The 72,089-nt window shown below is 36.8% G+C and overlaps 5 protein-coding genes and 2 long non-coding RNA genes across 8 annotated transcripts; 4 read left to right on the forward strand and 3 right to left on the reverse strand.

Moving 5' to 3' along the window:
* Window positions 1–7,976: 7,976 nt before the first annotated feature.
* Window positions 7,977–8,762, reverse strand: LOC104118140 (uncharacterized). The gene has a single exon (XM_009629326.1). The coding sequence runs from the start codon at window positions 8,760–8,762 to the stop codon at window positions 7,977–7,979; it is 786 nt and encodes a 261-aa protein (XP_009627621.1).
* Window positions 8,763–30,911: 22,149 nt separating this feature from the next.
* Window positions 30,912–33,234, forward strand: LOC108948856 (uncharacterized). Its single transcript, XR_001973643.2, has 2 exons — window positions 30,912–31,153; window positions 32,891–33,234. It is a non-coding gene; the product is annotated as an uncharacterized lncRNA (long non-coding RNA).
* Window positions 33,235–35,905: 2,671 nt separating this feature from the next.
* LOC138895695 (uncharacterized) lies at window positions 35,906–36,256 on the forward strand. Its single transcript, XM_070180414.1, has one exon. It carries the CDS (start codon window positions 35,906–35,908, stop codon window positions 36,254–36,256), a length of 351 nt encoding a protein of 116 aa, XP_070036515.1.
* A 732-nt stretch (window positions 36,257–36,988) lies between these two features.
* Window positions 36,989–40,364, forward strand: LOC104118141 (uncharacterized). Its single transcript, XM_070180415.1, has 2 exons — window positions 36,989–38,598; window positions 38,912–40,364. Exons 1-2 carry the CDS (start codon window positions 36,989–36,991, stop codon window positions 40,362–40,364), a joined length of 3,063 nt encoding a protein of 1,020 aa, XP_070036516.1.
* A 420-nt stretch (window positions 40,365–40,784) lies between these two features.
* Window positions 40,785–44,017, forward strand: LOC138895696 (uncharacterized). Its single transcript, XM_070180416.1, has 6 exons — window positions 40,785–40,877; window positions 40,962–41,228; window positions 41,698–41,943; window positions 42,022–42,251; window positions 43,756–43,865; window positions 44,007–44,017. Exons 1-6 carry the CDS (start codon window positions 40,785–40,787, stop codon window positions 44,015–44,017), a joined length of 957 nt encoding a protein of 318 aa, XP_070036517.1.
* A 9,554-nt stretch (window positions 44,018–53,571) lies between these two features.
* On the reverse strand, window positions 53,572–55,876 carry LOC104118138 (uncharacterized). Its single transcript, XR_011409767.1, has 2 exons — window positions 54,652–55,876; window positions 53,572–53,947 (listed from the first exon to the last, which is right to left on the reverse strand). It is a non-coding gene; the product is annotated as an uncharacterized lncRNA (long non-coding RNA).
* An 8,590-nt stretch (window positions 55,877–64,466) lies between these two features.
* LOC104118139 (uncharacterized) lies at window positions 64,467–68,869 on the reverse strand. Of its 2 annotated transcripts, none has more exons than XM_070181625.1 (4): window positions 68,310–68,869; window positions 67,975–68,100; window positions 67,637–67,838; window positions 64,467–64,779 (listed from the first exon to the last, which is right to left on the reverse strand). In XM_070181625.1, exons 1-4 carry the CDS (start codon window positions 68,601–68,603, stop codon window positions 64,724–64,726), a joined length of 678 nt encoding a protein of 225 aa, XP_070037726.1. In that variant the 5' UTR covers window positions 68,604–68,869; the 3' UTR covers window positions 64,467–64,723. The 2 variants fall into 2 exon arrangements, with proteins under 2 accessions (XP_070037726.1, XP_009627620.1); XM_009629325.4 differs by having other exon boundaries at window positions 67,637–67,877; window positions 68,310–68,865.
* Window positions 68,870–72,089: the final 3,220 nt, after the last annotated feature.

Here is a 72,089-nt window from a genome sequence, read left to right on the forward strand (position 1 = left end):
AAGTCGAAAGGAAAAGGACAAAAAGATTTTCTTTTGTTAGGTAGTGTAGCAATTCCCCCTTGATTTTTCTTTGTGCCACGGTTCTTTTCCAAGGGTTTTGTTTGAATCGGGTGTAGTTAGTTTTATTTGTTTTTAGGAATAGGAACCATTGTGTCATGAATTGAATTGAAGCAATATCTCTTAGATTTGTTATGCCTTGAGAATAGTTAGTACTATGGTTGTGATGCTTAGGCTCGGGTTTTGACTCTCGCATAAGTACCTTAAATCATAGATTCCTAATTTGCTTAACTGCTTTGACTGGAATATCGTGATGAAACCAATCCTGAGTGAGTTATGTGCCATGTATGTGTGAGGTTTTGTATGTATTCTATGCATTGCATTTGATGTCTAGAACTTGTCCCGTGTGTTTGCAAAGCGAAATAGTAGTAATGTTCAGTCTGAGAAGTGATATAGGCGTTTCTTTGATAAGCCAGATATATAAAGTTTACCCACCTAAATGTTATGTACCGTATTTAACCCCGTTGAGCCTATAATCTTATATCTTTGGTAACCACATTACAAGTCATACCCCTTTGTTTTAATCGACCATATATTTGAACCTTTTCACCTCTCATGAACACTTGAATTATTATGAACTTTGTAAAAGTTAAAGTGTGGGGTGGTTGGTTCGGCTTTTGCGTGGAACTAATGAAATAAGGAGAAATGTGCATTGTTTTGAAAAAGTAAGAGCCACTTGAATTGAAAAAGAAAGAAAAGAAAAATCAGCTATATTGTTGTGAAAAATATTCCTTGATAGTGGTGACTCTTGATGTAATTATGCTTAAAAAAATATGGAGTTAATATAAATTGAAGTGAAGGTGGAATGTTTGGTTTGGCATAAGTATGGGATGTGTGTTAAAGTATATGTATTGAAGTGCTTAAGAGAGGTGTCGTCACTTATATCCAAATGTATCCTACCCGACCCGCAGCCTACATTACAACCAATGAAAGTCCTACTTGATCTTAGACTGAATGAACTCGATTAGTAGAGTATTACACAACGGGCAAGCCTATGGTGCATCTTTTGTAGCATATGAATGTTATTTCTGAGAGCGAGTGAATTCTTCCTATATTGAGTTCCTACGGTCTTAAAATTCATTGTGTAATCTCTTTGATTGGGTGAGGGCACATGATTCATAAATAAAAGGTAGTGTTGTTGACATCCATGTTAGAGTAAGGAAGTGAATTGTGAATAAGGCATGGTATTTGTGAGTCGAATCTTGAGGCGAGGATGTCACACTTGTGTGCTTAAACTATTATAAAAATTCTTGGTGTAATGAGTTAGGAGAATTGCTTAAAAAGGCCGTATCTATAAGTGTAGTTTGATTGCTCGAGGACGAGCAATGTTTAAGTGTGGGGTATTGATGTGTGGCTATAATTCCATAGTTTCGTACATTATGTGCCTTGAATTTTACATGCTTTAATGATAAATTACACTTTATTTGTGCATAATGGAGTATATTTTATATGTAGGTGAATTGGAGATGAAAGTAGAGCAAAAGGGGTACTTAAACGTTGAAAGTGTGCTCGAGAACAGTGAAAAGGAGAGACCAGGCTTTAGCCTGGCGAGGCCAGCCTAAGGCCAGGCTGGACCAGGCTTTAGCCTGGCGAGGCCAGCCTAACGCCAGGTCCAATCCGAGTTTTTGAAGACTTAATTCATTCCGGGTTTTGACTAGGACCTGGCCCACACGTTTAGGGTTTCTTCTACACATATAAATAGACCTAAAACACCACTTGGAAGGGGGCGGTTTCAGCAGCCAAGAGTTCTATCAACAGCCACGTTTTTGGGCAACTAGAGGCAAGGAGAGTTAGTGGAATCACCTCTTGGGAGTTAGAATCATCTATTTCTACATCTTTTCATCTTTACTCTGTATTTTAATTATGTAAAATAATTGGGATATTGTTACTATGAGTATGAGTAGCTAACTTTCTAATCTAGGGTTTTGATGGAACCTATTGAAGGATGATTTTCTTGTTATGTTAATATAGATTTGTTGTAGTATTTTCTCTATTTGTTCAACTATATTATTCTTGTGGTTGATTGAAGGGCTCTCAATTAGCTGTGCCTATTTAGTATGTATTACTCGGGAGAGAGTGCATATTTAGGTAGTTGTTGAACAACATCACTCCTAAACGTATATGAGGGATCAATACGGAGGTCTAAAGGTGGGTTTAGGGATAACGAAACCTTGGTGCGATCTGAGTGAGCTGTGCTTAATGCTAGCTAGCGTAATTCGGGAAAATATGTCTAGTAAATTGTGGTAATTACTCGGGAGAGAGTTACGACAGTTAGAGTGCTCATGGTCGATAGAGAAGACTTAGGCAAATTTGTAGAAAACGTAGCGGAAAAGATTCCGACAATTGGGGAAATCATAACTCTAGACCTCCTTAGTCTTGTCTATAATTTCATCCATGTTAATTGATAGTTTTAGTGCTTTCTAGTATTTATTAGTTAATTAGATAAAAATAAATATTATAATCTTTATAATTAGGAAATTGTTTGGACTTGTATTTCTTAGCGATATTAAATAGTTGTAGTTAAGCCTTAGTTCTCTGTGGGATTCGACTCCGGACTTGTAAACCAGATTATATTTGCAACGACCGCTTAGTCCTTTTTATAAGGCATAGTTGGGCGTGATCAACCGAGGCTAGTATTGCGGTACCTTTTGCGATGAGTAAGAGTATGTTATATAAGACTTCGTGATGAGCTGCCATATTGTTTCGATCAGTTGCACATGGAGTACCCATCCTTATTTATGTCCTATCTATTTTCTTTCTCACAAACAGTTATGATCATATATTCACACTTGTAATTATTCAGTTGTTGCTCGTGTACTTGTGTCACTTAAGTCTTAGGGGCTGTACTATTTGGTTGTGTTTAGAACATGTTATACTTGTATCAAATATTATACTGCCTGAGCTTATTCCTTCTTTTATCATGATATAACTCTATTAATTAAAGAAAATTGGACCTTATTCTGTTGAATGTGAGTTGGCCTGCTTGGGAAGTGCGGGTAGGCGTCATTACCGCCTGAGGTGGAATTTTGATTCGTCATAAATATTGGTTAAGCAAGCAAACATATATGTAGGAAAAGGACAAGAAGAGAAGTCAAGCAAACATGATTGAAAAAAATAAAGAAATGGATAACTTCTGTGCAACATGGTCCTAAATACTAGGGAATTATGGTTTGATTCTGGTACCATCTGTCATGTTTGTGCAAATAAGGATTTATTTAATTTTTATGATCCTGCAGGACCCGACAAGACTATGTTTATGGAAACCCCAGAACTGCCAAAATTAAAGGAGTTTAAAAGATATCTCTAAAGATGACTTCGGGCAAAGTTGTGACTCTAAAAATATCCTTCATGTTCTTGAAATATGGAAGAATCTGATCTCGACATCACTTCTAGTCAAGAAAGGCTTCAAGTGTGTTGTTGTTTCTGATAAGGTTGTAGTTAGTGAGAATGAAATGTATGCAGGAAAAGATTACCTTACTAAGGGCTTTTTCTAACTCAATGTAATTTTTATTATTATGAATGCATTATTCATCAAACAACAACCCCTTATTTGCAACAATCTAATAGGATTGCGAAAAGAAAGAATAGAACATTAAAGGAGATGATGAATACCTTGTTGATAAGTTCTTGTTTACTCCAGAACTTGTGGAAAAAAACTATTCTTATAGCTAACCGAATACTCACTCGAGTTTTCCATAGCAAAACGCAATCCATTCCATATGAAAAATGGAAAGGAAGGAAGCCCAACTTAAAGTATTTTAATGCGTGGGGGTATTTGGCTAGAGTACAAATTCCTAAACCCAAAAATCTAAAGATCAAATAGAAAGTCGATTGCGGTTTTATAGGATATGCAACCAATAGTATGGTATATTGTTTCGTAGTTCATAAATCGAAAAATCCTGATATTTATATTGATATGGTAATAGAATTAGATAATGCTCATACAAAAAAGAAATGCGAGTCGTCTAGTGAAAAATCTAAGTAGCCTTAGAAAGAAGCAAAAGAAAGTACACTTAATGAGGAAAATTCAACACATAGTAAATGTCAAAGGACAACTAATTCCTTTGGACCAGATTTTCTGATATTCTTGTTGGTAAATAAGCCTCAAATATTTAAAGAAGCAATGTCTTCTTCGGAAGCACAATATTGAAAAAAGATAGTCAATAGTAAAATAGAATCCATAATAAATAATCATGTTTGGGAATTGGTTGATCTTCCGTTAGGTAACAAACTTTTAGGTTCCAAATAGATTTTCAAGAGAAAAATGAAAGATGGTGGCACCTTGATAAATATAAGGCAAGACTTGTTGTCAAAGGGTTTCGACACGAGAAGGTCTTGATTATTTTGGAACATACTCGATAGTAATAAGGATTACATCCATTCGGATGTTAATAGAATTAGGCGCCATGTACGATCTTCAAATCCATCAAATGGATATTAAAACAACCTTCTTAAATAGGAATTTGGAGAAAGAAATTTACATGGAACAGCCTAAAGGGTTTGTACTTCTCGAAAAAAAGAAGGTATGTCAACAAGTTAAGTTACTCTACTGACTAAAATAAGCACCCAAACAATGAAATGTGAAATTTGACCAAACAATATTGGAAATGGGTTTAAGATTAATGAGTGTGATAAATATGTTTACATTAAGAACGCTTCAAATCACATAGTCATTATTTGTTTATATGTTGATGATATATCAATAATGAGTAAAGACACTGCCGACATAAATGCTACTAATCGTATGCTTGCTACCAAGTTTGATATGAAAGACTTAGGAGTTGCAGATTTAATTCCAGAAATTAAAATCCATAGGATTCCTCAAGGTCTAGCATTATCTCAATCTCATTACATGAAAATGGTAATTGAAAATTTTAAGTATTTAGATTTTAAAGTTGCAAAGACTGCGATTGATATAAACGTTGCTCTTACAAAGTAACTAGGTCAGATAAAATCTCGATTGGACTACGCTCGAGTGTTGAGAAGTTAGATGTACATGATAAATTGTATACAATCTGATATATCTTGTACAGTAAATAAACTGAAGCGTTAAATAAGTAATCCCAACGTAACTCATTGGACGGCAATGAAACGAGCTTTGGAAAATTTAAAATACACCCAAAATTATGTTGTGCACTATAATACGTATCCTCCGATGATTGAAGAATATAATGATGCAAATTGGATTACTAAGTCAGCAGAAACTAAATCTACTAGCGGATACATTTATACTATTACTGGAGGAGAAGTATCTTAGAAATCGTCCAAACAGGCATGCATCACTCGCTCTACAATGGAGTCTGAGTTTATAAGTTTAGACAAAGCTGAAGAACAAGTTAAATGGTTCCAGAATTTCTTCGAAGATATTCTACTTTGGTTCAAATCAGTGGCTCCTATATATATATACATTGTACTAGTAAAGCTGCAGGAGGAACACTACTAGAAATCCAGTAAAAACTGATCAAAAAAACCGACCAACGTTGGTCGGTAATGGCCAAAAACCGACCAAAATACGACCAATTATATGTGAACGTTATTTTTGTGGTCGGAAAGGAATACCGACCAAAGTTGGTCGGAAATTACCGACCAACTTTGGTCGGTCAATTAAATTCAAAAAAAAATATTGCAAAAAAAAACCGATCAAAGTTGGTCGATTTTTTCCGACCAAAGTTAGTCGGTATTTTAATTATGTAATAAAAAGATTCACCATCTGGGAATCGAACCGGGGTCTGTACTGTGGCAGGATACTATTCTATCACTAGACCATTGGTACATTTTATTTTAAGACTCTCTTTTATTTGATTTATACTCTTTAATTGTATTTTCGCACGAAAATAACCGACCAAAGTTGGTCGGTTTTATTAAAAAGAAAAATTACAGACCAAAGTTGGTCGGTTTTTTTAAATGACCCGCCGAATTAACCGACAATTTTGGTCAGTTTTTTTAATATTAATTTTTATTTATTTTAATTAAAAAACCGACCAACTTTGGTCGGTTTCTTGAAACATAAAATTACCGACCAAAGTTGGTCGGTTTCGTAAAAAAATATATATATATATTTTGAAAAACCGACCAACTTTGGTCGATTTTTTGACCGACCAAAGTTGGTCGGTCGACCTTGGTCGGTTTTTGCCGAATTTCTAGTAGTGGAAGGGCTGGAAGCGTTATGTATAACAGGAAATCTCATCACATACGACGAAAACATACTATTAGACAATTACTCTCTAGTATGTAAAGTCAAAAGATAATGTGTCGGATCTACTTATAAAAGTCCTAACTAGAGAGGTGGTTCATAAACCATCAAAGGGAATGGAATTATGGCTGAGGACAAGTCATCATGGCGGTAACTCTACCTAGCTGACTAGAGATCCCAAGATCTAGGTTTAAGGAGATCAAATAAAGGTATGGCCGACGGTTCAACATTCTCAAATAAAATTTTTATTTTATTCTCATGATAAAGACAATGTTCAGTATCAAAAATAAAGCATTAAAGTTTATTAATGATTTCTATATTTGATATGAGGATTATCAAAGAGTGTATCTATGAGATTACACGTTTAGGAATTACTTATGTAAGTATGAAGTGTAAGCCGTTTCAAGGAGAATTTTGTAAGGTAGTTCTCTGCGTACTTATGAAACGAAGCAGTGTTCATGGCTGAAACAAATATAAGAATGAGAACCAAAGAGGGTTTAGGTTGACTGTATGACTTATGGTTATCTAGGTATACACCAAAGTTCGACGGTTTAAAGATATCAAATCTACCGATTGACCGAATATAATCGACATAAGTTCACCATTGAAAGTTCAAAAGGAAACCTACAATTAATCTTTACCTGTGAATCACATAGTTTTTCTTACATTTTTTTCATCATATAGTCATTCTCATTCATGTGGGGGATTGTTGAGTTTAAGGTACGAATGAGAAATAGAGGGGGGGAAATGGAGGAAGAACGAAAAGTTGAAAAGGGTCCCTCATCAGAAAATTCTTGTGCTCATATAGAGAAACACTTCTTCTACCTCTAAAAGAATTGAGAATAGAGCAAGACTTGCGCCGTCATCATCGTTGCTTGGCTTCGGATCTGATTGATTGATAAATTTCTTATACCAAATTTATTTTCCTTTTCCTTTATCTATTTTTCTTTTTCTAAAATTACTCGCGTGAAATATTAAAGTAAAATTCACGGTTTAAATTTTTATTTCCCAACGGTAATTTCTAAATTGAATATCGCGAATTTCTCAAACAGTCCTTAACAGAAATTTGAACATTTTTACCAAACAGACACTTATTTCTGAACACGTGCCTTTGCACAAGTTGAGACCCAAATTCATTGGCTATAAGTACAAAGGATTAGCCTAATTTTTCAGACAATAAATGGATTAAAATATCTGCATACATTCTCTCATCTCTTCTTTGCATTTATGTATAGTTTTCAAAACAAAAAACATAAGTGTTCAGTTGAGTTCGCTGAAATTCGGTAATTTTCTTTGCCAGCAATACAAAATAGTTGTTCCATTTTATTCTGGGAGGAATTAATCCAACAACCTTAGGTAATAGTAAGGGGATTAAATTTCTTAAAAAACACAATTTTCTGTCGGGCTCGAAACTTTTCTTTTTCTGTTTCTGTTTTGTTCATCTAACATTTTTTTTCTAGTTTTCGGATTGTGAACACTGATATCTAACACAAATGAATTTAACGAAAAAGGAAATAAGTTGATTCATCCACACATATTTTGTGCAATCTCCATCAATTCCCTTGCACTTGGTAAAACCATTATGCAGGTTGAGAAGGGATTAATAACATAACATATTCTATTTTTAACTCGATTTATACCTATGCTCTTACTGGTAAAAAAAAAAAAAAAAATTTATTTATCTTACTGCATTACATCAAAAAGAGAAAAGATGACAAAACTTGATTCAACCATTTATACATTCACTTTTAGAACCATCCCACGTTGGAATCGGGGAACCATTTTGGAAATTCAATTTAATTTTTTCACAATACACACGGATCTTGTTTCTCTTCTCCAAAACCCCGGACTTAAATATGACTTGAACATCAATTTTCAAATCAAAGAGAATGTGCCCTCTTCCTTGATCTTTAGCCATTTCATTGTGCACCGAATCCCCGGTGAAGCTCCGTTTAGAATTGGGAAATGCAAAAGCGTCAAGCAACATGAGGGTACTCTCTTTTGCTATTTCCAAATGATCAACCAACGAAGTCGTGTCAAGAACAACATACTTGTATACCAAGCTACTCTCTGCCTGCTCTACCACGATTGATGAACGATGATTTGTATTTTTCACAGATACTTTGGTTTCCCAATTTGCTTTCAGCAACGATCCGTTGGAAATCTCAAAGGAACGAACAACGAATGATTCTACCTTAATTGTTGGCCAATATGATGAAAATACTGACCATGCGACCATGCTCATAAGAGATGCAAACAAGATTAAAAATACCATTAGACAGAGCATTACACGGGCGAAAGAGAATCCTTGCCTAACTTCAGGGGATACATAAGGTAGAGGTCTAGCTGGATAATTATGATTAGGTTGTTCATTATAATCATACAAATTAAGGGGTTGTGCTGCATTTGGATGAAATTGCTGATAATTATTATGACCATCTGTTTGGTAGAAACTTTCTGATCTTTCATAACCCAAAACTGGTTTTACTTCTTCCTTTTTATGATTTGCCATATTGATCCTCCCTCTCCCCTACTATGTCTTCTCTCATCTATGAAAGATATAAAGAGAAGATATTAGGGATCAGAAATGAGAAAAGACAAGTCTTACATGAGACAGAAAACTTAATGTTAAGCCAAACGACAAACAAATCTACTGGCTAAAAAAAAGTTAGACAGTTTAGAATAGTCCTATTATAGATGTTAGATATATAATTCAGCGCGCGGCTACTTCGTATCAAAGTATACTTGATTTATAATTTGTGAGGATTAAGATTTACACCAAGTGACGCATTTTATTATTCGAGAAATAGAGATTATGATTCAAAATTGTTAAGCATAAATTGTATATATTAAAGGTAGTCATCGTATTTAATTAGATACAATTATCCAATTAATACACGTATTCTTATTTCAAATGAGAAACGGAATTCGTGCATAACTAATGCAGGGTCGTTAAATTTTCAGGGATTACAATAGAGTGATTGTTACACAGTGAATGATAATATACAAATTGTGGTTAGAAAAATGTAGGTATGATAATAGTGATTATTGGACAGGAATTCTACATTTTAATGAAGGCATTGTTCTTACAGTAAATACTATTATCCATAAAATAAAACATAAATTCCTAAATAAGTATGACGGTATCACTCATGGAGAGTCGATTAACAGTGGAAATCAAACATTGCATTGCTTATGAAAAGTTTTATATTGTTGTATTAGTTACTTATTCCGAGCGTACATTGGCAATACATAATTTTAAGTTGCAAACCTAACATCGTACATTAGCTATTTTGGTTTGTTTGTTCTTTTACGATTTGCTCAATTACAAAAACAAACATTTAAAATCTTTTTTCTAATATTTATCATGGCTATTCAAAAATACCAAACTCAAAAATACGATATTTCTATGTTTTGATAAATTTTCTTATTATGGATTAATTCAGGCTAAAAAGGTATAAATACAGCCCAAATTAGACCAACCTTTTAGATGGATTAACTTGGGTTATGTCAGCAATGACTCGTCACTGAACATACGCCCAGTCCAACCAGCTTAAGTTTGGATGGATTGAACGAGTAATACTTTCTTTGGGTAAATTTGAAAAATATAATTTTGATTATATTTTGATGAGGAATTTTCATAAATTACTATAGTTTAGAGCCTAATAACCAATTTACTAAACGTAACTATAATTTGTCTAATTATTATTCATAGCTATTGTTCAATTGTTACTAGTTTGTACCACTTGTATTCATGCGTGCACCGAATAAGGCATGTGTTAATTGTATTCGTTCGCAACGAATACAACATGTATCAACTGTATTCATTAGCGTAACAAATACAACCAAGGCGAAATAAAGAAATACAGAAAAATAAAATACTCTATTTGAGAGTCGAACTCAAAACCGCATCAACTGTATTCATTCGCTCAACGAATACAACCAAAGCAAAATAAAAAAATACAAAAAATAAAATATTCTATTGAGAGTCAAAATCAAGACCTCCGCTTACTAAGTGGATGGTCTAACCAACTGAGCTACGAGAGCTTCTTGCTCTTTTATTTCACTTCAAAACAAATCATCTTTTGATTCAATATTACAAAGCAAAATAAAGAAATATAAAAAGTAAAATGTTCTATTGAGAGTCAAACTCAGGACCTCCGCTTACTAAGTGGATGGTCTAACCAATTGAGTTATGAGAACTTGTTACTCTTCTGTTTCGGTTTAAAACAAATGATCTTTTGTTATATATATATATATATATATATATGTTTATTTTAAATGTGTCAAACCAAAAGCTCATCTTGATGGTGTATAAAGTTCGTATTTCTCAAAGTATAGCCTATGAAGAACTTCAGTTGTCAGCCTCTGTTATGCGGGTCCGAATTGGCTCCAGTAAATCTCAATACACATTTAGATGGAAGCCATGTATCCCTATGATAATTTAATGGCCAGATTTCATCTCTTTCCTACATTCATTTAAAACTCTTCTCCGTCTTTCCAAACAAAGAGAGAAAATACAAACACACCACCATATGAAATATACCCAATTCTTCTCCTCGTATCTAGTTCCATCGACCCACCTTATTTTCTTTAGAAGAACCTCTTCAAAGTGTTCGCACGCGTACAGCTATGGAGCAAATGTTGTAGAGAAAAAAAGTTATATTTTATACTACAGAGAATATGGATGTCACACTCTTAATGGTGACAATTGCGGAAGCTAACAAGGGATTTCCATGGTGGAAATTCCCTAGTCTACTCAGAAGAGAGACGAGAGAAGATATATGTTTCATATTTCCAAAATGAATGTCTAACCTCTTTCTAGAATAGTCCTCGGTATTTATAGTTACATAAAGTAGCCATCCAAATGTAATAGAAAGTTGGCTATTCTACTTCAGCAAAAATGTAGTAGTGTTACAATGTTGAGAATATCAGCTAGCCACCCATTGGGCTGTTGACTGCAAAAGAGAGAAGGCATTTGATAGTGGTAAACTAGACAACTTGGGAGAATGTCTCATTGTAGTCAATGCCCTCTTTTTGAGTATCACCTCTAATGATCAACCTTGCCTTGTACCTTTCAACAGAACCATCAGACCTATCAGACCTCTGTTTAATTTTGTACACCCACTTGCAAGGTATGGGCTTCTTGTTAGGGGGAAGAGGGACAATCTCCCGAGTATTATTAGCCTCTAGAGTTTGGAATTCCTTCGGCATGGCCTCTTCCCGAGAAGGATGAGAAACAGCCTGTTGATAGTACTGAGGCTCATGCAGGTGCAGGGCAGCAGTGACGACTTTAGAATCAACGTATGCAGGGGCAAAGCAGACATAGTTTGCTAAATGAGGAGGAAGGTGTGGCACCCTAAGGGACTTTCTAAGAGGAGGAACATATGGAGGATAAGAAGAAGTAGGAGGAAAAAACGATGGTGAGAGAGACGAGGCAGTACTAGGAGAGGAAAAAGGAGGAGAAGTAGGAGAAGTAGGAGAGGAGTCAGCAATATAATCAGAAAGAGAAGAAGAGGTAGGTGGGAGATTAGGAGTAGAAGTATCAACAAAAATAGAAGGAAAAGAGGAGGAAGGAGTTGAGGAATTAGAGGAGTAGGGAAAAACATGCTCATGAAACACAACATCTCTAGAGTAGAAGATAGTATGGGAAGGCAAGTTGAGCAATTTGTACCCTTTCTTGCCACAAGGGTATCCAAGAAAACATGGAAAAAATTACTCTAGATTGAAACTTGTCTCTACCACGCTTAGGAAAGGTGGCAAAGCAAAGGCAATCAATAGATCTAAGGTGATCATGATGAGGGGGATGACCATGCAATTTCTCGTAATGTGAGATGTTGTTAAGAACAGTAGAGGGAAACCTATTAATGAGGTATGTGGCTGTAACAACACAATCACCCCAAAATTTGGTAGGTAAGTTGGATTAAAATAACAAGGCTCTCGAGGTTTCTAAGAGGTGTTTGTGTTTCCTCTCCACAATACCATTTTGTTGTGGAGTATGAGGAATAGTTGTCTGATGTAGGATGCCTTGAGAAGTAAAGAAGGATCTAGATTCAAGACCGAAACCTAGTTCAAATGCATTATCAGATCCAAAAGTCTTGACTGAGGTGTGAAAATGAGTCTGCACTATAGAGGTGAAGGCTTTAAGGACGGATAAGGCATTACTCTTGCTAGAAAGGAGGTGAGTCCAGGTAACCTTAGTATAGTCATCTACTAAAATGAGGAAGTATCTAAAACCATTGTAGGTAACCCTAGTATAGTCATCTACTAAAATGAGGAAGTATCTAAAACCATTGTAGGTGACAATATTGTAAGGTCCCCAGATATCAATGTGAACCAGCTGAAAAGCGACAGAGGAATGTGTAGTGCTATCAGAAAATGGCAACCTTTGTTGTCTAGCCATAGGACAAATAGCACATAAAAGGATTGTTTAGGGGAATCTGTGAAGAAATAAATGGAATAGATTTCATTCTATTGAAAGGCATATGACCCATTCTCTGATGCCAAAACAAATATGTCTTATTAATATCAATGGATGGATTACATGGGGGACTAATGGGAAGGTGATTATTGACAGAATTAAATGCAAGATATACAGTAGGAACAAAAGTTCAAAAATTACATGAAACATTAGATGGAGGAGGAGAAACTAGAGGACTATCATCAAGATGAAGAAAATGCTTAGCCTTTTCAGAGAAGGGCCCTATAAGAAACAATGGGAAGTAATGAGAACTGCCATACAGTGAAGTTGTAGAAGAAGCTAATAGATTGAAATTAAGTTGAACTGAAATGATGGAAAAAGAACATTGTGCAAGACAATATCATATCTAAGGTGTAAAGACCCAGTGGAAACAACTTTTACTTTATAACCATTTGGCAGTGTAATTAAGTATGGTCTAGTTAATGGTTGAAGATTGTGAAGAAGATATTTGTGAGGTGTCATATGGTTAGTAGCCCCTGAATCAAGAATCCATATATCAGCACTTAACTGTGAAGATGCACATGCATGAAAATTCACAGCCTTAACTACAGAATTGCAAAACAAACCTACAAAGTGGGCATAAGCATGATTACTCCCAGAGTAAGAATCATTGGAGAAGCCAGGAGAGATGTGGGAATGCTTCAAGGGGTCGTTTGATAGGATGCATTAGCTTTGTGTATTAGTAATACTTTGTTTGGTACACTTTTTAAGCATATGCATTAGTTATGCAATCATTAGTTATACACCCAATTTGCTATTATTCTATGCATAACTAATGCATAAGAAACCATGGTATTAACAATGCAATGAGTTTTAATGCATGCATTAACTTAGTTAAGGATAAAATTGTCCTTCAAAATTTATGCTTGATAAAATATGCTATTAGATTAATGCAAGTTTGAAATAATCCAAGAAAGTGAGAAACATAATTATATCCCTAATAAATAAATAAATACTTAGCATATTTTTTTTTATAAATAAATATTAATTTCTATACTACAATATAGGTGGACAAATTAAATAATTGTTTTAAGCCTTTTTCATGTAAAAACATTCCACAACATATGTTTCTTTTAAGAAGATAACGTGATGGACTGGTTATGATGGTATTTTTGTAAATAAATAATTATTTTAGAAAATGTGCAATGCTTTAATACATCAAACCAAATAATGGATAAGAAATATGTCAGCATAACTAATGCCAACATAACTAATGCAAGCATAACTAATACCAGCATTACTAATACACCTTATTCGGCATTATTCTTATACACTTTACCAAACGAACCCCAAGAGTGTAAGAAGGTGTTGATATTGCTTGGTAATGAACCCATGGTTGGCATGTGAAGCCTGTTCTATAGGTGAAGCAAGTGAGGCATAAGTGGGAACCTCAGCTTGAACACATGAAGTTGATCTCTTGCTCTTCGTGAACTTGAAATCAGCAGAAAAACCATGCAGTTTATAATATTTTTCAATGGTGTGACCTGGTTTTTTGCAGTATTTGCATATCATAGGCTGTTCAGGTTTCTTTGGCTCAAACTGTATCTTCTGGTTAAAAGATCTATGCCCACCAGAAGACATTGGATAGGTTGAGGGGCAGAGGAGGCAGAGAACGAAATAGAATCATTAGAAAATCCTGGAGCTGGAGAGATTTCCTTTTGTCTCTCATCATGTTGTAACATGGAATAAGCTTTACTAACTGAGAGAAGTGGGGAAATCATAAGGATGTTGCTCTTGACAGTGCTACAAGACTTATTTAGACCAGCCAAAAATAGTTTCATTTCATTAAGGAATTTGGGTAGAGCACCACATGAACATGTAGGACCTACACAAGCAGTATGAAGCTCATCCCAAAGACTACGGAATTTGGTGAAGTAAGACGCTATGTATAAGGTACCCTAGGAAATAGTCCCAATTTCCCTTTGAATTTGATTGAACTTAGAACCATTTGATTGACCAAACCTCTCATTTATGTCCAACCAAATTTCTCTAGCAGTGTCATAACCTAGAACACTTGTAGCAATGTCCCTAGACAGTGAATTAGTGATCCAAGCGACCACCATATCATTACACCTTTCCTAGTAGGGATAATAAGGTAAACTTTCAGAAGGTTTGGACTGACGAACATCAATTAGTGCCAGTTTGTTTTTGGTAGAAAGGGAATGCTTTTACGCCAGGCAATAAATCCAGTACAATCGAAAGAAGGAGATACTAGGTGAGTATCAAGGCTGTCTGAAGGATGAGCATAGAGAGGATGTGAAGGATCTAGAGTGAATATAGTGAAACCATCGGACTCAGTAGAAGAATTCACACGTTCATCAACCATTGTATACCCAAATATTTTCAACCACAGTAAAAATTACCAAAAAATTGAAGCATGCAAGTCGAAATTATAGAAGAAAGTATCGTCCTTTTTCACTACCTGAAAAAGACAAGGCCTTCAAATCGGATCAAAATGCAGAGGAGTAAGTCAACTACCAGTTGAAGACGAATAACACCACCAGAATACTATCACGAAACCATGGAAGATCACAGTTGAGACTAGATTTTGCCGCTGAAGAAAACCCCCAAATTGAAGATAGGTAAAATTGTAAGAAACCAGCTTGACGGGTACGATCGGATGAAAATCAACGTTGAGAGGAGTCCGTATCCTGCTTTGATACCAAGGAATTGCGGAAGCTAACAAGGAATTTCCATGGTGGAAATGCCCTAGTCTACTGAGAAGAGAGAGAGAGAGAGAGGAGATATATGTTTCTTGTTTCCAAAATGAATGTCTAACCTCTTTCTAGAAGAGTCCTCAGAATTTATAGTTACATAAAGTAGCTATCCAAATGTAATAGAAAGTTGGCTATTCTACTTAAGCAAAAATGTAGTAGTGTTACAATTAGTGTTACAATGCTAAGAATATGAGCTAGTCACCAATTGGGCTGGGCCTGTAGTGGAGAAGACACGGCTGTGTGTATATGTCAAACACACAAGATTTTTTTCTTCTCTGCTACAACATTCATTATTAAGAGTGTCATTCAATTTTGTGTCAAACGAAGCTTTGTTTCTTTGTTTACCCATTTTAAACTCAAAGAAATAGTAATTAATTTGAGATTCTTCTAGCTGATTTTGAATTTGGAGTAAAACAATCTGTATAGTGAGCTTTTCATTACTTTGTGTTGGGTTCTTCCATTTTTTTCCTACGTAGCAAAAGAGTTCAAACGAGTGGCGGAAAAGAGATGAAATCTGGCCATCAAAGGGATATGTGGCTTCCATTTAAATAAGCATTGAGAGTTACTGGAGCTCTATGTACCGGAGCCAATCCGGCCTGTTATGTGAGCTGTCTAATATGGGGTATTTGCAGCTGTTCCCTATATTTCTGTCATATTTTAACATGTACCCTATTTTTAAAACATTATTGATTTGGTAGCCAGCTTACAAAAAATCTGTCATAAAAAGACAATTATACCTCTGACAAAAGATATAAAAGATGCATCACGCATTAATCGCATTACCGTTTTCCTCCATCACTCCGTCCCTCCTCAGATCTCCTCTCCTCTAAGCAGCTTTATCAAAAAATCAGAAACTGTTGAACCAGATTCAAATTCCAAATTCAAAATTACATTGTGAGTATTGCAATTCATTTTCAGAAGTCGAATTAGTTTTTTTGAAACTGATTGATCTGTAATTATTTTCGTAATTCATCATGCTGTTTAAGTTTTAAACTTAAAAACAAAATCGAAATTCAATTAACGCTTATAGATATTTTCACTAATGCTCATTTAATCACACTTGCATGAAGTTGTTTGACGGATGAAACATGAAGTTTTTACTTATAGATCTTTAAAAAACTTTGTATAGGGGATATAGAATAAAGTTGTTTCACGTTGAATTATGAAGTTTCAATCAAATACAAACTAAAAACTTCATGCTAATGTAGCGTGAAGTTGTTTCACGTTCAAGCTAAAAATTTATGCTAAAGTTATTTAGTTCATTTGTTAAAACTGCATACCAAAACATGCTCAAGTATTGAAGTTGATTTCACGTTCCGAGGGTTCGAGCGAGTCCGTTTTATGATTTCAAACTTGTGGGTATATTCGGACGGGCCCCCCGGGGCTTCGGGTGTTAACCGGACGAGGTTCGGATCGATTTTGGACCTTGGAGCAATAGTTGAAGCTTCCAGCTTCTGCTGCAACCGCACCTGCGCTTGGCCAGCCACAGGTGCGAGCCCGCAGGTACATGAAAAGCACCACATAAGCGGACTAGGCGCAGATGCATAGGTACAACCGCAGAAGCGCATCACATATGCGATGTACAAGCCGCAGAAGCGGACGGGGCCGTCTTAGGGGGATGCCGCATCTGCGACACATTTTTCGCAAATGTGGAGCCGCAGATGCGAAAGGGCTGTTTGGTAGAATCCTTAAAGAACGGGAAAAAACAGTCATTTTTGCCCATTTCTCTCCATTCTTGAGCGATTTTGGAGCTTTTGAGAGGGGATTTCAACCAGCAACTTGAAGGTAAGCTAATTCTACAAACCTTGAGTTAAATACATAGATTGTGGATAGATTATAATCTGTAAATTGTGAAAATCAAGGGTTAGAAGAAATACCTAGATTTGTATAAAAATGAGATTTTAACCACGAAAATGGTTATGGAATTGAATGAAAATTATATGAGTTCTTGAGATTATGGATAACGATTTTCTCCAAAAATTTTCGGAATCCGGGTACGTGGGCTCGGGGTGAATTTTAGGAATTTATCATTTTGGATAGGGTAATTTATTTAATAGTATAATTTTGAATTATTGAGCATATATTAATTATTTTATATAACTTTTGGATAGTTTCGGATTTTTCGGCACCGAATTGAGATTTTACGGGATATCGTGATCGGGGAGTGGGCTTTGAGACAAGGTAAGTCTCTTGCCTAACCTTGTAATAGGGAATTTACCCCATAGGTGACTTACATTAATAGTTATTGCTAATTGTGGAGGGTACGTACACACGAGGTGACGAGAGTCCGTGCGTAGCTACTAATTATGCTATGTCCGGGTAGTTTAGGACGCAAATCATGAATTACTTGTGATAATTGCATCTTTTATTTAATTAAATTACTGGAATTATATTGTAAATTGTTAGAGAAAATAGTAAAAGATTGAAATTTCATATACTTGAATTTTGTGTAAATTATTTAATTGTTAATAGAAATTGACTATCCTATGTGTTAAAATTGTAACAACTTCTCATTTCGGAGGTTCATAAGAAAATGTCCTCCTTTCTTATGGAGTGGGCCGAACACGTCGGCAGTATAGATGCATCTATGGATCGTACCGCACATCCTTCGGCAGTGTACACGATACTCTGGATCTGTGCCGTACGACCTCGGCAGAAATCGTGCCTAATAATAATAATTACACGATACCTTGATATTTTAACTGCTGCTTGTGAAGTAAATTAATAAATTTGAAATTATTTAAATGCAAGGAATTAATTATTTCTGCTTGTCAAGAAAATTATTGTTGTTAACCTAAAAATTATTTTTAATTAAATATTTCTATTGTAATATTATTGACCCATAGTGAGTGTCAAAGTCGACCTCTCGTCACTACTTCTTCAAGATTAGGCTTGATACTTACTGGGTACACGTTGTTTACGTACTCATGCTATGCTTGCTGCAATTTTTGTGCAGGACCTGAGACAGGTGCTATCGGAGGACCTATCTGGGCGCACCCACGTTATCCAAAGGCTTAGTGGTGAGCTGCCTTTCTGAGCCGTTTTGTAGCAACTAGTGCCTCTTTTTGTATTTGTATTCTGTCTATTTTATTTTAGACAGTATTTAGAATTTTGTATAATCTACTAGATGCTCATACACTTGTGACACCAGGTCTTGGCACACACTAGTAAAATTTTTGGATTTAATTATTTTACTTGGGTTTTAATTTATCTTATTTCTCACATTGTCTTAATTTTTGCAAGTACGACGAGTTAATTATTACTTGGATGTTTTTTAAAGAAATATATATATATATATATATATATATATATATATATATATATATATATATATATATATATATATGTTTAAATCATTAGTTGGCTTGCCTATCTAGGATGTTGGGCGTCATCACGACCTATAGGTGAATTTGGGTCGTGACAATATGGTATCAGGGCACTAGGTTCACGTAGGTCTCACAAATTATGACCAGGCCTAATAGAGTCTTGCGGATTGGTACGGAGGCGTCTGTACTTATCTTCGAGAGGCTATAGAGTGTTAGGAAACTACCTTTCTTCATCTCCCATCGTGCAATTTATGTAGTACTAAATGCCTTTCTCTTATTCTCTCATAGATGGTGAGAACGCGCTCTAATGAGGTTCCAGACTAGAGAAGAGCTACTCCCCCTGTTGTTAGAGGCTGAGGTCGAGGAAGGGCTCCAGCCCGTGGTAGGGGACGAGGGCATCCCAGAATTGTTCCAGTTATGCCACCAGTGGGTCCAACAAAGGATCCTATTATTGAGGAATAAGGTGAGGTGCCCGTAGCCGAGCCAGCTCCGGTGGATTTCATATCTGCATCGGGATTCCAGGAGGTCATGGGCCGTATGCTGCGGTTCATGGACACTATGACTAGTCAGTTTATTTTCGGCACACCCAGCCACATATTAGGCGTCTCAGGCGATAGGGAGAGCTCAGACCCCTACCGCACAAGCTCATGGGCAGGCAGCTGTAGTATATCAGACCCAGGGTGCACTACCTGTGGGTGAAGTCCAGCCAGTGGCAGCAGCTACACCTGAGCCGAGACCAGTTGCGGCCGTCGAGCCGCAGAAGCTATTGGACAGATGGACTAGACTACATCCTTCTGTCTTTGTGGGTGAGCGACATGAGGATCCCCAGGATTTTATTGATTGGTGCAGGGACAGACTGCACAACATAAGGATATTGGAGTCTCATGGGATAGACTTAGCTACTTTTCAGTTGAAGGGCAGAGCCCGTAGATGGTGGAAGTTTTGTCTTCTTGGCAGACCAATAGATTCTCCTCCCATGACTTGAGACAGGTTCACCCGTATTTTCCTGGACAGGTATATTCCACCCTCCCAGAGGGAAGAGTTGCAGTTCCAGTTTGAGCAGCTCCAGCAGGGTCAAATGTCAATGACCGATTATAAGGCGAGGTTCTCTAAGTTATCTTGCAATATACTTATGATACTCCCTACTGTACGGAGGTTTGTTGTGGGTTTACATACTGGCATTCAGACCACTATGGCCCGAGAGGTTGAGATGGGGACTTTTTATAAGCTGGTTGTGGAGATAGCCTGAAGGATTGAGTGTGTGCGTCAACGTAGCCTAGAGGTGGAGGCCATCCAGTTGGCGCTCCAGCTCGGTTCTATGCTTTTCCGGCCAGGCCAGATGCAGAGGCCTTAGATGCAGTGATTACATGTATTATTTCTATTTTCGGCAAGGATTCCTTCGTATTATTTGATCCAGGATCTACGTATTCATATGTGTCATCTCTATTTGCTCATTTCCTGGGTGTTTCTCGAGAGTCCTTGAGTACTCCTGTTTATGTGTCCACTCCTGTAGGTGATTTTGTTGTTGTGGATTAGATCTATCGGTCCTATGTTGTTACATTCTATGGTTATGAGACTAGAGCAGATCTTCTGCTGCTTGATATGACCGACTTCGAGATTATCCTGAGCATGGACTGGCTATCCCCATATCATGCCGTCCTAAATTGCCATGCTAAGACTGCTACTTTGGCAATGCCAGAATTTCCTAGGTTTGAGAGGAAGGGTTCGTCTGTCAGCGCATCTAAATAGGTTATTTCCTTTCTAAAAGCTCGACACATGGTTGAAAAGGGTTGTTTGGCTTATCTAGCCTATGTTCGGGATACTACTGCAGAGACTCCGACTATTGATTCAGTGCATGTAGTTCGGGAGTTCTCCGATGTATTTCCTTCGTATCTTACAGGCATGCCACCAGATCGTTATATTGATTTTTGTATTGACTTGGCTCCAGATACCCAGCCTATATCTATCCTATCGTATCGCATGGCTCCGAAAGAATTAAAAGAATTGATAGAACAACTTGAGGAGTTACTAGCCAAAGGGTTCGTCAGACCGAGTGTATTGCCTTGGGGTGCACCAATATTATTTGTGAAGAAAAAGGATGGAACTATGCGAATGTGTATTGACTATCTCTAATTGATGATCTATTTGACCAGTTGCGTGGTGCTAGGGTGTTTTCTAAGATCGACTTGAGGTCGAGATACCATTAGTTGAAGATTCGGGATTCGGACATTCCGAAGACTGCTTTTCGGACTAGATATGGTCATTATGAATTTCTGGTGATGTCTCTTGGTTTAACTAACGTCCCGAAGGCATTTATGGATTTGATGAACAGGGTATTCAGACAATATATTGATTCGTTTGTCATTGTCTTCATTGATGATATTTTGATTTACTCGCGCAGTAAGGAAGAGCACAAGCAGCACATGAAACTGGTTCTGCAGACCTTGCGGGAATAAAAGCTATATGCTAAGTTCTCCAAATGCGAGTTTTGGCTAAATTCTGTAGCATTCTTGGGGCATATTGTATCAGGCGAGGGCATTAAAGTTGATCCCAAAAAGATCGAGGCAGTTCAGAATTGGCATCGTCCCACTTCGGTGAATGAGATCAGGAGTTTCCTAGGATTAGCAGATTATTATCGTCAGTTCGTGAATGATTTATTATCTATTGCAGCACCTTTGACCAAATTAACCCAGAAGGTTGCTCCGTTCCGATGGTCTGATGATTCTGAGGTGAGCTTTTAGAAGCTCAAGACTGTAGTGGCTACAGCACAAGTGTTAGTGTTGCCTTCCGGTTGGGAGATATATACAGTGTATTGTGACGCATTGGTTTGGGTTGTGTATTAATGCAGAAGAGGCAAGTTATTGCATATACCTCACGTCAGCTGAAATCCCACGAGAAGAACTACCTAGTACATGATTTGGAGTTAGCTGCAATAGTTCACGCTCTTAAGATTTGGAGGTATTATCTTTATAGGGTGTCTTGTGAAGTTTACTCTGATCATCGCAGTTTGCAGCATTTGTTCAAGAAGAGGGACCTAAATTTGAGGCAGTGCAGATGGCTTGAGTTACTAAAAGATTATCATATTACTATCTTGTATCATCCAGGCAAAGCGAATGCGGTTGCCGACGCCTTGAGTAGAAAGGCGGAGAGTATAGGTAGTTTGGCTTTCATTTCAGCAGAGGAGAAACCATTAGCTTTAGATATTCAGTCCTTGGCTAACAGACTTGTGAGGCTGGATATTTCAGAGCCCAGCCGAGTTCTTGCATGTGTTGTGGCCCAGTCTTCACTATTTGAGCAGATCAAGGCTCACCAGTATGATGATCCACACTTAATGGTTCTTCGAGAAACGGTACTACGGGGTGGGGCCAAGGAAGTTACTATTGGCGCGGATGGTGTTCTGCGACTCCAGGATCGTCTATGTGTTCCGAATGTGGATTGACCGAGGAAAAGGATTCTAGAGGAGGCACACAGTTCTCGGTATTCTATTCATCTAGGTGCTACGAAAATGTATCGTGACTTGAGGCAGCATTATTGGTGGCGGAGGATGAAAAAGGACATAGTTGAGTATATAGCTAGGTGTCTAAATTGCCAGCAAGTTAAATATGAGCACCAGAGGCCAGGCGGCCTACTTCAGTAGATGACTATACCAGAGTGGAAATGGGAACGCATTACTATGGACTTTGTAGTTGGGTTGCCGCGGACCGTGCGGAAGTTTGATGTAGTTTGGGTCATTCTCGACAGGTTGACCAAGTCGGCACACTTTATTCCGGTTGTGACTATGTATACTTCGGTGAGGTTAGCCCAGATTTATATTCAGGAGATAGTTTGGTTGCACGGTGTGCCAATTTCTATCATATCAGATAGAGGCCCTCAGTTTACTTCACATATCTGGAGAGCAGTACAGAGTGGATTGGGGACCCGCGTAGAGCTTAGCACAGCCTTTCATCCGCAGACTGACGGGCAGTCGGAGCGGATAGTTTAGATTTTGGAGGATATGCTCAGGGCATGTGTGATTTACTTTGGAGGTCAGTGGGATCGTTTCTTGCCTTTGGCCGAGTTTGCTTATAACAACAGTTACCAATCCAGCATCGAGATGGCTCCATTTGAGGCTTTATATGGTCGGCGATGTCATTCGCCCATCGGATGGTTTAAGCCCGGTGAGGCTAAGTTACATGGTACTGATTTGGTAAAGGATGCCTTGGAAAAGGTAAAATTAATTCAGGAGCGATTTCGTACAGCACAGTCCAGACAGAAAAGCTACGCGGATCAGAAAGCGCATGATTTATCATTTATGGTGGGTAAAAAAGTTCTCTTGAAGGTTTCGCCGATGAAGGGAATCATGAGATTTGGAAAAAGGGCAAGTTGAGCCCAAGGTTTATAGGCCCATTTGAGGTGTTGAGACGAGTTGGGGAGGTTGCTTACAAGCTTTCCTTGCCTCCCAGTCTATCGGAATTTCATCCGATTTTCCAAGTATCTATGCTCCGGAAGTACCATACCGACCTATCACATATGTTAGACTTCAGAACAGTTTGGGTTATGAAGAGGAACTAGTTGCCATTATTGATAAAGCATCGCGTTCGCGAGCAGTGGCTCGCGTTCGCGAAAAGCAATGTTGGGCAGCACGATTTTGTGCTTCGCGAACGCGAGGGACCTGTCGCGTTCGCGAAGAAGAGAGGTCTGGACAGGAAAACAATGGGGTAAGTGTTCTTAACTCATTATTGGTCAAATTACCCGAATCCATGATTGTTTTTAACATTTAATGGGTGAATTAAGTTTGAAAGATTAGAAAATCCCCTTGGTTTAATTTGAAGATTTGAGGGTCGAGTTGATGTCGGATTTTGGTAAAATTGGTATGGTTAGACTCGTGATTGAATGGGCTTTCAGATTTTATAACTTTTGTTGGGTTCCGAGACGTGGGCCCCACTGACAATTTTTGAGCTAAATTTCAGATTTTGTTGGAAAATTAGTATTTTCTTATGGAATTAATTCCAATAAATTTTATTGACTGAATCGAATTATTTGTAGCTAGATTCGAGGCGTTTGGTGGCCAATTCACGATGCAAAGACATTGCAGACTAAATAATTACACGGCTTGAGGTAAGTAACAATTCTAAATTTGGTCCTGATGGTATGAAACCCCGGATTTTGTATTATGTGATCGGTTTTGAGGTGACGCACATACTAGGTGACGGGCGTGTGGGCGTGCACCGTAAAAATTGTGACTTGGTCAAATTCCATGGAACTTTGTAGTTAATAATCTGTTGTTATCTTTACATTCCCCATTTAGTAGAGAAATTGAACCACAAATCATGTTTAGATTATGTGTTGACACTGTAGGGACCCACATAGGTCGTGCACATGTTAAATTATCTGCTAAATTATTATTTTGTACTTAGTCACAGTTTACTTGTTTATTTTATCTCAGTCTCTATTGTTTATTATTGATGCATCATATTATTATTGTTTGGGCTGATTTGCATGATCATTGAGAGCCAGAGAGACTGGAGAGACTTATGATTGAGTAAGGCCGACGGCCTGATTGTGAGATATGATACTATAGCACGTGAGTTGTCCGTGCAGCACGTGAGTTGTCCGTGTGGATTCAGATATTATACTATAGCACGTGAGTTTTCTGTGCAACACGTGAGTTGTCCGTGCGGATCCAGATATTAATACTATAGCACGTGAGTTGTTCGTGCAGCATGTGAGTTGTCTATGCGGATTATAGTGCTTGGGTTGTAGGAGCCCCTCCGGAGTCTGTACACACCTCAAGTGAGCGCATGTACATACAGAGTGCGAGTGATGAGTGCTGAGTGAATGAAATGAAGGAGTGACTATGGTCCTGAGAGGATGCATATGATTTCATTATTGTTGCACTTCAGCTGTCATATATCACTAGTTGGAAATTTCTGAGAGATATTATCTTATGTTTCAGTTGAACTTGACATGCAATTACTGTTTTGGGCTTAAATGTTGAACTTGAAAGCATGTCTATATTATTATGTTGGAAATTACTGTAATTGGACTCAACTATGAAGCTCGTCACTACTTTCAGTTCCTTATTTATTATTGTTACTTGCTGAGTTGGTTGTACTTATACTACACCCTACACCTTGTGTGCAGATCCAGGTACCTCCGGATAAGGCAGTTGCTAGTTTTTCGGAGTTTTATCTGTTGGAGATTATCGAGGTAACTGCTTGGCATCCGCAGACCTTGACTTTCTTTCCTTTTAGTTTTTGTACTGTTATATATTTTCAGATAGTGTTTTTAGTAGTCAGACTTTGTTATCATTTAGATGCTTATGTAGTCAGTGACACCAGTTTTTGGGAGTATTTATATTTGTACTTGTGAGATTTCTTTCACTAAAATTAAATATTATGTTTTCAAATTTAAAAGATATGGTATTTTATTGAGATTGTCGGCTTGCCTAGTATTGAGATAGGCGCCATCACGACATGTGAGATTTTGGGTCGTGACAATTTGCTAGAACTTCAGCCTAAATATGTTAAATTTTCACAAAATGTGCTTAAGTTCATGATAAAAGACACAAAAGTATTTGATACAATCCAAGACAACTTCAGACTAATTAACGCGAATAGAACAAAAATTTAAAAGATAGACATCACATTATTCACAAAAATTAATGTATATTCACAAATTTAAATTTTTTTTTTACTTACATCATTGAAAAAATAACAAGAAATAATTGTTTTTCATTTACTAGTTATTCTCTATCGAAAAATTCACATAGAGTATCTTCATATTCTCCATAGACATGTCCTAGTTGCTCTTCTGGAGTTTCATAACCGCTATCTTCTTTTTACTTTCCATGAGCCCAAAGATTTGCAGCCAATTGTCTCCTGAATATCAACACATCACTTTGCTTGAATTTGAAGACATCATCTTGCTTCAACAGCATCTTATGGAACTTAAGAGCAAATATACCATAATCAACACTACAAAAAGAACATGAAAATAAATTGAAGATTAGTTAACACAATCACAAAAAAATAAATTATAAAGATAAGATGCATGGTAAACATATGCCAAACACGTACTTGTTCTCCTGTAGGGGTGTCTTCATCCACTTAATCGCAAAAGTTTTCACATGATTTTCCCAATAACTTTTATTGTGTGTAGAAAAGTTCAAGCATTTGAGCAAGTGTGGGATCAACCGGGCATAATTTTGGATATGTTCAACTGCACGTTCATATGATAAATTTCTCAAGGAATCATACACATATAGTTTTGCTTTCGAAGTGCAGAATTCCAAGAAAGTAGTGCATAGATAACTGGCCACCACTTGGCTTAAGTCGAAATGGAAAGGTCAATGAGATACCACATGAAAAGTCAATGCCTCTTACGTAGTTGACCACCTTTTCAGCTGTTGATTCTTCAATAAACCAGGTAAACTCGGTAAGTTCCTCAATCTCCACTTCTTCTTCTTCATAATCCACAGGATCCTGTTTTTTGATAACCCGCTTTCTCTTTGATTTGCTCTTTTTCTCTTCCTTTTTTTCTCCTCCATTCTGTTTTGAGCAAGTGTGGGATCAATCGGGCATAATTTTGGACATGTTCAATTGCACGTTCATATGGTAAATTTTTCAAGGAATCATACACATATAGTTTTGCTTTCGATGTGCAGAATTCCAAGAAAGTAGTGCGTAGATAACTGGCCACCACTTGGCTTAAGTCGAAATGGAAAGGTCAATGAGATACCACATGAAAAGTCAATGCCTCTTACGTAGTTGACCACCTTTTCAGCTGTTGATTCTTCAATAAACCAGGTAAACTCGGTAAGTTTCTCAATCTCCATTTCTTCTTCTTCATAATCCACAGGATCCTGTTTTTTGATAACCCGCTTTCTCTTTGATTTGCTCTTTTTCTCTTTCTTTTTTTTCTCCTCCATTCTCTTTTTCTTCCTTATTCTAATTTTCTCCTTATGTTCATCCGAAGGATGAACACTAGCCAACTTAGTCATATACTGATCAAAAAGTAAATTTGTTATTGCACATTTTGATTTTGGATAACTTGGAAGGTAATAGCAATATTTTTTACGCAAGAAATATACGCCCACTTCAATATGCTACAAATGAACAACAACAAAAGAAAATATGTGAACTTAACCACAATATAATTCATAGTAAAAAATAGGTTTAGCTAATGAACTAAAAAATTGTAGCATGCATAAGTATGAAGTTTAGAAAAAAGTCATTACAAAACTACAAACTGCATGACAAAAACTTAATCATGTTCAGTATGAAGTGTTAGGAAAATAAACTAAAAAACTTCAGCATGTTTGATTTAATATTCAGAAAAAAAAACTCATTACAAAACTAGAGACTGCATGACAAAATCTTCAGCATGTTTAGTCTGAAAGGTTTAGCAAATGAGCTAAACAACTTCAGCAATGTTAGTCTAAAGTTTTTAGGAAAAAACTCATTGCTAAACTACAGACTGCAGGACAAAAACTTCAGCATCTTTTAGTATGAACTTTTAGCAAATGAACTAAAAATCTTAACCATGCATAAGTCTGAAGTTTACCAAATTACAGTACAAAAACTTTAAAAACAAACATAAGGCTGAAGTTTTAGGAAATACAATCCAAACCAATTCAAAAAACAAACTTAATAACTTACTTCATCTGCAAGATCAGAGGTAGGGTCCACAAGCTAGGTAAAGAATGACTTTAGAATATCGATTCTAGCTAATCTAAATGGATTGGAATTATATTCCCTAGCATCCGTCTTCAACCAGTATGTAAATTTCTGCATCAAACCACTATGTTGATTGACATAATGGAAGGGATACCTTCGTGTATTCTTTCCTACTTTCCAATCTTGCCCCTTGCCTTTTGTTTAGGAATAACGTAAGGAGATTTCAACCAAATACTCTCCATACGAATCATTTTCCCTACTTTAGCTGGTTTTCTTTTTTTGCTTGATGTTTCTGCTGTTTAGTCGCAACTAACTGCTGCGGTTCAGCAGCAGGGGAAAAATCCACAGCCATAGGGGAGGATATTTGAACAACTCCCTGTTGTTCATGATGTTCTTATCTCTCTTCACTAATAACAACATCAGCATAACTACCTTCGGAACCAATCTCTTGTGTACTACCCAGCAAAAATGAACAAATATTAAAGTTGGGGATATCACTGGTGTCACCCAAAACATTAGGAGAATTGGATACCTTCCTTCTCTTAGGATTTGGAAGAAGTTGTGATGCATCAGATGAGATCTGCGAAAAAATAAGGAAAATATATACATAAAATACAACTAATACAAACATATGTAAGCACGTAATTTTTAACCAGTCGCATTTTGTAGCTACTTTAATATTTTATACATATTTATTAAGTCTCGTCTTAGTCTTCATAGATTTTTAATCATTTCATAATAGTATTTTACTACTTTAATTTTGTTATCTTAGTATTTAAAAATTAAAAAGAAAAACTAAAAAAAAAGAAGTTAGTTTTATAATGTTCTTTATCATACTATGGTTTCATCTAATATAAGAAAAATTACTATTTTAAAGTGCTAATATTTTAATTAGGAGTAATTATTATTACTTTATGATATTTTATTTTATACTGAAGTAAACTAGGACTGACCTTTCTCTTTTTCTTAATCCAAAATACCAAAATCTAAGCCCAATACCCTTAAATTCAGCAGCCCAACATCCCATATCCCCTGAGCCCAATCCGCCGACCCGCTGACCTATCTGTTACCCGCCCCATCTCCCTTCTTAATCCTAGCCCTTCATCGCTTCTCATCCAACGACCCACATTAATTTCCCACCTCAAATAAAACATAACTTATTCTCCAAACCCTAATCCTAAACCTAAAGATCCCACCCCCAAATGGTGCCCCCCCTTCTTCCTCCACCCTCTGCCCACCCAAAACTCAGTCGAGTTCACCCCAAAATCATCACGTGGTCCCTCCTCTCATCCCCTTCCACATGGCCTGACAAATAACCAATTTTGGTAGCCGAATATTCCCTTCCTCTTTCTCATCCATATTTTTTTTCTCTCATACGTGAATCTCTTTTAGCGGTAGATGATGGACAAAGGGTAGGATATGATTAATGAAAATTAATCATACCCCTCCATTTGCCTAAATTTTTACCGAAAATAAGGAGATTTTTGGATTTTTGAGGGTATTTTCGAGATTGCTTGGGGAAAAAGGGAGAAGGTTCGAGACTCCCTATATATTGGAGTTATTTTTCAGAATTTCGGGGGGAATGTTTTGGACAGAAAACTTTAGGGGAAAGAGAGAAGAAAATTTCTAGGGTTCTATTCAATTTGGAGAGTTTTCTAAGTTTAGTTTGAATTCCAGAAAAACGAAAAAATACAAAAATACTTCTATCTCTTCATTTTTAATTTTGGATTTCGTCTTCAAATTATGGAGTTTGTTTGAGGTCGTATTTGGTTTCAAGTTTCCGATGCAGATTCGAGTTTCTGCCCGAGGTTCGTTGAGGTTGAGTTCAGTGGTTCGCAGTTCTTGCTGCAGTATTGATGTTCATCTCGACTTTTTGTTGTTCTACTCACTTGAAGTGATTCCGAGCAGAATTAATTAAGAACTCTCGTTCACGTCCGTTTCTTGATTCTCACTTATTTTATATGGTGTTGATCTTAATATGATAAGAGCCAAGGTTTAATTAGTTTAACGAGTGTTGGAGAGATGACTTAGAGGGGATTAATTCAGAACCATGTCGTTTGAGCTTTTCGAGGTCGTAATTAGATTTCTATGTATTCTGTGGTTTGTTTTTGCTCAAATATGGCTAGTTTTGATATGAAAGATCAATTTGATTAGATATCGTATTGTTGGTTGAAGCTTAAAACCTGGTGCTCTCATTCATGTTTTGATCAAATTGATAGAATTTGTTTCTTGTGATATTCATGAGTCTACTTTGTTTGTTCGGTTTTGAACTTAATAGTTTGAGCAAGAAAACTAAATTTGAGTTCGCTGTTGGTTTTTGATTGAATTTACTCTCGTTATAAGGGTGTTTGGTGTTCTCTGTTTTTGTAGCGATTATATGCAAGTAATTGATATAAGGTGGAAACATTTAGAGTTCAAGTGTAAGTTGAATATCGTAGTTTCCTGGAAATTCTTTGAGATCATATGGCTGCAACTTGACCGTCGCGCTACTGTTAAATACGTCATTAATCTATCACTGTATTTTGTTTATTGTTTCTTAGTTGCTAGCGTGGGTGTGAATCGATCACGCATTTGTTGGTGATTTTCATGAATGTCTCTGTTTGTTATGTGGAGATTTGACCAAAGATATCTGCTTAAGCTCGTTCAATTACCTCTGTTAGTAACAAATCACGTCGTTGATTAATTCTAGTCATGGATAGATATGCTAATTTCTTTAACACAATCAGGACTTTCCTTTGAATTTTGTTGAAATACCAAGTTGTAACCATCAATTCTCATGTAAGCAGTTAGCATTAAAAGGTTCTGTTGATTGATAACTTTCCTTGTTGTCTTGTTAGTATTTGTTTCTTCATGAAAAGTGTCCTCTACGTGCAACTGAGTTGATCATGAAACTCTGAAAATGTCAACAAAGTTTAGTCATTTTTTTGAGAAAATAAAAGGAAAAATCTTGTGCTTATTCATGGAAGCTCGAGGATTCATTTATTGAAAATCTAGTCTATGCTCATGTTAACTGTTTGCTTGATTTTGATTTGTTCGTTTAAATAAATGTCCCTTAAAGCATGTGAAATGCCTGAAATGGATGCTCAAGCCGGTATGTATTGGATGCTTATTTTGTGACTACTTTGCTGCTGTAGAAAGTGCACGGTTAATCTCAAAATTGAGATTATTTCTGAAAAGAGTAGGTTGTGAGATTATTGGGTTATCAAAGGGACAGTAACGGCTCTTATCATATTCGGATCCGACACTTAGTTCTTTTACTGTTATTTGTTTTCCTCTGCTATCTTGTATATATATATATATATACTTTGGATGTCTATTTTCATATTCGTGTGGATTGCATGATTCTATTTGGTTAGCATTTGCTTGAATAGTTGTGAGGCCGTGTGAGTGGGGAATGACCAAAGCCCATTAGTAATTAATAGTTCTCATGTTTTAGGATTGGGCTTGGTCAAATGCATGAAATAATAAGTTTAAAAGGGAATGAGCGTGAAATTAATTTTATTTCTTCTAGTTTTATTTATTTTACTTTTATTACATTTGTCCGCTAGGAGCATGCTTAGGCCGACCACATTTGGGTAGGCAAATTTTTAGGTCGTTCGTATTTTAGTTTCTTTTGAGGTGAGAGGTCTCCCCCTTAGTTAAATTTATCCAGGGAATGCCCCGAAGAACTTTGTATATATTTTGAAGGCCTTGACGAGCATTGTGAAGAAGTCATAGTATAGGTTAGTTTAGGATTTTTCTTTTCTTTTTCTCTTATTAGGTGGGGACGGCCTCAAGCCTGTTTTGTGTTTATTTTCCTTTAAGTGTTTTTTACTCAATTTGAATATTTTAAAAGCCAATTAGATCGGGTACGCAACCTTGATTTTCACAAGACTCGGGGAATGCCTAACAACTTCTTCCCGAGTCAAATGAACCCACTTATTTAGAATTTCTGGTGCAAACTGGTTTAAGAGTCAAATGTGTGAAGGAAAATTATTATTTTAAAACCGGTGACATGGCACACCGAAACCAAATGTCAGGTGGTGACTCTGAAAATCCTTCGAAATGCAATCTTTTTGTCACTTTCAAATTGAAAACCCTTTTGAGCTTTACAAAATCTTTTTTTATTAATTTTAAGAGGGTTAATGAAGTGAAAAAAGGGCTGTGACAGTTTTGGCGAATCTGCTAGGGAAACCCCATATACTTAGCAGGTTCGAGCTGATACTACGATCTTGTTGGCTTTTTAGAATATTCGGTTGAGGTTTTTATATTTTTTATTTGCTAGTTGTTTATGTGTTTACAGTTTTCTTTATGTGTTTACTGCTTTATAATTGTCATTATTAGTATAACCATGGGTCTTCTTTCTGCAACAAGTCTTTCAGAGTACGTTTGAGTGTACACGGACCTTTTGTAAGTCACTTGTGTCTTTATGAGGGTGGCGTGGGAGCGTGGAGTGGGCAGACAGCTAGAGCAGCTGCCATCGACCACGTGCCGTCCCGAATTGCCTTGTCTAGTGAACCCCAAACTTAGGTCAGCCTTTAGGTCATTCTTATTTGCATCATGTCATTTACACCTAGCAGGGCTCGGTCCCAGGCACTGTGTCCCTCTGTAGGAGGGCCGCGACCCTAAAAGACATTTAATCATCCCTATGTGCTACATGCTGCGTTCTTTAAGGGTAAAGGGGTCATTTAGCGGACCAATGACGGTTTGAGGGTAAATGAGAAAGAAAAGAGGGTGAAGTGTAAAAATGAAGCAAGTAGGGCCTAGTTATGTTTTTCTTTCACAACTTTTTGAAGAAAAAGACCAAAAAAAAGAAAAAGAAAATCCAAAAAGATTTTACACTTTCCATCATTTTTTAAAAAGACAAAAAAATATGTTTTCTCCAAATCAGTTTTTTTTTCGGATTCTCTAACATATCCAATCTTCACGAACTACGCGAACCTGATTCTCGTCTTTTGGGGAGGGATACGTAGGCAACCCACATAGAGTCTAGTCTTCCTAGTAGTTTCAAGTTCTTGGCTTCGGGGGTCGTAGCCAAATCTTGCATGTCTAGTCACATTTGGTCACATCAGTTGTTCTTGCAAAATGGGGCCATTTTTGCAAAACTATTTTAATGACCCATGCCTTAGAGTCCTAAGTCCACAACAAGGTGTCCTCTCTGTTTAAGGTCCATTCCCGCCGAATTTGCGTGTCTAGCCACTCCTGGCCATATCGACCATTTTTGCAAAGTGAGGTCATTATTGCAAAGTAATTTTGGAGACCTGATTCCTATGAGGCTGGAGGCTACATAGGCCCTTGTAAGGTGTTTTGCATGTTTTAGAGGTTATCCTAATTGAGTCTGCACGTCTAGTCACCTTCGGGCGCATTTTCTATTTTGCAACAATAGCCCTAATCATGTCTTGTGTATGTCCGATAGGAAATGTCAACATCACGTAGTGTCTTGAGTCGCTAACTTTATTTGACCTTTCTTCTTTCAACAGGTATGGATCCACTTACCAGGGTTAGAGTGTCAATGGTGGTCAAAGTCCCTAGGAGGCTAGTAAAATGGTGGAACACGTTCACATTACTTGAGCAGCATGATTTGATGGATAAATTAGGGACTCTTATTTCCTTGATGGACATTACACCCCGTCCCGACCTTGTAGAGGTGATGTTGACATTTTGGGACCCACAAGGGATGGAATTTAAATTTGGGGATCTTAAGATGACACCCACCTTAGCTGAGATAGCCGGGTTGACTCGTCTCCCATACCTAGATAAGGAGCTGATTTACACAAGGGCTCATTCAAGCACAAAGTTCCTTAAGATCATAGGGATGGATTTAGATAGTCATATGGGGTGTCTGGATCAATCTTGGGTGCCTTTGGACTTTTTGTTTGAGATTTGCTCGTCCTACTGGGTATGAGACCTTCATAGATGAATTTTCCATATCATATGATTCCTGGAAGAAGAGACGCCCTATGGTCTTCGCTATTGCATTGTTGGGTCTCTTAGTATTCCCTTTGGAGGGTAGACACATTAGCACACGCCTGGGGTCAGTAGTCTTTGCAATTTTTCATGATAAATATGGTAGCAAGGTTACCCTGATTCCGACCATTTTGGCAGAAATTTACCATTCTTTGACTAGGATTCGAGAAGGCGAGAGGTTCTTTGAGGGTAGCAACTTGTTGCTGCAGCTGTGGTTGATAGAGCACCTACATCCTGCCACCTTGTTTGAGAAAGATGTGATTTATCATTTCTTGAGAGATCGAGTGAAGTGCATCGAGCACAGAATGACATTTGATAAGTTTGCCTTACCACTCGGAGTTCAGTCTTGGATTGATTACTTGGGATCTTTGACTGAAGAGAAGATATTGTGGTCATACCTTTGGATGGATTTGGATATGATTTTAGCAGGGTCCCGTGTGTAAGATATTTTGGTATTGATCGGACTTTGGTGTACTATACCATACACTCCTGCTAGGGTGATGCGTTAGCTCGAAAGGAGATAAGAGGTTTCCTACATCCCTGATTCTCGTGACTTCATTAGGGAAATTGACACAATGGCTCATAGGGAGGTCAACATTCAGACCTATTGGCGCCATGCAATGAAGATGGATAGAGATACTTTAGCAAATGACCTACATTCACCTGGGTATACCCATGAGTACTTTATATGGCTATAGTCTACTCAACGGGGGTTAGTAGGCCATTGCCCCGATGTGTTAAAGGAGTATTTGATGAGGAGGCCACTTCCCGGATATTGCTTAGATAGTTGATGGATTGATTTACCGGGGCAGAGGAGGCCCACACAGCGGAAAGGATCGGGGTTCGAGCTACATTTCAGTTCTTGAGATCCCAGTTGGCAGGATTGGTAGAGAACATGGGACATCACCGTGAGTACCTCACCAGAGTCAGTCTTCCAGATGCAGGCGTACATTCCTTGGTTCTTATTCCTAGTTTTGAGGCATCCTTGCAGGGTATAAATACAAAGTTTAGATTTGACAGGATTGACGGGGCCCTCTGGATCCTCATCAGACCCATCCCAGCCAGGACCATCGAGTTCAGAAGTTGCTTGAGGATGCACTTTATATGTGTTGAGTCTGTTTTATGTTGTCTTTTACTTTCTAGTTTTGTCTAGTAGTACTGAATCCGTTAGGAGGTGTCAGAGTCTGTCGTAGTCTAGTTGAGTCTGTCGAGTCTTTTGTCATCGTACTTCCCAGTTGTATTTGAAAAACCAAAAATTATAAATGAAAAATCCAAAAAGATTTTATTTTTAGTTTATTTTCCACTACTTTTCCAAAACTATGCTTGGTCTGATTCATGTGGAACATGATACGCAGGCAACCTATATCAGGTTCGATAGAATTATTTTAAAAAAAAAAAGAAAAAAAAAGAGATGGAATTGTGGGATGTGAGAAATGAGAGAAAAGAAAAGAGTGATAAGCAAAAAGAAAAAGAGTGGAAAGAAAATGATGTAAGCCAAGAAGTGATAAAAAAGAAAGAAAAGAGAAGATTGAAATGAGCAAATTGGGATGATACCTTATGACCTTGTGACCCTCAAAGCAATTTTAGAACCGTTAATTGTTGCTAGGTGCATTGCACGTAACATGATATTATTATCTGATAAATGCCCTAATGCTAACATGGCGACTTTGTTTTTCTCTGTTACCTTTATTCTAACTCCAGGCAGGTGGTCAGTTTGTTGGCATCCTGGCAAATCATCCATACAACACCAGGTCAAAGCGCCAGACAGTCATGACTAGCAAAGAAACGGACACAGGAGTTGTTGACCCACCGAGGGAGATTGTAGAATCAGAATCTAAACTGAAAGAGGAGATTCAAAGGTTGAAACATCAAATGGAGGAAACGTACCAGGCCTGGATCAAGGGATATCCTCCACCTTCATTCCCTACCAAATATACAGAAAACCCTGCCTCCATCCTACCACTATCCCAAGGCCAGATGACCAGTACCGTTGATCTTTCCCCTCAACATGCACCAGGCTTCACCCCTTACCACTCCTACCCCGACACTTCGACCCAAATTTTTCATGCTCCACCAGGCAAAATAACCTCATACCCTACTCCAACATTTGCTCTAATTTTTGTACCCCCGCCACAAGCTACCCTCCACCGATCTTCTAGTGAACCCGCGTTCCAATCTCTAGATACCCAATACTATGCTCCAGAACCAACCTTCAAAGTCCCGGATCCTTACTCTTACACCCCTCACTTTGAGCCTCATGTTGAAACAAGAATCCATCTAAGAACATGGAGCAAGACGAGATATTCAGGAAAGTGAAGAGTTTGGAGCAATCTTTGAGGAACATGCAAGGGATAGGAAGCCAAGTAAGTGTGGCTTACAAGGACTTGTGCTTATTTCCTGACGTCCAATTGCCCACCGGGTTTAAGATGCCAAAGTTTGATCTATATGAAAGACATGGGGATCCCGTAGCCCACTTGAGAGGTTATTACAGTAAGATGAGAGGCGCTGGTGGAAAATATGAATTATAAATGGCCTATTTCAGTCAGAGTCTGACTGAGGCAGCTCTAGAATGGTACACCCGCCAAGATGCTAGCAGGTGGTACACATGGGACGATATGGCTCAGGCCTTTGCCCGGCACTTTCAGTATAATATTGACATTGTCTCAGATTACCTATCCCTAACGAAGGTAGAAAAGAAGCCCAGTGAAAGCTTTAGGGAATACGGGTTCACATGGAGAGAGCAAGCTGCACGGGTCAATCCTCCGATGGAAGAAGACGAGATAGTTGAGTACTTTCTTCAAGCCCTAGAGCCTACGTACTTTGGCTATTTGATCTCAGCCACAGGTAAGCCCTTCAACGATGTGGTAAAGATGGGATAAATGGTGGAGGAGGGACTCAAGTCAAGCAAGATCATGAGTTACTCCGCCATAAAAGCAACCACACAGGTGATTTAAAATGGCACAAGAAGCTTGTTAGGCAAAAATAAGAAGGATGATATCGCTATGGTTGTCTCTGGATCATGGTGTGGCCTAAGTGGTTCACCTCACCAGTACACTCAGCCTCGACCCTAACCCCAAGCCTACACCCAAGCTCCATATAATCCACCCCATTATTATTTCCCACCACAAGACCCCCAATACTCAGTCAGACCACCCCAATACCATGTTCACCACGCACAGTCATATGCTCAACCCCCTTCTTACCCGCAATGGCGTGCTCTACCTCCACAAAATCCCTATCCACCCCCACAGCCCTACCGAAACCTTACTAGTCCAAACTTTCGACCAAGGCCGGAGTATATGAGAGAAAGGCAGTAGCGGAAAGAAACCTTCACCCCTCTGGGTGAGTCCTATGCCAGTTTGTTTCAAAGGTTGAGGCAATTGGACGTCTTGAGGCCGATTGAGGTGAAGATACCAAATCCCACTCTAAAGAACCTCGATTATTCTCTGAGGTGCGCATATTGTTCTAATGCTCCAGGGCACGATACATAGAAGTGTTGGCATTTGAAGAGGGAAATCCAAGAGCTTATTAATACAAATCAAATTGTAGTCCAGAGCCCATAGGTGCCAAAAATCAACCAAAACCCTTTTCCAGCCCATGCAGAAACACACATGATTGAAATAGTTCATAAGGATAGGGAGCTCAGGAGTCTTTCCAAGTCCGTCATGATGATTTGTGCTAGTGAAAGTAATTTGGTTAAGGCCCCAGACTCTACCAAAGCAACTCCCTTGACAGTTGAAGGGGTGACAAAGAAACTGAGCTCGCTCAATTTGAAGCCACCGGTGTTGGTTGTAAAAGGGCCTTCGAAGGATATTGGGGCAAGTCAGGAAAAGCCAAAAGTGGTCGTGCCCGGGATCTCGAGCAAGCCTGTCATAGTCGTGGAAGGGGGCCATATTACTCATGTTATTATTAAGCCTGTAACCCAGTTGCCAATGGTTGATACAAAGGTTGTCCCGTGGAATTATAAACAGGTGATAGTGACATATAAGGGGAAAGAAGTAGAGGAAGAAGTCAATGAAACCGGAGGACTGACTCATTCTGGGAGATGTTTTACCCCAGAGGAGTTGAGGAAAGCCAAGCCATTAAAAGATAGCCAAATCCCAGCAAAGAAACCGGTCACCGAAAAAGAGGCTGAGGAATTCCTGAAAAAGATGAAAGTGCAAGAAAATTCCATCGTGGAGCAGTTAAGGAAAACACCAGCTCAGATCTCTCTTTTGTCTTTGTTGATACATTCAGATGAACACCGCAGAGCCCTGATGAAGATTTTGAATGAGGCCCATGTTCCTGATAAAATCACGGTGAACCACTTGGAAAAGATTGCCAACAAGATCTTCGAAGCAAACAGGATCACTTTCTCAGATGATGAACTTCCTATGGAGGGTACAGAACATAATCGAGCTCTTTATCTCACAGTGAAGTTTGAGGATTCTATTGTTTCAAGGGTGTTGGTTAATAACTGCTCTAGTGCAAATATGTGCCCCCTGTCCACTCTGCAAAAGTTGAAGATCAGCACTGAAAGAATCCACATGAATAGTGTGTGTGTTCGAGGTTTTGATGGAGGAGTTAAATATTATGTTGGTGATATAATGCTCGAATTGTCGATAGAGCCAGTTGAGTTCACTATGGAGTTTCAAGTGTTATATGTGTCTGTCTCCTACAATCTGTTGTTGGGCAGGCCTTGGATATATGCGGCTAAGGCAGTCCCGTCTTCTCTGCATCAAATGGTAAAATTTGAATGGGACAGGCAAGAAATAGTTGTGCACGGTGATGAGGACATATCTACCTATAATGGCCCGCCTGTTCCATTTATTGAAGCTGGAGATGATAAAGGACCTTGGGTTTACCAAACTTTCGAAACAGTGTCTATTGAGAAGATTCCCAAGGGAGAATGCATTCCAGGACCGAAGCTATCCTCCGCGTCTGTCATGGTAGCAAATGAAATGTTGAAGAATGGTTTTGTACCGGGTAAAGGTCTGGGTTCATCTCTACACGGTATTGTGCATCCTGTGTGCCCACGTGAAAATCTTGGTACATTTGGTTTGGGATTCACGCCCACAGAGAAGGACGCGAAAGAGACTAAAAATCTGAAACAAAAGGTGTGGTCACTCACCAAGCCTGTTCCACACATCTCTAAATCGTTTGTCAAGCCAGGGGCCGCAAAACATCCAATATCATCAGCCCCGAAACCTGTGGTCAATGTTGATAAAGAGCTGATCAAGAGGTTCTAGAGTCTGTTTGATGAGGTTAACATGGTGGAAGTTGGGGAGGGTTCTAGTAACGCAGATGTGCAGCTCGTTGGGCCAAATGTGAAGCTTAGCAATTAGGAAGCTACTCCTCTCCCCATCCGGAAGGAGTTTTGGTAGTTTGCTTTGTTTTCCTTTCTGTTATCTGGGTTATTCCACGATTGTAATCAAATTTTTTATTTTTTGCTTGTTTTGTTGTTCAAACCCTGCTATCCTTTTATTTTCAATGAAATGCAATTTCCCATTTTCCGTTATTCTAATAGTGCTTCATTTTGTTTTTCTTTTGTATAGTTCTTTTTATGCTAGTTCTACTGACATGACATGCATGAGAAATTTTCAGCCAAGTCCTAAAAGCCAGTCTAATCTTGAAATAATGATCCAAGAAGTAAAGTATGATGAAGAAGTAGAATATGATGAAGAAGCAACATTTGAGGAAATAAGTAAAGAACTAAAACACTTTGAAGAAAAACCAAAGCCTAATTTGAATGAAACTGAAGCAATCAATTTAGGAGATCAGGATAATGTCAGGGAGACTAAGATAAGTGTGAATTTGGAACCACAAGTCAGAGAAAAAATAATCAAATCACTGTTTGAGTACAAAGATATCTTTGCATGGTCGTATAACGATATGCCGGGCTTAAGCACTGATTTGGTAGTTCATAAATTGCCAACTGATCTCGCATTGCCTCCTGTCAAGCAAAAGTTAAGAAAGTTCAAGACTGACATGAGTATGAAGATCAAAGAAGAAATCACAAAACAGCTTGATGCAAAGGTCATTCGAGTCACTCGATATCCCACTTGGTTAGCTAATGTTGTGCCAGTACCAAAGAAGGATGGTAAGACCAGGGTATGTGTTGATTATCGGGATCTTAACAAAGCAAGCCCAATGGATGATTTTCCATTGCCAAACATCCACATTTGGATTAATAATTGTGCCAAGCATGAGATCGAGTCTTTTGTGAATTGCTACGCGGGATATCACCAGATCCTGATGGATGAGGAAGATGCAGAAAAGATAGTGTTCATCACACCATGGGGAACATATTGCTACCGGGTAATGCCATTTGGTTTGAAGAATGCCGGGGCAACTTATATGAGGGCGATGTCTATTATATTTCATGACATGATACACAGGGAGATCGAGGTTTATGTAGATGATGTGATAATAAAGTCAAAGAAGCATTCCGACCATGTCAAGGATTTGAGGAAGTTTTTCCAAAGGCTCCGCAGGTATAACCTCAAGCTCAATCGAGCAAAGTGTACATTTGGTGTCCCGTCTGGGAAGCTATTGGGATTCGTGGTTAGTCGTAGTGGTATTGAGTTGGATCCATCGAAGATCAAGTCCATCCAAGAATTACCACCTCTAAAGAATAAAACCGAGGTGATGAGCCTGCTTGGAAGGTTAAACTACATCAGTAGGTTTATTGCTCAACTCACGACAACTTGTGAGCCCATCTTTAAGTTGCTGAGGAAGAATGTCGCGGTTAAATGGACTGGTGAGTGTCAAGAAGCATTTGATAAAATTAAAAGGAACCTGTCAAACCCACCTGTGCTGGTCCCACCGGAACCTGGGAGACCCTTAATTCTTTATTTGACAGTCCTGGATAATTCTTTCGGCTGTGTACTAGCTCAACACGACATCACGGGCAAGAAAGAGCAAGCCATTTATTATCTCAGCAAGAAGTTCACTCCTTATGAGGTTAAGTATACTCTTCTTGAGAGGACATGTTGTGCCCTGACTTAGATGGCACAAAAGTTAAAGCATTATCTTTCGTCCTATACTACTTACCTCATTTCTCGTATGGATCCTCTAAAGTACATCTTTCAGAAGCCTATGCCCACAGGAAGACTTGCAAAGTGGCAGATTTTGCTCACAGAGTTTGATATTATCTATGTGACCCGAACCGCGATGAAAGCACAAGCCTTGGCTGACCACTTGGCCGAAAACGCGGTGGATGAAAAATATGAGCCATTGAAGACTTACTTTCCTGATGAAGAAGTGATGTATGTTGATGAGGTTGATCTTAATGAGAAGTCAGGTTGGAAACTCTTCTTTGATAGAGCTGCTAACATGAAAGGCATTGGAATAGTGGTTGTACGCATTTCTGAAATAGGACAACACTGCCCTGTAACAGCCCAACTTTGATTTTATTGCACCAATAACATGGTTGAGTATGAAGCATGCATTCTGGGTTTGAGGTTAGCTGTAGACATGGGAGTCCAGGAAATACTGGTTCTAGGAGATTCAGATTTGTTGGTTCACCAGATTCAGGGAGCATGGGAAACTCGGGACTTAAAGCTCATACAGTATTGACAGTGTCTGCATGATCTTTGTCAATAGTTCTGGTCGATAGAATTCAGATATATTCCCATGATTCATAACGAGATTGCCAACGCCTTGGCTACTCTGGCGTCAATGTTACACGATCTGGATAAGACTTACGTCGACCCTCTGCATATCCAAGTCCGTGATCAGCATGCCTATTGTAATGTGGTTGAAGAGGAACTTGATGGTGAACCTTGGTTCCATGATATTAAGGAATACATCAAGTCGGGGGTATATCCGGTACATGCCACAGGTGATCAAAAGAAAACCATTCGACATCTGGTTAGTGGATTTTTCTTAAGCGGGGGAATCTTGTACAAGAGGACTCTAGACTTAGGACTATTGAGGTGCATAGATGCTAAAGAAGCTTCAACTCTCATGACCGAAGTGCATTCTGGAGTTTTCGGGCCACATATGAACGGGTATGTCTTGACAAAGAAGATACTTCGAGCAAGTTATTATTGACTCACCATGGAGCGAGATTGCATCAGCTTTGTTCGTAAGTGTCATCAATGCCAGGTACACGGTGATTTGATTCATTCCCCGCCATCTGAATTGCACACAATGTCTGCACCTTGGCCCTTTGTTGCTTGGGGTGTGGATGTCATTGGACCAATTGAGCCGGCAGCGTCAAACGGGCATAGGTTTATTCTGGTGGCCATTGATTACTTTACCAAGTGGGTCGAAGATGTAACTTTCAAGTCTGTGACCAAGAAGGCAGTGGTAGATTTTGTTCCTGTATCGTCCTAAGGCAAACAGAACTTTTGAGGCTGCTAACAAGAACATAAAGAAGATACTTCGCAAGATAGTGCAAAGTTCTAGGCAATGGCATGAAAAGTTGCCTTTCGCTTTACTGGGTTATCGCACTACTGTTCGCACTTCAGTAGGTGCAACTCCTTATTTGCTAGTGTATGGAACTGAGGCAGTCATACCTGCGGAAGTTGAGATTCCATCCCTTCAGATCATTGCAAAAGCTGAAATTGATGATGATGAGTGGGTCAAAACCCGGCTATAGCAGTTGAGTTTGATTGATGAAAAATGATTGGCAACAGTATGTCATGGTCAATTGTATCAGAAAAGAATGGAAAGATCATACAACAAGAAGGTACGTCCTCGGAAATTTGAAGTGGGTCAGCTGGTATTGAAACGCATCCTTCCACATCAGGCTGAAGCTAAAGGCAAGTTTACCCCAAACTGGCAGGGGCCGTTCATTATGACAAAGGTATTGCCCAATGGTGCCTTGTATTTAACAGACATAGAAGGCAAATGTGTAGATATGGCTATCAATTCTGATGCAGTCAAGAGGTACTATGTATGATTTCTTTGCTTACCTTCAATCACATTTTGTACTTGGCATGTTCAAAGTTGGAATGGCGAAGGCATTTTATTCTGCTACCCAAGCACTTTTATCCTTTGTTACCCCTTTTGAGCCCTATTTGTTTTCTTTCATACCCCTCTTTTGGAATCAGAAGTAGAGTTAGGAAATAGAAAAAAAAAAGAGAAAAAAAAGTAAAAAAAGAAAAGAAAAGAAAAAAGGAGAAAAAGGAAAAAGAGAAAAAAAGCGACAAAAACAAAACAACTTTTAGTTTGGAACTACGTTAGACCGGATTCCTTTTAAGGATACGTAGGCAGCCTTACTATGAGGTTCGGTCCCATCAAATAAAAATTCAAAATTCCCCAAACTCAAAAAAAATGGGGCAGAAGTTTTAGTTTTGCAAAAGGTCTGATTCCAAAAGTTATAATTTTGAACCCTTTCATCTTAAGTCATGTTGAGCCTTATACCACCTTTTCTTTCTAACCCTTTGCAAAAGCCTATACTACGGTCTAAAGAAAGACCTTCCGATCAATCTTTGAGGATGCCAAGTCAAGAGAGATAGAGGTATGATTTCCATCATGGGTAACACTTTGTTTATTGGGCACAAGGAAAATAAAGAAAATGAGGGAGACTTATTGGTGAAAACCCTCACGGGAATCGTAAGGCGATGGTGAGCTGAGGAAAAATTTAAAATGAGAGTCTTATTGGTGAAAACCCTCACGGGAACCGTAAGGTGGCGGTGAGTTGAGAGATGAATAAATGAGAGAGGCTTGTTGGGGAAAACCCTTCGAGGCACTACAAGTCGAAAGAGGTTGGTGACTTTACAGAAAAGTTGGATCATTGAAAGCCCAGTTTTTGAAGTATGAAGACATGACATGAAGTGAAAATGTGATTGGTTGGATGGGTTAGGCTGATCAATCCGAAATGCATGTCATGATCATTGGAGCCAACTTCTTCACTCAGATAAATCTCTTTTCCGTTCTTCTTCAAATATCATCTTTGTTCAAGATTTTCCTTTTTATTCCTAATTCTCAAAGTCACCTCGCTTTGTTTTCTTTTGGGTCTGTTTTTCTGAGTCTCTTTCAAGTTAGTCTTTGTTAAACAAGCCATAAAGGACTTCAAAGCCTACTACCGACTTCTTGATTGCACAAGGCAAAGTTAGGCCAAAAACACATCGCAAGTGACATGATTTGGAAGGAGAAATGTGGTGGTGACTAAAGTTCAGGTGATCAAGTGAATCTTGAATTTTGAGGAAATGCAAAGGTTCAACAATTGTCAGAATGAAATGCTAACAACAAGTGAGTGTAAGTAATTCGGGTCATTTAGAGGTTTTTGTGGTCAAGGTTTGACTAGGAGGTCAAGCAATTCACTGTTAGCCCGAAGCAGCTAATCAGAATGAAACACGGTAGTGGAAGAAGCGGACACCTTCAACAATGATGCCACAAACTAACCACCACATTTTCAAACTCACAAAATTTCCTTTGATTAAAACAGGGGCAGGAAATTTGGTCATTCACGTGGATCCTCCATGAGGAAAGTATGGTTCAGGGGCAAGGAATTCTGTTCTGTTTGTAGGGATCCTCCAGGAAGAGAGCATGGCTCAGGTAAGTTCATTTCTAGTTCTCAGGACCCTCCTGGGTAATGGGAATAGGTTTTAAGTTCTCAGGACCCTCCTGGATAATGGGATTAGTTTTCAAGTTCTCAAGACCCTCCTGGATAATGGGATTTAAGTTTTATGTTCTCAGGACCCTCCTAGATAATGGGAATAGGTTTTAAGTTCTCAGGACCCTCCTAGATAATGGGAATAGGTTTTAAGTTCTCAGGACCCTCCTGGATAATGGGAATAGGTTTTAAGTTCTCAGGACCTTCCTAAATAATGGGATTAGTTTTCAAGTTCTCAGGACCCTCCTGGATAATGGGATTTAAGTTTTATATTTTCAGGACCCTCCTGGATAATGGGATTAGGTTTTAAGTTCCTAGGACCCTCCTGGATAATGGGAATAGGTTTTAAGTTCTCAGGACCCTTCTGGATAATGGGATTAGTTTTCAAGTTCTCAGGACCCTCCTGGATAATGGGATTTAAGTTTTATGTTTTTAGGATCCTCCTGAATAATGGGATTAGTTTTTAAGTTCTCAGGACCCTCCTAGATAATGGGATCTGATTTTAAGTTTTCAGGACCCTCCTAAAAAATGGGATTCAACTAACACTCACAAATGTTCCTGGTACAAACTGGGGCAGAAAATTTCTTTGTTTTGTCTATTTTGTTGTGATTGCAGGTGCCTACCTGGAGAACGGGGGAATTCATTTTAGAGTTATTTCAAGTTTCAAGTCAGCAGCAGGCGCCCACCTGGAGAACGAGGAAATTCATTTCAGAGTTATTTTAATTTTTAAGTCAGTAGCAGGCGCCCACCTGGAGAACGGGAGAATTCATTTCAGAGTTATTTCAAGTTTCAAGTCAGCAGCAGGCGCCCACCTAGAGAACGAGAGAATTCATTTCAGAGTTATTTCAATTTTCTAGTCAGTAGCAGGCGCCCACCTAAATAAAGAGGGAATTCATTCAGAGTTATTTCAATTTTTAAGTCAAAAGCAGACGCCCACCTGGAGAACGAGGGAATTCATTCAGACTTATTTCAAGTTTCAAGTCGGTAGCAGGCGCCCACATGGAGAACGAGGGAATTTATTTCAGAGTTATTTTAAGTTTCAAGTCACTAGCATACGCCCACCTGGAGAATGAGGGGATACGTTTCAGAGTTAAATTTAAATTCCAATCAGCAGCAGGAGCCCACCTGAAGAATAGGGTCAATTCAAGTTAGAAGTAGCAGAGGCTCGCCTCAAGAATGCAAGTCAACAGTTCGAGATGCACCACAAGACTGTAGAAGATTCAAGACAGAACAATAAATAGGATTTTGTAGTTTTTATTGTAATTTTTATTTGATATTTTATTTTTTTGATGTAATGACAGGAACCGCGGACCGGAATCTCGACGGCACTTCACTCGACTCTCCACCTCGGTATCCTTATCCACTCTTTTTTACTTCTAAACTACACGTGGTCTGATTCTTTTATAGCCAAGGATATGTAGGCAACTCAGATACCAGGGATCGGTCACAATATTTTGTCCATCTTTATTTTCTTTGAATAAGTGTTGGGTCAAAAATCAATTACGTTGCTTACATAAGTCTTTGCTAAAAAATTCTTCGAGTTTTCGAGCAAAGAGGGGCAGCTGTAAGCACGTAATTTTTGACCAATCGCGTTTTCTAGCTGTTTTAACATTTTATACATATTTATTAGGGCTCGTCTTAATCTCCATAGATTTTTAATTATTTCATAATAGTATTTTACTACTTTAATTTTGTTATCTTAGTATTTAAAAATTAAAAAGAAAAACTAAAAAAACAAAAAGGTTAGTTTTATAATGTTATTCATCATACTATGGTTTCATCTAATATAAGAAAAATTACTATTTTGAAGTACTAATATTTTAATTGGGAGTAATTATTATTACTTTGTGATATTTTATTTTATATTGAAGTAAACTAGGACTGACCTTTCTCTTTTTCTTAATCTAAAATACCAAAATCTAAGCGCAATACCCTTCAACTCAGCAGCCCAACATCCCCTATCCCCTGAGCCCAATCCGCCGACCCGCTGACCCATCTGCTACCCGCCCCATCTCCCTTCTTAATCCTATCCCTTCATCACTTCTCATCCAACGACCCACATTAATTCCCCACCCCAAATAAAATATAACTTATTCTCCAAACCCTAATCCTAAACCTAAAGATCCCATCCCCAAACGGCGCCCCTCCCCCTCTTCCTCCACCCTCTGCCTGCCCAAAACTTAGGCGACTTCACCCCAAAATCATCATGTGGTCCCTCCTCTCATCCCCCTTCCACGTGGCCTGACAAATAACTGATTTTGGTAGCCGAATATTCCCTTCCTCTTTCTCATCCGCGTTTGTTTTCTCTCACATGTGAATCTCTTTTAACGGTAGATGATGGACGAAGGGTAGGATATGATTAATGAAAATTAATCATACCCCTCCATTTGCCCAGATTTTTACCGAAAATAAGGAGATTTTTGGACTTTTGAGGGGGTTTTCGAGATTGCTTTGGGGAAAAGGGAGAAGGTTCGAGACCCCCTATATATTGGGGTTATTTTTCAGAATTTCGGGGGGAATGTTTTGGACAGAAAACTTTGGAGGAAAGAGATAAGAAAAGTTCTAGGGTTCTATTCAATTTGGAGAGTTTTCTAAGTTTAGTTTGAATTCCAGAAAAATGAAAAAATACAAAAACACTTCTGTCTCATCATTTTTAATTTCGGATTTCGTTTTCAAATTATGGAGTTTGTTTGAGGTCGTATTTGGTTTCAAGTTTCCCGTGCCGATTCGAGTTTCTGCCCGAGGTTCGTTGAGGTTGAGTTCAGCGGTTCGCGGTTCTTGCAGTAGTATTGATGTTCATCTCGACTTTTCATTGTTGTACTCACTTGAAGTGATTCCGAGCAGAATTAATTAAGAACTCTCATTCAGGTCCATTTCTTGATTCTCACTTATTTTATATGGTGTTGATCTTAATATGATAAGAGCCAAGGTTTAATTAGTTTCACAAGTATTGGAGATATGACTTAGAGGGGATTAATTCAGAACCATGTCGTTTGAGTTTTGCGAGGTCGTAATTAGATTTCTATGTGTTTTGTGGTTTGGTTTTGCTCAAATATGGCTAGTTTTGATATGAAAGATCAAGTTGATTAGATATCGTATTGTTGGTTGAAGCTTAAAACCTGGTGCTCTCATTCGTGCTTTGATCAAATTGATAGAATTCGTTTCTTGTGTTATTCATGAGTCTGCCTTGTTTGTTCGGTTTTGAACTTAATAGTTTGAGCATGAAAACTGAATTTGAGTTTGCTGTTGGTTTTTTAATATAAATTTTCTCTCGTTATAAGGGTGTTTGGTGTCCTTTATTTTTGTAGCGATTATATGCAAGTAATTGATATAAGGTGGAAACATTTAGAGTTCAAGTGTAAGTTGAATATCGTAGTTTTCTGGGAATTCCTTGAGATCATATGGCAGAAACTTGACCGTCGCGCTACTGTTAAATACGTCATTAATCTATCACTGCATTTTGTTTATTGTTTCTTGGTTGCTAGTGTGGGCGTGAATCGATCACGCATTTGTTGGTGATTTTCATGCATGTCTGTGTTTGTTAAGTGGAGATTTGACTAAAGATATTTGCTTAAGCTCGTTCAATTACCTCTGTTAGTATCAAATCGTGTCGTTGATTAATTCTAGTCGTGGACAGATATACTAATTTCCTTAACACAATCAGGACTTTCCTTTGAATTTTGTTGAAATACCAAGTTGTAACCATCAATTCTCATGTGAACAGTTAGCATTAAAAGGTTCTGTTGATTGATAACTTTCCTGGTTGTCTTGTTAGTATTTGTTTCTTCATAAAAAGTGTCCTCTACGTGCAACTGAGTTGATCATGAAACTCTAAAAATGTGAACAAAGTTCAGTCATTTTTTTGAGAGAATAAAAGGGGAAATCTTGTGCTTATTCATGGAAGCTCGAGGATTCATTTATTGAAAACCTAGTCCATGCTCATGTTAACTGTTTGCTTGATTTTGATTTGTTCGTTTAAATAAATGTCCCTTAAAGCATGTGAAATGCCTGAAATGGATGCTCAAGCCGGTATGTATTGGATGCTTATTTTGTGACTACTTTGCTGCTGTAGAAAGTACACGATTAATCCCAAAATTGAGATTATTTCTGAAAAGAATAGGTTGTGAGATTATTGGATTATCAAAGGGACAGTAACGGCTCTTATAATATTCGTATCCGACACTTATTTCTTTTACTGTTATTTGTTTTCCTCTGCTATCTTGTATATATATCCTTTGGATGTCTATTTTTATGTTCGTGTGGATTGCACGATTCTATTTGGTTAGCATTCGCTTGAATGGCTGTGGGGCCGTAGGAGTGGAGAATGACCAAAGCCCATTAGTAATTAATAGTTCTCATGTTTTAGGATTGGGCTTGGTCAAATGCATGAGATAAGAAGTTTAAAAGGGAATGAGCATGAAATTAATTTTATTTCTTTTAGTTTTATTTATTTTACTTTTATTATATTTGTCCGCTAGGAGCATGATTAGGCCGACCACATTTGGGTAGGCAAATCTTTAGATCGTTTGTATTTTAGTTTCTTTTGAGGTGAGAGGTCTCCCCCTTAGTTAAATTTATCCGGGGAATGCCCCGAAGAACTTTGTAAATATTTTAAAGGCCTTGACGAGCATTGTGGAGAAGTCATAGTATAGGTTAGTTTAGGATTTTTCTTTTCTTTTTCTCTTATTAGGTGGGGACAGCTTCGAGCCTTTTTTGTGTTTATTTTCCTTTAAGTATTTTTTACTATATTTGAATATTTTAAAAGCCAATTAGATCGGGTACGCAACCGTGATTTTCACGGGACTCGGGGAATGCCTAATACCTTCTCCCCGAGTCAAATGAACCACTTATCTAGAATTTCTGGTGCAAACTGGTTTAAGAGTCAAATGTGTGAAGGAAAATTATTATTTTAAAAATGGTGACATGGCATACCGAAACCAAATGTCAGGTGGCAACTCTGAAAACCTTCGAAACGCAATATTTTTGTCACTTTCAAATTGAAAACCCTTTTGAGCTTTACAAAATCTTTTTTTATTAATTTTAAGAGGGTTAGTGAAGTGAAAACAGGGGTGTGACAACATACATTAGGCAAAAAAAAAACCTTGTAATCGAATTGCAGTAAATAACTACCTGATCTAAGTATTGCAACACAGATGGTATGTGCATACCAACGGATCCACTTGCATTACCTCATATGTGCCTATATCTTCATGCAAAAAAAAAATAATAATAATACTGACTAAATTTTGAAAATATAATAAATACACTTGACACCTATGTGTGAGCCAACAAGTGTGAATAGATGTATTTCTCTTTTTTCATATAGTCGAATGAGCTCACCAATTTCTTTTTCGGTTGCATTGACTCTTTCTGAATAATCATCAAAAAGCACAAAAAAGAAAAGAAAGTATACCTGTAGTGACAACTTCCTGTGTCTCTGCATGTAAAAGTTCTTGGCAAATAGCTAATGCTTCCGTAAACGCATTGCCTTTCCCAATAGGAGTAACCACATCATTCGATGTATGTTCTTAAGTACCAACACTTTCATGATTTGCATCCGCAAATACATTGTCTTTTGCAATAGGACTACCCAAAGCACAGGTCGGTACATGTTCTTCAGTACCGATAACTTCATTTTCTGCATCTTTCTTGCTTCCTATATTCTCGGTTAATAAATTTTCATCATATCCATCAATTTTGCTCAGTTTATCAACACTAGAACATTCCGCTTCAACTTGGTGTTCAACACATTGAACTTCCTCTAATACTTGAACGTAGCCTTCAAGAGCTGCTTCCTCACCTCTTACATTTTCATCTACGACTCTATGCAGTGCATCGTGAGAAGCATTAATATCCGATTGAGGTTCGAAAAAGTCGTTCATCCTACCATATTGTCGATAGTTCATCAATTCAAAATCTGCATCACCATCATCTATTCCTTTTGATTTGTCGACAATCTTAAACAACTTTTCAAACTTCTCAACAAAATATTCCTATAAAGAATTACTAACAATGATTAATCTGAATAAAGAAATTACATTAGTAGGAAAAAAAGAGTTCTCTATCAATAAACTTACCTTGACTTTTTTCACAACCTCATCCACAATAGCAGATCGCTCCCCGGTCGAAACTCTTGAACAACTTCTTTTGCGATCATACACCTTTCTTCTTTTGCATGGCTTTTAACCTCCCTTGCTACCCTCTAGTATAGAAATAAAAATAGCATAATAATTTCGGAAAATAGAAACACAGAGCAAAACATCAGCTCTAAGAATGCTGAAGTTCAACAAATACAGAACAAAACTTCAGCTCTAAGAATGTTGAAGTTCAACAAATATAGAATAAAACTTCAGCACTAAGAATGCTGAAGTTCAGCAAATACAGAACAAAACTTCAGCTCTAAGAATGCTGAAGTTCGGCAAATACAGAACAAAACTTCAGCTCTAAGAATATAAAAGTTCAGCAAATACAGTACAAAATTTCAGCCAAAACATGCTGTAGTTTTAAAAATACAGAACACAACTTCAAAACTCCAAGAATGTTGAAGTTCATAAAAAACAAAACAAAAACTGCAACTAAAACATACTTTACTTTACAAAACACAGAACAATACTTCAGCTCATATAATGCTAAAGTTCATCACAAACAGAACAAAAACTACAGACAAAACATGCTGTAGTTTTACAAAATACAAAACAAATTCAGCTCAAAAAACAATGCTGAAGATCAAAATACATAACAAAAACATCACATAAAACATCCTATAATTAAGCAAAAAATAGTATGAAAAACTTTATAATAAATAAACAAAATAACTTACATGACATATTGTGTTGACTAATTCATAGTCAAACACCATTATAGAACGGTTAGAACGACTCTGGGTACGAGGTGATTCTCCAATTATAGGAGTTCGATCAGTTTTTTTTAATCGACTCTGACTATAAAGTGATTCACCAGTTGAAGGAACCAGATTCAGTACTTTTGAACGAATGAGACTACTTGGTAATTGTCCAATTAAAGGTATTGAATTCAATTCCTCTTCGGTAGGAATTATATCCAATATCCTAAATGTGCGATATTTCTGTTTAATACAGAAAAGTATATTATGAAAAATAAAATAAAACTGATACATCAACATATTAACAAAACTACAGAAAAAAAGTAAAAATAAAGAACATTAACTTACACCATGATTACTGAAGTAATCTTCATGAAGTTATTTAAATTTAGGCTCTCCCAAAGATATATAACGTAACATCCAGGGAACCTGAGGGGCATCAAATAAGTCGTCATCTTTTAAATACTTGTCCTGAATATCTGGGAAGCGCTCATAGAACCAAATACGTAATGGATATGAAAATCCGCCTACAGTATTCTCAGTTGGATTATTTTTATCCTGGTTGTCCAAAAAATATTTCATTGAGGTAATAAACTTCTCATAAGACGCAATATCCCAAGGATAATCAGGACAAGCCTGATCGTTTTCAACAATAGCTGCATACTCATCCAACACAGTTGATTCATTCTTTCTTCCGAATAAAATAGACTCCACAACAAGAATTTTCATAAGCTTCACAGCATCTTCATCACTCTCGCATACGTGTTTGAAATTCACATCATCCTTTTTAATTTTATTCTGTATCATATAATCTCGAATGTCCTTCAAGGTCACACCCTTAGACTTCCCAAAATAGCGCTTCAAAATCTTGCTCTCTCATTTAATTATTTTTTTAATATTATGCGTTGTGATCCTCAAACCGCACATAATGTGAAAGTCTTCGAGGCTGAACGTCACATCACAGTCAAAAATCTTGAAACTAATGGAATCTCGATCATTGGTGAATACACAAGAAAGAATCAAACAATGAACCAACTTCATGTTGCAATGAAAATTCTCCATAGCCATAATATACCGAAATATACCATTATTTAGCTTCTCCTGTTATGTAGGAGTCAAGAAAGTTGTAATTAAACCCTTCAAATCATGGTTCCCCTTCCAGTAAGCATGACAGTTAAACCAATCTCGAAACTCAGAATATCTCTCCCCTGATTTTGTAGATACATAAACAGGGACTGGAGGAGCGTTACGTATTCTAGGTGCTTTAGGATCTTTAGGTGCTTTGGATTTTTCAGATGCCATCTGTTCAAAAATATTACAGGTGGGATAAGATATATTTTCAAAACTTCAGAGAAATACAGAACAAAACTTCAGAATATTTTCAAAAAAATCATTAAAAACTTCATCACAATTTGGCTTAAGATATATTTTAAAGCCCTCTAACTTCAGAGAAATACAGAACAAAACTTCAGGTCTAAGAATGCTGAAGTTCAGCAATTACAGAACAAAAACATCAGCCAAAACATGCTGTAGTTATAAATAACTTCAGAACATTATCAAAATAAATCTTTAAAAACTTCAGCACAATTTGGCTTAAGTTATATTTTAAAAGCCCTCTAACTTCACAGAAATACAGAACAAAACTTCAGCTCTAAGAATGATGAAATTCAGCAATTACAGAACAAAAATATTAGCAAAAACATGCTGTAGTTTTTACAAATACAAAACACAAAATTCAACTCCAATACTGTTGAAGTTCATCAAAAATAAAACAAAAACTGTAGACAAAACATGCTTTACTTATACAAAACACAAAACAAAATTTTAACTTCATACTTTAACAGCATCATCTATTTAAGTCTCAAAATTTTTAAAAATTTTAACGTCTCCAGAAATCACTGAAGAATATATAGAATTTTCATTAAAAATACAAACACATTTTAAAAAACCTAAAAACACTACTCGTAAAAGTAAAACCTACAGAACTAATGCACTAATCAAAGTAAACCCTAGGAAACTATTTTAGCACAAATAAAAAAAGGAAAACAATTCAACTAAAATTACTATTAACAAAAAACCTAGAAATTAAAAACTAATCCTAAAATTAGAATCCCATACAAAGTTAATGCAGTGTCCAAAAGAAACCATTAAACTCGTACCTGTGAATACTTAATGTTGTTGGGGAAGAAACAATTGCAAAATCATCAAGAATAAAATGCCGAAAACCGTTTGATTTCAGAGAAGAGGAAATCAAAACCGCGAAGGAGAGAGAGATAGAGACAAGAGACAATATGCCGTATACTTGGAGAGAAAGTAGTCTTTTAATAAAGAAGGAAAAAATCATCTTTCTAAAACGCTTTTAATAAAAAACAAATACGGATGCAAACAGAAAAACAAAGTAGGTACAAGTTAAAAAGGGGCGACCAAATAAGGCATCCCATACAATTTTTACTACTAATATTGTGTTGACTCACGGTCAATAGATGGGCCGTACAGGTCCGGCTATTTTCTTAATTTTGACCGTTCCTTAAATATAATTGTCAATGTGACAGTTTAGTATATTTCGAATTGTGAAATAGGTAGCACAGTGATGATTGATGAACGATGAATTGTAGAGATTTCTGTGATTAAAGAATAAATCCTTAATTCGTAAAGGCAACTTCTGGTGTCAGCTAATTTGTTTGTAGATCAATGAATTGCTTTGAATTTGAAGTAGACCTAGAGACAGATTCAGGATTTAAAGTTTATGGGTTCTTATAGCGACCTTAAATAAATATACAATAAGTAAATGGGTTCACAATCAAATATTTTTATGGATATTTAGTGAATTTTGTAATATATATACAGAGTATATACAAAAGCTATTGGGTTCTCGGGAACCCACATATAATAGGCTGGATCCGCCCCTGAGGAGACCCTACTACAGAAGAATTTTATAAATTAAATTACTAGTATACAAACATGTAGTGAGTTGTACCGAATACAACACTCTCACACCTGCCTATAATCACTAGTTACATTTATCCCGAATAGGAACCAATATTTAACATGAGTGACGCAATATCAGCATTCAGTCCACTCCAAGCAAAATCCTCAGTGAAAAAAGATTTCTCCATCCAAATGTTGCAGCCTATTTCATTGAGCTGTCCGAAACGCAACTCCATTCCCCTAAAGTGAATGTACCTTTGCTATCAGAAAGATTTGAATTAATACTAGTACTACGTAGGAGTATACAAGAAACACATTCAAAACAAATCACCTAACTTTACTAAATTATTATTCGTAGCCCAAAAAATAAAGTTATGTGACAATGCTTATATATCGTATTAAATTATTTGTAATAAAAAAGTCACTAAACTTTGCAAATTAATATCATATAAAATGTCCCTTTATTTTCTCCTAGTGACTTTTAATGATACTTAAGCTTACACATTAATTATAAAACATCTTAGTTCATACATAACTACTCATCCTCCTAATAATTTTATTAGGTTGGAGATCTGTTCTGTAGTTTTTTCCAAAAACATTATGAAAACTACCGAGTTACCCTGATGGCGTAATATTTGTGCTATGAGTTCAACTGGAAATGAAATTAAACAAGAGCTAAACAACTTTTTAATAAATGCAATTGGGAAGCTGCAAAACCTTATTTGAAAGTACGGCTAGGTGTCAATGGCTAACCCCATCACGATATTGGTGGTTTATATATATATATATATATATATATATATATATATATATATGTATTGAAAGAATTCCCAAAATACAAAGGGAATGCTTCATTAGTGAAATAAAGTTTATACTCTTTTCTATTCCCACAAAAGAACCAGAGGAAAGAAAAAAAACTGTACAAAATTAAAAGGAGAATATCACAAAATTAAACTTACCAAAAAAATTTATGAGTTTATGAGACAATCAATAGGATCAGCTTTCGTCAACTCCCCTTTATCTTGAGGTCCATGCCCAAACTGAACTTTCACATCATTGCAGTAAATTCGCAGTCTCTCATTTTTCGATTCAGTCTTTGAAGTATATTGAAACCCTAAATAAATCTGCAGTGTAAATTTCAAAACTCCATTATCTCTCTCCCCCGTAGCTTCTAATAAAATTCCTTTATCCAAGAAAGTTCCAGGTGACGTTGTCAAATTGGAAAATAAAATAGTTGAACTTTGGGACGCCAAATTGAAAGGATCAACAGGAGTCTCAGCCAAAACATTCGTCTTGTATAAAATGGCAGTCTTTCCAGTATTCAATTTTATATCTAAGTCGTTATTCGAATTTTTCATGGACACATTGACCTGCCAATTGCCTAATATTGAGGTGCTAGTAATCATAAGACTAGAAACTTGTATCGATACTAGATGAAATTCAGGCTTCTCCGTGCCAAATAAAAGCCAAATGACTAAACTGAACATGATCATTCCAATAATCAAGATTAGCATCATGGTAGTCATATAACGACCAAATGACGCCCTACTATTGTTTTCTTCTTGCAATGGCATGTACTTTTGGGAATAATTCACATAGAATGTAGCATCGGCGCCTAAAGGGTATGAATTAGGGTTATAATTACTAGGATATCCTTGAGCTGGCGTAATATAACTAGGAGGATGAAGAACATTACTATTATTATCATATGATGAAGGGAATATTGCAGCTTGTTTATGAGAAATTTCGTTGTGTCTAGCCATTGAAGGGTAACCCATGACAGTTTTTTGTTGGTTTTCAATATCCTTTGAGTAATCCATGTAATCCATGACTAGAACAACGACTTTTTTCCCCTCTCACCTTCTTTTCTAAATCAGGGAGAAGGACAGAAACATATGGAAAGTTAATGGAAAAATGAAAATGGAAAGTGGAATGATTCCAAGTGTTTTTTTCTTAAGTGAAGAAGAGGTTAGCTAATGTTGATGGGATCGAGTGTAATGGATAAGAGAATATTAGCATAGGGGATTCACGAAAGAAAATGTGGCGTTTAACGCAAGGATTGGAGGGAAGAGTAGAATATCAACCATTTGTAATTGATATATATAGGCCTTTAATTGAGGACTTGAAACATAGGAGGAGATCAGTAGAAGAAGGAATTTGTGATGAATTACACTTTTCGGGTTCAAAGCATCTTATCCAACACACACACACACATATATATATATATATATATATATATATATATAACACGATCTTAGCAATTGTTAAAACTAACTAAAATATGGAAGTGGACCTAAAACAATTAGGAATGTAGACTAGTTTTTCATTTGATCAAACTTTGGCTACATGAAATTGGACCTTCATATAGATGGACAAGTGCATGTATGCTCGATTTTGGGATCACCATTGAAGTTATACTCGCATTGTACAAAAATTTACTAGTTCATATGTATAGGGTAAAATTGATTTATATTAAATGATCAAATGGTTTTGTGACACGTAGAACCGGAGACAAGCGGAAGACAAATCGAATAAGAACTAAAGACCGGGAGCAACAACTGCAGTTGGTATCGGATTGACCCCGAAGGGAGCATAATCAATGAGAGCGGGACAAATGTTTGTCACCAGATGGCATTTAATGAAGAATATTTCCTAGTATTAAATAGGCAGCCATTACAGAGAATTTTAGCACTCATGACCTGCCGTTACACATTCTTCAATGGTCCCCTTTACTGTTATTTAAGAAGGGCTTGATCCTAGGATCTTGCTTCCTAGGTATTGGGCATAACTTTGGCAAAACCATTGTAACAGAGGAAATCTTAGGCAAAACTTATGCTAAATTCAATTCTCAAGCTAAAGAATATAACTTTACTTTATGTTTAATATTGCAGTTATTTCTGTCCTCGGAAGTATCGCTCCCGGAGCCAGACCTGCCATTTCCTTTGATGTTTACGCTAAGTCTTGTCTTTAATCTTATTTTTTTATCATTTTTGGATCAAATCAGATCGCTTGTCTATAAATCACATAAAAAATTCAATTGTACCGTTTTACGGGTAAACAGTTTGGTGCCCACCGTGGGGCTTAGACGGTTGCGTAATTGAGTTGATCCTTGCATCTGTTGCTAACTCGTTTGATTCTTTGTTTCTTAGTGAAAATCAAAAATTATAGCTAACGATATCAACATCGCACATAACGTTGAGCCATACAAAAATCGGCCTCAACATAAGGATTCAATCAGTGTCACCCGTAATGAGAGGGGCGTGGAAACTCTGGTCCATGGCGGACATTATCCCTGACATGTGTGGGAGACAACCCCTGATGATGCAGCAGACGAGCACGTTGCGAAAATGGTAAGGATATTGAGAGAGTAGCAAAAAGCCATTATGGGTCATCTCTCAAGGCAGGATCAGAACCTGACGGAACTGAAGCATGTGTTATCAGGTGCTTCAACAACGCAAATGGAAGAGGCCCAGTTCCTCCCAATTCTCCTGCAAATCAAACGGCTTAAAGAGTTGATAACAACACCCCGAGGGGTGAGGTCGGTTTCGATGGAGCCGGGGGTACCAGCAGCGGTTCTGGTAATGACAACGGTAACGATCCCTTCAGAACCAAACTCATGAGATTCATAGGGAAATGAACGAGCGGATGGATCAGAACGCGAAGGAGTTTCACGCTCGAATGGGCTAGCTAGTTTCCGGGCGCACCGCTAGTGTTATAGGGCATGGATTCGAAGAAGTACACCCATTTACTGTTTAAGCCGAGCGCAACACCAGAATTGTTGTCGAAACGATTCAAGATGCCGGGCATACCAAAGTACGATGGGACTTCAGATCCTCAGGAGCACATCACAATTTATACAATGGCGGTGAAAGAAAATGACTTGGCCCAGCATGAGATTGAGTCAGTTCTGTTCAAGAAATTTGGAGAAACCCTACGAAAGGGGCCTTGACATGGTATTTACTCCTATCCGAGCACTCAATAGATTCTTTTGAAATGCACACAGATTCTTTCATTAAGACCCATGCCGGGGCTAGGAAGGTCCAAGCCCGGAAGGAAGAGATATTCAAAATCGCAAAGGGGAGTCCGAATTGTTACCGCTCGTGCCGAACGAATGGGCAGCAGAGGCATTCGCTAAGGGTTTGAACCCGAGGAGCTCTGACGCCTCCCGAAAGTTGAAGGAAAGCTTACTCGAATTCCAAGCGACCACATGGGCGGATGTCCATAACCTCTGTGAATCGAAGATAAGGATAGAAATGATCATCTCGGGTTCACGATGCCAACCAAAGGGCGGGACCGAGACAAGAGCCGGGATAAGGTCAAGGATGATTTTGATGCAGATAACCGATCGTCCAAAGGTCGCATTTTGCCTTATGAGAGAGCCGAGGGACGCGACAATAAAGGGTTCCGGTCCTCGAATATGTTCGCTCCCGAAAGAAGAACCGACCGTGGCTGAATATAAATTGGTTTATATTAAATGATCAAATGGTATCGTGACACGTGGAACCGGAGACATGCGAAAGATAAATCGAATAAGAACTAAAGACCAGGGCAACAACTGCAGTTGGTATCGGATTGACTCCGAAGGGAGCATAATCAACAGGAGCGGGACGAATGTTTATCACCAGATGGCATTTAATAAAATTATTCCCTAGTATTAAATAGGCATCCGTTACAGAGAATTTTAGCATTCATGACATGTCGTTACACATTCTTCAATGGCTCCCCTTTACTGTCATTTAAGAGGGCTTGATCTTAGGATCTTGTTTTCTAGGTATAACTATATATAATGGTTTCAACAACCATTGTAACACGGGAAATCTTGGACAAAACTTATGCTATATTCCATTCTCAAGCTAAAGAATACAACTTTACTTTCTGTTTTATATTGTTGTTATTTCTGTCCTCGGAAGCAACGCTCCCGGAGCTAGACCTGCCATTCCTTTGATTTTTACACTAAGTCTTGTTTTTAATCTTATTTATTTATTATTTTTGGATCAAATCAATACGCTTGTTTATAAACCACATAACAAATTCAATTGTATCGTTTTACAGGTAAACATTATCCGCTTTAGAATTAACTTTAGACTAGCGGGTCGAAAGTTGTTAGAATCTATATCTGAATTTACAAACTTAAAGACATAAAAACGGGTCTGACGTAAGCCTAACTTCAGATAAAATATCTAAAGTTTGGCGTATTATTTTTGTCTACAGCTTTGAAGTTTTATCTTGACAAAAGCAAACTTGATAATTTTATTTGAAGTTTGGCTTATTTCACTCATAATATCTCATTTGTACCTTCATTCATTTCACTAGTGGTACCTCAATTTAAATTATAAAATTTTCATATGGCGATCAATTTTCCAACACCCATTGAATTTGTACCGACTTTTTAAAAATATTTTAACTGATACCTAATTTTTGAATAACTTCAAATACATACATTTTTCTCTTCTTCTTTACTGTTGTTTTCTTCTTCTTTGTGCTTAGAGTTTCTTCTTCTTGTTGTTAGTTGCAAAATAGATTTGTAAAATTTGTTATTATTTTTATAATTTGATGATTGAGATTTGTTCTTTATAATATTTGAATGTTATGTTTCAAATTTGAGCTCATTTGGAGAAGATTTGGGCATTGAATCGTGTATTGTATTGTTGAAATTCGAAGAACAAGTTTATGTTTCGGAACTTAAGATTCGAAATCTGAAGTTGCATTCAATAGATTGAACTACTTAAGATTCTAATTTCTGAAGTTGTATTTAAAATATAGAAGAACTTCATATTTGATTTCTGAAATTGAATTGAAAGATTGAACTACTTCAGATTTGAATTTCTGAAGTTACATTTTAAAGATAAAAGAACTTCATATTTGATTTCTGAAGTTGCATTGAAGAAATTAAACTACTTCATATCCGAGCGAGTACACTTTGCAATATTTTGTGCAATACGAGTATAACTTCAATGGTAGTCCCAAAAGCGATATATATATATATATATATATATATATATATATATATATATATATATATATATATATATATATATGAAAATGCTCAATTTAATTTATTCCTTTTTAGCCTCAAAATTAGCCCGAAAATAAATAAAAGCTATGGAGATTCACAATACAATAAGCCATGGAATCTCTGTTAACCAACACCGAGCAAAGTTTTTGAAGCGGAAGAAGAAAAAGAAGAAAAAATTACACTTAAGACGTTTTAGTATGAAATGCAACCAATTGTTTGCACGCACTCAAGACATTTTAGTCTAAAGTGTAAAATTTGCACTTAAGATATTTTAGTCTAAAACGCAGCCAAATTATGCATGCACTTTCATTTTAGTGTGAAGTACAAATTGGTACTAAACAGAAACTTGTTCATCAAATTTTGACATGCCAACACACGATTTATAGGCGTACGCTCGGGCGTTGAGGCACGTTTTTGTAGTGAGGCGTAAGCCCAAGAGACTTTTTCAAATTAAAATAAAATTTATATAATAAGTCCTTAATATAATATTCAAATTCTCAAAAGTCAGCTTGTAATTATTAAAAAGTTTTATAAAAGAACTGAAATATTAAATTTAAATGTAAAGACTTTATTTTTTATTGTTAAAAGCTCTAATTTATGGTCTTTCCCAATTTTTTATCTTGTTCGCTAGTCTGCTATTATCTCCCATATGCAACGAACAATCAATTTTTTTTTTTACAAATATAAAGAAACCTTCATTCTCCTCCATAGCAGCAAGTTCAAAGTTTAAATTGCAGGTTAGTCATTCTTTTTGTTCCTCTATGTAGAAAACTTTATTCTTTTCAACTCAAGTTACTTGTACTTGTAAGTAGCATATAATGAATTATTTTGACTAGTTTTTTTATGGGGATGGAGCACATCTATATATATTTTTTTACTTATTTATAGTTTCTTCAATTTTTATGTAATTTTACCTACTTCAAAATATTTAATGTACTTATATTATTTTATAAAAATATTAAAAATTAAACAACCTTATGCCCCGTGCCTCGGGACTTACGCCTCGCTAGGGCTTACGTAAAACGCATCGCCTTACGCCACGCCTTTTAAATTAAAAATTAAACAACCTTATGCCCCATGCCTCGGGACTTACGCCTCGCTGGGGCTTACGTAAAACGCATCGCCTTACGCCACGCCTTTTAAAACACTAATCAAAAATAACAAATCTAACAAACTCATTTTGCAACAAAGAAGAAAAAGAAGAAATCCTATGATGTAACAAATAAATGAGTGTCACAACTACTCACTACTGTACGATACCATAAATCACCTTAAAACTTGCTCATAAATATCATGGAAACCCATTGTCACCTCTGTTTTCACAGCAACTAAGGAGGAGGAGGAGGGGAGGGGGAGGAGGAAAATCATAGAAGAAACAACTTATTTGAAGTTATATGTACTTTAGGTACAAGTTAATTTTTTTTTGGGTGTAGGTTAAATAGCGGCAACTAAATAGGACACCTCGTAAATGTTTTTCCATAAAAAGTTCTGAATATGCATGGAAGAAAACCTTTTTTCCGGTTAGTCTTATAGGCTTGGCCCAAATGTTTGTTGGTCGATTAACTCGGATAACAAATAAATTGCAAGAACAAAGAAATTAAAAAGATAGACAAGAAATAGAAAGAAGGGGGGGATAAATATAGAAGAAAGAAAGAATTAATGCTAAATGATTGAAAGCAATTAGCATTTGGTTGCAAACTAATAATCTAAGGGAGAAGGTAATTGGAACTTATGCATGGAATTCTTACTATGGAAGAATTCAAGAGGGTCCAATGGAAAAGGTTGTGCAATCCCTAAACTCAACAAAGAGTATCTTCAATACATATTCTTCCATGACTGATGAGCTAAACCCTAAAGACAACTGTTTTTACTTAGAGCAATCATACATGAGAAGAAGGCGATTACCCAAAATTTTCATCCATCTCATTTAGGATGACACATGTTAAATCTACCTATTATATACTATATTAAAAGTACGAACGCCCTTAGCGAAATGTCGTTTTCGTTTTTTTACTCTTTACAAAAAGTTTTTACACGGGACAAAATAGTCATTTTAATTATTTTTTTAATATTTAGGATAGTCATTTAATTATTGTCCTAATATTTAGGACTTCAAAATCAACTATATTTTCTGTACCAAAACCTTCCTTATTTGAATTGTGTGTAATATAACATATTTGAAAAGGAAAAGTAATTTACAATTTTTAAAAAGAAAAGGAAGAGTAAGATTAGTCTTGGACTGTTTTTCGCTTCGCGCTTTCACTTCCATTTGTTCAATTTCAAAACTAAAAATAAAATGCAGAATAAATGTTTTAGATTCACTCAAATTAAGTAATTGTATTGCCACCATCCTTTCTTTTTCTCTAAATAATTTTACGACTAAATTTTCATCACAATTACAAAGATTAATATTACAATACATAATAACTCATAGGAAGTATATGTGTTGTAAGGTATTAAAATGTTCACACTTTGAAATCAAATAAATTTTAAAATTATAAAATATTTCTTAATTTAAACTATATTATACGTTTTAATATTATTAAAATTTTAAAATAAATTAGAATAAAATTTATCAATATGTTACAAAAATATTATAATACATATTACTTTTATTTATTAATTAATTATTTCTCTAAACCTATAATTAGTAATTTTAAAAATTAACAAACTGACATATTACGAACAAAAATTAAACAATTTGACTTTCGTATTAAGAAGTCGATTGAAAAGTAAAGGAGATAGTACTTTGATCTATTTAATTTAATTTTGAATTATATCTCTATGATCTACTGTTTTAGAACATGGAGTCATCATATTTATATTTAGATTTTTATTCATCATATTCATGAACTAATTTTTAATTTATTTTATATCTCAAACACATTGTTTAAAATTATTTTATCTTCTTTTTTTTTATAATTTTATACTCATTATTATAGGTTCAAGCGCAATGCACGTACTCTAATGCTAGATTAAATTAAATTATATATATATATATACACACACACACACACACTATCTATTAAGTACAAAATATTTAAGTCATTGAAATGCAGCGAGGCATTAGAGGACTTCTGCAGGGTAAGATTTCTTCCTTTTTCGAGCTAGCTAAATATGATCAGCACTCATCATTCTCAAGAACTTACAATTTTACTTTAGTTTTTATTTTATAATTCAAATATATTACTTAGTAATGTATGTGATTTTAAAATTTTGTTGTCATTAAAATGAGGTTCACACACAAAGTGTGTACCCTAAAACTAGTAAATACTATTTATATATATTTTAGTCCACAACTCCCTCATTTTCATAAGATAGGGGTACTTAACATATTTAACTCTTCTTTTTCTCATAACTCCCACATGATAATTACATGAAATAGTTGTTACAATTTTGCATTAACAGGCCTTCTCCACCATATCCAAATAACCCGAGTTAGCCGTGCCACCCTTTTTTAAATAGCGGCAATTGACACCCTTTCACTAGAAAAATTTTTGGGTGCACTTGCAACTGTAAAATCTTCCAAAAAAACTAGAAAGGGAGATTTTAAAAGAGCCCTTTCACCCAAATAATTTTGTTTTGCATTGATCTTGCCCCCCTTTCTAATTCGAACATGTTCTCATGCACTTGCAACTGTAAAATGTCCCACTTCATTCATGTTTAATCCATTTCAGTAGTATTACATTATTTACTAAATGAATTGTCAGTAATGAAATGGTGAACCATTTCGGCAGGTAAAGTTTGGTGTAGCAACCACAACTTTTCACAACGTGTTGGCCAAATCACCAAAACAAAAAGTAATAGGGAACTATTTAAATGAGAACAAGAAGAAAAAAGATCATTCGTTGATTGTGAAATTCAATTTTTCATTGTTCTCCGTTAATTTACATTTATTAGATTGATAGGCATTACACTTGATCCTCAGTCATTCAGTTTCCTATAAAAGTAATTTCTCAATAAGTAGCAGTAGGCATTAATCTTTCAAGAGAATAGGCATAGATACACATATCTACGTAAAAATCATTTAATCACGCCAAGTCGCAGAACCCAACGATTAGGACAAGTCTACTACTTTTGTTGCCATAAACTGCCATAAATTTTCATTCACGAGTCTTTTCATCTGTTCCTCAAGGCAAAATATGGTAAAAGGCTGAAGCTAGGAACACCTTCAGCAATCAAAATTGCCATTGGATCAGTTTCTGAAAAGGCAAAGGAGCAACTATATATAGCACAAGTTCTTAAATAAAACAGTGGTTTACACAATAACCAAATGATCCTCTACATTGATTTAAGTATTAGAAAGGTAAAGAAATAAATAGCACAAGTTCTTAAATTGAACAGTGTTTTACTTAAACAACCAAAAAACCGCTAGATTTCTATGGCCCTTGGAAAACTAAACTTTCAAACAGATTCTAGAGAGCGATTTTGAGAAAAATTATTGTTCAATGATTTCTTGAATAATGTTTAGGCCACATTCTTAAATGTTTCTGGAACAGATTAGTTTGATTTGCAAAGTAACTAAATTTTCAAAAACAAGGGCTCGTAGTTTTAAATTTATGGGAAACTTCTCCAAGAAACAAACAAATAGAGTACTATTGTATGGTTTAAAACCAAACTAAGATCTTGTCTAACAACTCAAAACAGGTTTCTCGCAAAAACTAACACAAATGTTAATGTTTGCTCAAAAACTCAATGGAAACATAACTAGACCTCCAAAACTTTAAACGTAAATCAAATCCAAAGGTGACCAGAAGCTGTATTTTCATTAGATTGCAAAAGTTTGAAAAAGGGCCTGTGTAGTCGCATTATTATAATACACAGATTTGAAAGGAGTCACATTACAATTGTCAGATGAAGACACCAAAAGGGAAAAGATTTAAAAACAGGTCCCTTTGGCCTTTGCCAAAGACTTTAACCATTTCACTCAACAAGGCAATTGGCAAAGACAAAAGTTAACAAACAGCCATATGCTAGTTCAAATTATATCAATTGATCCAATCTTTCTTTGCTTGTTATATGCATGGATAGCTCTGACCAGTTTGCTGAACATCCTGCCTATTTCTACCACCTGCTGCACATACAGAAATATGAATCAGAATTTCACCCTATAAAAAAATAACCCACTATAGACATCATGAAATTAACATCTAATTCGTAGTAATAAACAGCCATTGATTAACAACTTAATTATATGTCCAATTCTTCATAGTCCTCATTATCATAAAAGAAGTACGACCGTAAACCCGAAAAATAAAATAGAGAAAGAGAGGAAATGGAGCTAATAGGAAATTCAGCTGAATTCATTGCCTAAAATGGTTGAGTAAACAGATAAAAAGTGAAGTGGCTAAAAGATACAGCTTTACTTGTTACTTGTAAAAGAAAAACATAGCAATTCTGCTCCAAATTCCTAATTAAAAGGTAGTGCACCCTACAAATTTTTTAGATTTATTTTTAAAATGATGGTGTTCATGCCAACTTTTTCACAGCTCAATTATTCAACTCTCTACCAGGTAATATTGGCCATCAAATCAAATTTTAGCAGTATATATACTGAAAGTGTTAAAATGATAGATAATCAAGAATTGGCAATTTGACCTGTTCAAAGGGGGCCTGAGTGAAGGAGATTTGGGACCTAAATAAAGAATGCCACATAAACAAAACTGCCAAAGTTCTGGCCAGAGCAAATGTTATTTTTAACAGAAACTACAATCAGCAGTGAAAAAGCAGACAAATAGTATTTCCAGAATGACCCAAAGATCTATCCCTCATTCAACTGAAACAAGGTGGAGGAAGAAGGAAATTATAATTAATCCACTGTTCTAAGCTTTGTTTCCCAAAATTTGACATCAGAATGAACTGCAATATATAATCAAAAGATATACTATGAGTTGATCAGATGTCAGTTGCCTTTCCCAAAAGACAACTATTTTCAACCTTTTCCTTTGAAAAAGTGTAAAGATGAACAAAGAAAAGATGAAACTTGACTCAGCTAAGAATAAATAGGTCATGAAAATTAACCATGATATAGGCATATAGCGATGAAATTTTATAAAGTGACACAAGTACTATGACCTTCGTACTCACTTTTCCTGTATAACATGATGTAAAGTAGTATGCGAAACATCAAATTTTTGCTTCACAAAACTAGCACTAGAGAAAAATCAGGAATATAACTTCCTGTTTTCGACAAGAGTGGGTTGCTCTAGTGATAAGCACATTCCACTTCCAACCAAGAGGTTGTGAATTCGAGTTGCCCCAAGAGCAAGGTGGGGAGTTCTTGGAGGGAGGGAGCCGAGGGTCTATCGGAAACAACCTCTCTACCCCATGGTAGGGGTAAGACCTGCGTACACACTACCCTCCTCATACCCCATTAATGAGATTATACTGTGTTGTTTTGTAACCGGAAGAAGTGCAAAAAGGCGAAAATAAATTTCTGTGTTAAGGAGAATAGTGACAAATAATTAGTACTTTTTAAATTCTCCCAAAACAGAGAAAATTAGCAGGTTTAAATAAAATTTGTTTCTTTCTTCAACTTCTTTCCTCTTCATCTTGTCAAACTAAATAAGGAATATGGAGAATTATACGTACAATTATTCAGTTTCCTTCCCTTTCTTTCCATAGTATATGCATCGGTCCCAATAAACATGTTGATATCAATCGAGTTAAACAGAGTATCGTTCAGAAATGGATTAGTTTCCTTTTCCAACTCACCATGAAAGGGGTGATGAAACCAAGTATTAAAAAAGGTCTAGGGCCGATTAATTCAAAATTAAATTGGTAATGGGCGGGTATGAACTATGGCCACTAACCCCCTCCCCCTTCCTTTATAAGAGGCAGACCAAAACCACTTGTAGCTACTCCATGACCCAGTGTTCCTTCACCTTGTTCTTCGTGGTGTTCGGACCAGCTTGCGCACATTACAACTAATTTCACGGGATATCTAGTATCCCACCAGCAACATGTACCAAATAACTTTATTCACCAAGATAGGACGAATTACCTAGTGTTTTTTGTCTCCCTATAACTCTATTTCCCAAGGCCTGAACGGATGAGAAAAACACCTGGTATTTATTGTCTCCAATAAGAATTTAACCTAAAACCTCAACCAACCCACTTTATTGACCATAATGTCACACTCTTAAGTGCAGATAATCGAGTAATTTTATGTGTCAAAACTTATGCATGTGAAAAGAACCACACCTTTGAGGACTAGTAGTTGCCTTTCTGCATCTTCTAATTATCTACTAGTATTATTTATAAGCCACGCCTACTGCCTCTCTTTTCTCCCTAACAGATTTACTAATAAATAAGCAGGCTGTTTTCTATTATTGGATAATTAGTTTTAACATCATTAAAAACACCCATTTTCTTTTCTTTACTTAAAAGGTATTTTATCAACACAAGTTCAAGATTTACATCTTAAATACTAGTATATGATTTGGTATTCTAGCTAGTATCATCTAATATCCATCTCGTTCAAGCACAAAACTGAGTCACAGACAATTCATACTTAGTATATCCCAAATGGCAAATAACCCACCCAACAACCAACCTAACGCTCACTTACCACCATCAGCTTGCAAAAAAGGCAAAACAGACCACAAGGAACCCATAAACATACAAGAATTAAAGTTTGCACTGATGTCAAAACTCAAAATAACCATTCTAACTCTCTTCTTTTAATCTGTCTTATATAACTTGAGTGACAAAAGTTATATTTGTTCCTTTTTAAATAACATATATATCTAGTCAAACAAATTGAAAGGGAGGTGGGAGTAGTATTTTGCAAGTGATATCACTCACTGGTTTCTTCAATCTCATTCACGTTGAATGAATGAATTTCAAGTTAACCATACAAATAAATTAACAGTAAGAGTGGTCAAAAGCAAATTAGATTAATTAACTCAATGATATGATTGACTTGCCTTGTCTCTTTCTAGCATGAGGATGATTACGATAATCGTTGATGTTAGTGGGTACTCTCGGAAGGAAAACACCTGTTCCACCAGAAGTAGAACTACCTCCTCCTCCATATCCACTTCCCACAAATGGAAAAAACCGGCTTCCCATGAACCGGTCTTCATTTATTCTCAGGTTACGCATTCTGATGAACCGGTTCTCTTGCATCTGCAAAACCCTACTTCTTGCTTCAATCAAGCTCTCAACCTATCATCAATATATGCATGAACTAGTACCGTTTGTAAGAAAAGAAATTTATATATATCCAGAAATAACTCGCATTTATTTCAAGCTTCAACTCTACCTGGTGTGTATAAAACTGGTACGGATAAACACCGCCGGTCCGAAGCAGCTCTCCCCCTCTATTTCGTTCAACACACCCAGAAAGGGAACAATCCGTACACCTGCACCTCTCTGCCGGTCTGAACCGCTGAACATTACAAACAATGAAGAAATATTTAAAAAAGCAACAAAATAGAGCTCCCACAAATTAAAGCAGTACAAACAATGGAGGAATATTTAAGAACAAAGTAAAAGCAACAAAACTTAGAGCTCCCATGAACAGTAAAAATGGCAACACATAAATAAAATATAGAAGACCCTAAAAAGTAATTAAAAATGCCGCAGAAAAAAAGGTACCTCAGAAATGGGAAATGGCTTTGGAACATAGTGGGTATGAGGGAGGTGGTGGTTACGTTGATGAAGAAGAGAAAAAGCAGCGAAGCTTTGAATGATATTTTCATTATCAGTTTCTTGTTGTTCAGCCATTAAAGAGAGATGATCATTACAAGAGTAACAGCAACAAGTAGAGGTAGTGGGGTGGTTGTTTTTAAACTTGGGAGGAGTAAAAGTAACTGAAACTTCTTCTACAGGGAAAATATCAGACGGTAGCCATAACATTCCATCATCCAGATTTTCAGAAGAATCCTCCATTTTCTTCAAAATCAGAGTAGAGACCAGAGTATATATGTATCTCGTGAGAGAGAAAGAGGGGTTTTCAAATTGACGTTACGAATTCTTTTTCGTCTGCTTAAAGAGAGAAGTGAAGTGGGTTGGGTCACGTGACCAGAGCATTAGGGAAAAATGGGACACGACCCAATAACTGGAAGCGTAGCGATAGGGACGGAGGGGGTCAGTGGTCACTAGTACCATTTTTGGGTTTCTTTCTCAAGCCGGGGACTGCAGCATGACTTCTCCATTGGAAAGTTGACACATGACAGCTCGGGGAGTTGCTGTAAATTGTTTTGGTTAAAGGACTGCATTTCACAAGTAATTTCGCTTTCACCCCTTTTAAGTTGTACTAATTGCGTGTGAATCTATTTTTTTTTTATTCGTTCCAAAAAGAATAATTTTTTTCTAAATTTAATAATAATTTAGTTTAAATTTACAATTGTATCCTTAATGAGAAGTTTTTATAATTACATAAATACTCTGGGCCTATTTTTGACTTGTTTAGTACCACAAATTCCAAAAATCTTTATTTTTTCTTAAAATTTATGCCCACTCAAACAAGTTTACATAAATTGAAACGGAGTGAGTACAAAACTTGGGTAAAGTAATACTTTTTCCTTTTTTTTGGACAGAAGGGTAACGTTTTTTTGCAATACCATTCTTTTTTCTAACCAAATGCCACTAAACAAAACTTTTTTCATTTTTTGAAAAAAGTTACAAAACCTGGAAAACTTATACGTTGTATGTAATGGTGTTTGGTTGAAAAACTTCTCTAAATGGCTGAAAAAAGATATTCAAAAATAAATCTTTGAAACGAACGCCTTAATAAAGGTTGAGATGAAACTATGAGTTATGGAGGATTGCTTTACGAAACCAAAACCGGCTTGTAATGGAGGACTCTTTTTTCTCAAAGAATATGTACTTGTAATATTTTCTTTACTTTATACTAGTACTAGTATTATGAAGTACGAGTTCTCAAAAAACATAGAAACTCATACTAAGCAAAACCAACACAAAAATAATGATTTTGAGCTCCTTGTATGGGCCAAAAATTACCGACTTATGCGAGCCTAATCGATATTAAGAAAGTCTTTGGAGGCTGCCACCTGTTATCAATTCGATTTCGACAAAGGACGAAAGCGAGGTCGAGGAATCAACAATGATTGAGGTCGAGGACGAGTACTCTCTTTAACGGAGCAGTAACAGCTAGTTTTAGAGAGAACATTCCAGTAAATATTCTTGGAATATGTACTATTAGGATTTTTGTGGCCCATGTCCCCTTATAAATAGAAAGATATGTAGTTATAGAGTGAGATTTGACACTAATTTTAAAAGAACAATACTTTGGCATTCTCTAAATATTCAAGCTTTATATACATACAAAATATACCTTTTCCTTAGATCTAATCTTAACTTTTCTCCCACAATCCAAGAAGAATACGAATATTCAAAGGTTCATTAATCACTTATCATTGTCAGGAGGAATATCACCGAATTTAATCCCTTTTCGGTTATCTCAGTTGCATTTATTTACTTAAATGTCATTATATTTCATTTATTACTATTGAATGTTGTCTTCTTATTTCTTAGGTTATTAAATACTGTTGTTGTTACATATTTAATGATACCTGACAAAACTTGTGATATTTTGTCACGAAATCAGTTCGCCACCAAGAATTTTCCTCCACGGTGACAAAGGTTCAACATTGTCCCTCTGTAGAAGCCAGGTGTGAATAGGTGCACCAGATGCTGCACTGTCACCTCGACTCCGGCAAGCTCAGCAAATTTGGTTTGTATCTTAATGACCTTATAAATGTAAGGGTCGAGCTGAGCGAGATAAAAACCATAGTGGCAGCAAAACTCCTCTACCAGCGGTAGAAGATGGGACGAATAGCCAATAGTAAACGGGTAAGTGCAGAAAGCACAGTACCCGGGACGGTGAACGTGCACCTCGTCCTCATCAACAAGAATAAGTTCAACATAGTTGGGAAGGCCAAATTTGGCTTTGAATTCAGCCAATTGCTTAGGTGCCATTGATGATAGAAATTTTTCCGGCGCCCGTTGAAAATTAGACCTGGCCTCAAGGTTGTGGGGGATGATCTCCTTCACTGATGGGAGAGTTTCATCCTCTACGGCGGCAATGACATTTTCTCCATGAGCGGGGAACACAACTGTCAAGGGGACGGTGTGACTTCCTTCATCGGTATTAGATGGAAAGTTCAACATGGTTATGGAAGCAAAGAAGAATACTAGGAGGAAGTTGAAAATGCGATGTATTACAGTGAAGTAGAGGAGAGAAAAGTTCTAGAGTGAAAATTATTGAGAATGTAAAATTCAAATTCTGACGAGGCCATCCCTATTTATAGAGATGAAGGCACGAGACCCGAAATGGCTCATCGTGGTTGACATATGAATCGAAACAGTAGAGCCAATCAAAAGCCGTGGGAGAATCGATGCGACGCTTTGGGAACATACGTCATCATGATGCCTGACGTCATGATGTCATTTCTTTTCGTGGACCAGACGATTCCAATAAATTACCCGGGAAAAATCAGGAGTTTGAAATACATGGCCCACGGAGGGCCACATCACTCATTTGTCACAATGACCACGACCGCTGTTATCCGCTCATTGAACTTGCCTACGAAGACGACCTCAACAACCGGAGGAGCTAACTGTATGGGCCAAAAATTATCATACTTATATGCGAGCCTAATCGATATTAAGAAAGACTTTGGAGGCTGCCACGTGTTGTCAATTTGGTTTCGACAAAGGACGAAAGCGAGGTCGAGGAGTCAACAAAGATCGAGGTCGAGGACGAATACTCTCTTTAACGGAACAGTAACGACTAGTTTTAGAGATAAGACTTTAGAGAGAATATCCAGTGAATATTCTCGTAATTTGTACTATTGGGGTTTTTGTGGACCATGTCTGCTTATAAATAGAAAGATATGTAGTTATAGTGGAGGATTGAACACTAATTGTAAAAGAACATTAGTTTTACATTCTCTGAAGATTCTTTCTTTATATACATATAAAATATACCTTTTTCTTAGATTCGATCTTAACTTTTCTCCCACGATCCAAGAAGAATACGAATATTCAAAGGTTCATCAATCACTTATCATTGTCAGGAGGAATATCACCAAATTCAATCCCTTTTCGATTATCTCAGTTGTATTTATTTACTTAAATGTCATTATATTTCATTTATTACTATTGAAGGTTATCTTCTTAGTTCTTAGGTCATTAAATACTACTGTTGTTACATATTTATTGATACCTGACAGAACTTGTGACATTTTGTCATGAAATTAGTTAAACGACCTTTTGGATATTAATATTGGCTAAGATTAACTCTATCATATTAGAAAATCTAATTGTTTAAACCTAAATCTAAATTTTGGGTCAAACACCCCTTATTATTATTATTTCTTTTATTCTACTTTATGTGATATTATCTTTCTT

The sequence above is a fragment of the Nicotiana tomentosiformis genome, chromosome 7 (assembly GCF_000390325.3).
Source record: "Nicotiana tomentosiformis chromosome 7, ASM39032v3, whole genome shotgun sequence".
Classification (NCBI taxonomy): domain Eukaryota; kingdom Viridiplantae; phylum Streptophyta; class Magnoliopsida; order Solanales; family Solanaceae; genus Nicotiana; species Nicotiana tomentosiformis.

Coding starts and splice junctions, on each gene's coding strand:
- LOC104118141 (XM_070180415.1), top strand. CDS start 36,989: ATGATTGAAATAGTTCATAAGGATAGGGAGCTCAGGAGTCTTTCCAAG. Junction 38,599..38,911: donor GATAAAGAGCTGATCAAGAG/GTTCTAGAGTCT, acceptor TCTTTTGTATAG/TTCTTTTTATGCTAGTTCTA.
- LOC138895695 (XM_070180414.1), top strand. CDS start 35,906: ATGGCCTATTTCAGTCAGAGTCTGACTGAGGCAGCTCTAGAATGGTAC.
- LOC104118140 (XM_009629326.1), bottom strand. CDS start 8,762: ATGGCAAATCATAAAAAGGAAGAAGTAAAACCAGTTTTGGGTTATGAA.
- LOC104118139 (XM_009629325.4), bottom strand. CDS start 68,603: ATGGAGGATTCTTCTGAAAATCTGGATGATGGAATGTTATGGCTACCG. Junction 67,878..67,974: donor ACCAGTTTTATACACACCAG/GTAGAGTTGAAG, acceptor TATTGATGATAG/GTTGAGAGCTTGATTGAAGC. Junction 64,780..67,636: donor TCATGCTAGAAAGAGACAAG/GCAAGTCAATCA, acceptor TATGTGCAGCAG/GTGGTAGAAATAGGCAGGAT.
- LOC138895696 (XM_070180416.1), top strand. CDS start 40,785: ATGGTTGAGTATGAAGCATGCATTCTGGGTTTGAGGTTAGCTGTAGAC. Junction 40,878..40,961: donor TAGGAGATTCAGATTTGTTG/GTTCACCAGATT, acceptor CTTTGTCAATAG/TTCTGGTCGATAGAATTCAG. Junction 41,944..42,021: donor AAATTGATGATGATGAGTGG/GTCAAAACCCGG, acceptor CAATTGTATCAG/AAAAGAATGGAAAGATCATA.